Here is a 72,089-nt window from a genome sequence, read left to right as displayed (position 1 = left end):
CGGCAACAGAGAGGGCTTCGTCCTGAGCCCTATACTACAAATCGTGTTTGAGGAGTTGAATTGCATTGAATTCTACATTGGGCATACATGAACATTTGGATCTGGATATATTTTTATCTTGTGCGCATTGGGTGATAGAAATCTGAATGCACTACCAGTGCTTTGAAAAGTTGATGGAATTATACTTTCCATATATATATATTGTCTTACATTCCTACATTCCTACCTTCAAAAGGAGTGAGAAAAAGGTGCTAATGCATCGATAAGCACACCAAAGACGGTATTGACGATAACTAATAAGATAAAGACGGCACTTCTAAAAGCCTATTTCACACCATAGCCTGCTGAATTTGCAAGATAACGTTTCTTTCATTTTGATTTCGTCACAAATGAAAATGTAGCACTGACTCGCCCATGGATTAATGTTTCAGGATTGTCTCAATGAAGAGTTCGGCATTCGACAAGCGACATGTACACGCAGTTACAATCCTGCTACAGTTAGCAGCAGGCGGGGGAGAAATTTCCACCGTCATAGTACGGATGAAGCCTGACCTGGAATATAAAGCTAACTGAAGCTGGCTAGCTTTATAAAAGCCTGAGTAGTATACCACTCTGGTGATACAGTGAGACACACACTGTGTCATTCACAGGTCATTCACTAGGTCCCCCATTCCCTTGTATCTCTCTGTTAGTCTAATTGCTGGTGTTAGTCTAATAGCTGGTATGCCAGTGAGATGTTTAACTAAGAGACATACTGAGTCAACACAACCTATGACTTCCTTTCCATGTACACGTGAGTATTGTCCCCTCAGCTCCTATATGGCTCCTCAATGGTTTTTTTTGAAGGGTTAGTAATGCATTAATTGCCTCACCAAGCACCCCATTTCCAGCCAGAATACCTGTATTTATACTGGAATGCCTTACTGATAAGACCATGCCAATTTTCTATCCTTCCCATCTATCCCGCTCTCCCCCCTCGGTGTTCCTCTGGAGAGACCTGCCTTGGATGAATGAGACCGACGGCAACACCCCGTACCACCACCTCGTCTCACTGAAGAACGATGAAGACAAGACTGAGGAGTACAAATACAGTACCATGGTCTAGGAGAGAGGCGAAATGAATGAGTAGTACCGAGGGCAGGTGGGTCACGAGAGGAATGACAGACATACAGTTGAAGTCGGAAGTTTACATAGACTTAGGTTGGAGTCATTAAAACTCGTTTTTCAACCACTCCACACATTTCTTGTTAACAAACTATAGTTTTGGCAAGTCAGTTACGACATATACTTTGTGCATGACACAAGTAATTTTTACAACAATTGTTTACAGACAGATTATTTCACTTATAATTCACTGTATCACAATTCCAGTGGGTCAGAAGCTTACATACACAAAGTTGACTGGGCCTTTAAACAGCTTGGAAAATTCCAGAAAATTATGTCATGGCTTTAGAAGCTTCTGATAGGCTAATTGACATAATTTGAGTCAATTGGAGGTGTACCTGTGGATGTATTTCAAGGCCTACCTTCAAACTCAGTGCCTCTTTGCTTGACATCATGGGAAAATCAAAAGAAATCAAAAAGATTGTAGACCTCCACAAGTCTGGGTCATCCTTGGGAGCAATTTCCAAATGCCTGAAAGTATCACGTTCATCTGTACAAACAATAGTACGCAAGTATAAACACCATGGGGCCACGCAGCCATCATACCGCTCAGGAAGGAGACGTGTTCTGTATCCTAGAGATGAACGTACTTTGGTTCAAAAAGTGCATATCAATCCCAGAACAACAGCAAAGGACCTTGTGAAGATGCTGGAGGAAACAGGTACAAAAGTATCTATAGTCCTATATCGACATAACCTGAAAGGCCGCTCAGCAAGGAAGAAGCCACTGCTCCAAAACCGGCAAAAAAATTACAGATTACGGTTTCAACTGCACATGGGGACAAAGATCGTACTTTTTGGAGAAATGTCCTCTGGATAAAGATGGATAAGATGGACAAACAAATATTTCTCTGTCGTTAATGGATCCTGTGTAGAGGGTTGATGTAAATATAACTGAGCCGTGTGGATCACATATTTTCAGAGACTTCAATGTGTTGGTAAACTTGTAGTCGGAATAAATTAGTCTGCTGCTGTTACTGCAAAGAACAACACATTGAAGTCTCTGATAATATGTGATCCACGTGCCTCAGTTATGTTTGCATCCACCCTCTACACAGGATCCATTTCTGACAGAGACATATTTAAACCGTGTAATATCACAGAGTTACTGCAAAGTCTGCTTCAATGTGGATACCTTAAGAGAGGTGATGGGCTCATGGCAGACGGGGGGGGTTCTCATTGAGAAAACTGTGTAGGAAATTGACCTTAGATTGAACATTTATCCCTTTGCAAAGTCCAACCTACAAATGCCAGAACCAGATTGAAGCAGCGACCTTCTGCACAACAGGGAGAATAGATCCTCCAAACACACACACACACACACAAATACACACAGACAGACAATCATTTTATGACTATATAACTAGCATTTGTAATCCTGCTGTAGATTTACTGGAACATCCTGTTGTACTCTTCTTTGTAATCTTGTGTATTAGTAATGCTATCGGTGAATATGCTTGTTTTCTTTTAATAGTATTTATGAAAAAACTATATATTGTTGATCTAAAAAAAAGTTTCCTGAATTGCTTTATCTGGTAGCTCAAGCCACTGCCTACTTCTCCTCACCTACTGCTACTTCTAATGGGGGCATGTTAGCAATGTAGCTCATAGGTGTGCCTGACATTTCTTTCAGTAAGTTTAAATCTTCATCTGTTACTTCTTGACACTGTCCTGAGAACATAAACATACAAACATGGAGGTGGAAACATCTGTTGATGACATCTGTTTCTGCATTCCCTACTGTTTCTGCTGCTAACCTTAAATTTGTGCCTGTACAGTAAGTACCTGCCCAGGTCTAAAACATGGGTTTCTTTGATATGTAACAGTTGAAGATATAATGGACTTTCCTCTATGTTATATTACCCTCTTGTGGTTGAATTGGTTATTACATGCATTAGATGTAAACGACGCATTTACGTGTAGCTCACCTGTCAAAGTTGTAACTGCAGTAGACTGGTCTTCTCTTTGGACTCACTTTTGCCTTTGCCTCCACGACCGCTGTAATTGGCTTGATATCAATCTTCTTGCCTCTTGGCTTATGCCACTCTTGTGGCAAGCTTGTAGTGGACAATTCATCTTGGGCTCTCCAGAGGTCCAGGGTGTGAATCAGCCCGACAACATGCGAGCAGTAACCTGTGGAGCAAGAATAGCACGGTATGTTTGTTGGGGCACGGGCATTGGTTGTTTATGTTAGCATAACCGCTAGCTACAGCTGATATTGTACACAATGTAGTATGTGTTTGATTTTTAAATGATTGGGATACCTACCTGCAGTGCTGGAACAATGTTTCTCCTTTATTTCATCCACTTCTCCCTCTTACACTGGGAACGGTAGGCTTTTGCGTCTATCCTAGTCCTCCTGCTTGTTGTGTTGTGAATATAACCTTCAAAGGCATATTAAAGGCCCTTTTGTCTGATCCTATGTGATATAAGTGATGGTTGTCTCCAAAGGTTACTGAGTACCTCTTTTGGGAGTTCCCTTAGGGTTATACTATGAGTTTCTCCTTATTCGTGGGACGATAAAATGCAAAACTTGTCCGAGTTAGCAACAGTAAATAAATTCTAATCAAATGTTACTGTTCGCAAACACATACTGTACCAGTCAAAAGTTTGGACAAACCTACTCATTAAAGGGTTTTTCTTTATTTTTACAATTTTTTAATATTGTAGAATAATATTGAAGACATCAAAACTATGAAATAACACATATGGAATCATGTAGTAACCAAAAAAGTGTTAAACAAATGAAAATATATTTTATATTTGAGATTCTTCAAATAGCCACCCTTTGCCTTGATGATAGCTTTGCACACTCTTGGCATTGTCTCAACCAGCTTCACCTGGAATGCTTTTCAAACAGTCTTGAATGAGTTCCCACATATGCTGAGCACTTGTTGTCTGCTTTTCCTTCACTCTGCCGTCTGATTCATTCCAAACCATCTCAATTGGGTTGAGGTCGGGGGATTTGTATTTGTATTTGTATTTATTATGGATCCCCATTAGCTGCTACCAAGGCAGTAGCTACTCTTCCAGGGGTCCAGCAAAATTAAGGTAGTTCATAAAATTTTAAAAACATGACAATACATTCACAGATTTCACAACACACTGTGTGCCTTTAGGCCCCTACTCCACCACTACCACCTATCTACAGTACAAAATCCATGTGTACGTGTGTGTATAGTGCATATGTTATCGTGTGTGTGTACGCATGTGTCTGTGCCTATGTTTGTGTTGCTTCACTGTCCCCGCTCTTCCATAAGGTGTTTTTTAAATCTAATTTTAATACTTGCATCAGTTACTTTAGTAGAGGACGAATTTGTTGGGGAGTTGTCAAAACGGCAGTTCTTTATAATAACGTTTGGGGGAAATTTGTTAATGCAGTTACTGAAACATCTTTATCGTTAGGTCCGTATCAGATTATTTTGTTCTGCGAACAGATTTGAATAGCAGAGAAGTAGATGAAGATGTCATACCTCTAACTTTTTGTATAACTTGTTGGGGAAGTGGTCAACATCTCAGTTGTTTATAACATTTCATATGCTCTAACTTTTTGTCTGTTGTTAACAAAGTGGTCAAAGTACCGTATTTTCCGCACTATAAGGCGCACCGGATTATAAGGCGCACCTTCAATGAATGGCCTATTTTAGAACTGTTTTCATATATAGGGCGCACCGGATTATAAGGCGCATAGAATAGAAGATACTGTAGTCAAACGAATTGACTGGGGTTGCGTTATGCATCCACTAGATGGAGCTGTGCTAAAAGGAATGTCAACAAAACAGTCAGATAAAGTCAAACTTTATTAAGCGTTCTGACAACTCCGTTCACTCCCATGGTAATGTTGTTCAAACGTTAATGTGCATATTAACAATATCTCCCAGCCTTGCTCACTCTTCTCCCAAACGTGGAGGGGAACCTTTCCCTGATTCAGTAAACACGTAGTAAAAGAAACAGTCTGATACCACTAAATCAAACGTTAGTGCATAACTCAACATTGTTCAGTTACATATAACACGTAAAGCTCACTTTTTCAGTTCATTCCCCATCCACGAACCCCTCGAATTCTTCTTCTTCAGTGTCCGAATTGAACAGTTGGGCGACTACGGCATCCAACCTGCCCGGCTCCTCTCGTCATTATCCGAGTCAGTGTCGCTGCTGTTGCCTGGCAGTTCAGATATTATTCCTGCCTTCGTGAAAGCTTTGACCACAGTTGAGACCGATATATCAGCCCAGGCATCCACGATCCATTGGCAGATAGTGGCGTAAGTCGCCCGGCGCTGTCTCCCCGTCTTGGTGAACGTGTGTTCGCCTTCTGTCATCCACTGCTCCCACGCAGCTCGCAGTCTAGCTTTGAACGCCCTGTTGACACCAATATCTAGCGGCTGGAGTTCTTTAGTTAATCCACCCGGAATGACGGCAAGCTCCGAATTAGTTTGCTTCACTTGTTTTTTGACAGCATCGGTGATATGGGCGCGCATTGAGTCGTAGATCAATAGGGACGGAGCTGTGTGGAAAAAGCCACCCGGTCTCTTGACGTAAATTTCTCTCAGCCACTCACTCATCTTTTCCTCATCCATCCATCCCTTCGGGCTAGCTTTGATGACGACGCCGGCTGGAAAGTTCTCTTTTGGCAAGGTCTTCCTCTTGAAAATAATCATGGGTGGAAGTTTCTGGCCATTAGCCTGGCAGGCGAGAACTACAGTGAAGGATGACTTCTCATTCCCTGTGGTACGTACAGACACCGTACTGGTCCCCGCTTTCTCCACAGTGCGGTTCACGGGAATATCAAAGGTGAGTGGAACCTCGTCCATGTTGGTGATGTGCTCTGGCCGGATCTTCTTTTCAGTGATCTTATTTTTTGCAGTATGCGCGGAAAGTGACCAGCTTTTCTTGGTAATCTTTTGGCAGTTGCTGCGAGACGGTAGTTCGTGTGCGGATGGAGAGATTACGTCTTTTTCATAAAACGAAAGCACCAAGAAGGACCGCCTCGAAATTCATCGATTGTCATGTCCCGTGCTAGCGCTGTTGCCTTCATTCGAATAGTGACTGTAGAGACGCTTCTACTTGCTGCTCTCTGTTCAACAACCCACTGTTCGAGTTTGTCCTCTAACTGTGGCCATCTCGCTTTGTTCCCGCGGGAAACTCTGTTTAGTCTTCTTTACTTGGCGCAGGTCATCTTCTTGCTTCCTCCACTTCCGTACCATTGATTCATTAATGTTGAATTCTCTCGCTGCTGCTCTATTCCTATATTCTACTGCATGACCGACAGCCTTGAGCTTGAACTCTGCGTCGTAAGCGTGTCTCTTGAAAGGTGCCATTTTGGGGTCTTTATACACACACAAGTGGTGTGGGACTGTGAGTAAGCACAATACCGGTGTGTACTGGCTACCGTAATGCTGCAAGTGGTGCGGCTTTGTAGTTTACCAGTCGTACTGAAACATTTCATTATTATTAAATTGTTTTTATTGGTTTTTCATACTGAAACATTTTGACAGAGCACCTTGAGCGCCGTGTACAACCAGTATGGATCAACCAATTAACCAATTGATCCATACATAAGGCGCTCCGGATTATAAGGCGCACTGTCGTTTTTTGAGAAAATGAAAGGCTTTTAAGTGCGCCTTATAGTGCGGAAAATACGGTAGACGATTTCTGTAAAAAGTTGCATTGTTGTAGTTACAGTGCATGTAATGTTGGTAGTGATGATGTCACAATGGGGAGATTTAGAATGTTGAGGAAATCCCATTAAAGTGGATGGAGGACGAAAATATCAGCTGTAGCTAGCGGTTATGCTAACATAAACAACCAACGCCCGCGGCCCAACAAACATACCGTGCTATTCTTGCTCCACAGGTTACTGCTCGCATGTTGTCGGGCTGATTCACACCCTGGACCTCTGGAGAGCCCAAGATGAATTGTCCACTACAAGCTTGCCACAAGAGTGGCATAAGCCAAGAGGCAAGAAGATTGATGCCAAGCCTATTACAGCGGTCGTGGAGGCAAAGGCAAAAGTGAGTCCAAAGAGAAGACCAGTCTACTGCAGTTACAACTTTGACAGGTGAGCTACACGTGAATGTGTTGTTTACATCTAATGTATGTAATAACCAATTCAACCACAAGATAAATCAGAGGAAAGTCCAATTATATCTTTAACTGTTACGTATTAAAGAAACCCATGTTTTAGACCTGGGCAGGTACTTACTGTATAGGCACACATTTAAGGTTAGCAGCAGAAACAGTAGGGAATGCAGAAATAATGTAGAATAAAAGTGAAGACATAAAAACTATGAAATAACACATTTGGAATCATGTAGTAACCAAAAAAGTGTTAAACAAATCAAAATATATTTTAGATTTTAGATTCTTCAAAGAAGCCACCCTTTGCCTTGATGACAGCTTTGCACACGTTTGGCATTCTCTCAACCAGCTTCATGAGGTAGTCATCTGGAATGATTTTCCAACAGTCTTGAAGGAGTTCCCACATACAGTGGGGGAAAAAAGTATTTGATCCCCTGCTGATTTGGTAGGTTTGCCCACTGACAAAGAAATGATCAGTCTATAATTTTAATGGTAGGTTTATTTGAACAGTGAGAGACAGAATAACAAAAAAAAAATCCAGAAAAACGCATGTCAAAAATGTTATAAATTGATTGCATTTTAATGAGGGAAATAAGTATTTGACCCCCTCTCAATCAGAAAGATTTCTGGTTCCCAGGTGTCTTTTATAAAGGTAACAAGCTGAGATTAGGAGCACACTCTTAAAGGGAGTGCTCCTAATCTCAGTTTGTTACCTGTATAAAAAAACACCTGTCCACAGAAGCAATCAATCAATCAGATTCCAAACTCTCCACCATGGCCAATTCCAAAGAGCTCTCAAAGGATGTCAGGGACAAGATTGTAGACCTACAGAAGGCTGGAATGGGGTACAAGACCATCGCCAAGCAGCTTGGTGAGAAGGTGACAACAGTTGGTGAGATTATTTGCAAATGGAAGAAACACAAAAGAACTGTCAATCTCCCTCGGCCTGGGGCTCCATGCAAGACTCACCTCGTGGAGTAGCAATGATCATGAGAACGGTGAGGAATCAGCCCAGAACTACACGGGAGGATCTAGTCAATGATCTCAAGGCAGCTGGGACCATAGTCACCAAGAAAACAATTGGTAACACAGTACGCCGTGAAGGACTGAAATCCTGCAGCGCCTGCAAGGTCCCCCTGCTCAAGAAAGCACATATACAGGGCCGTCTGAAGTTTGCCAATGAACATCTGAATGATTCAGAGGAGAACTGGGTGAAAGTGTTGTGGTCAAATGAGACCAAAATCGAGCTCTTTGGCATCAACTCAACTCGCCGTGTTTGGAGGAGGAGGAATGCTGCGTATGACCCCAAGAACACCATCCCCACCGTCAAACATGGAGGTGGAAACATTATGCTTTGGGGGTGTCTTTCTGCTAAGGAGACAGGACAACTTCACCGCATCAAAGGGACGATGGACGGGGCCATGTACTGTCAAATCTTGGGTGAGAACCTCCTTCCCTCAGCCAGGGCATTGAAAATAGGTCGTGGATGGGTATTCCAGCATGACAATGACCCAAAACACACGGCCAAGGCAACAAAGGAGTGGCTCAAGAAGAAGCACATTAAGGTCCTGGAGTGACCTAGCCAGTCTTCAGACCTTAGTCCCATAGAAAATCTGTGGAGGGAGCTGAAGGTTCGAGTTGCCAAACGTCTGGCTCGAAACGTTAATGACTTGGAGAAGATCTGCAAAGAGGAATGGGACAAGATCCCTCCTGAGATGTGTGCAAACCTGGTGGCCAACTACAAGAAACATTTGACATCTGTGATTGCCAACAAAGGTTTTGCCACCAAGTACTAAGTACTAAGTCATGTTTTCCCATCACCTCTCTGTTGAAGGGTGGGCTGTCACGGCTCCGCTGGTCTGCTGAGGCTGACAGGGCTTTCAGTAACCTGAGGGCTCTGTTCAACTCAGCCCTACTACTGGCACATGCTGATCCATCATTACCGTTCGTAGTGGAGGTGGATGCGTCTGAGGTAGGGATATGTGCTGTCCTATGCCAACGCTCGGGCACGCCACCCAAGCTCAGCCCCTGTGCCTTCTCTAAGAAGCTCAGCCTGGCAGAGCAGAACTCCGACGTTGGTGATCGGGAGCTGTTGGCTATTGTCAGAGCCCTGACCACGTGGAGGCACTGGCCTGAGGGGGCAAAACACCCTTTCCTCGTCTGGACTGACCACCGTAACCTGGAGTACATCCGGGCAGCGAGGAGGCTGAACCTTCGCAAGGCCAGGTGGGCCTTGTTCTTCACCCGGTTTGATTTCATGTTGTCATACATAACAGGTACTAAGAACATGAAGGCAGATGCACTGTCATGGCTGTACGACACAGAGGAGAGGCCCATAGACAACACCCCCATACTCCCGGCCTCCTGCATTGTGGCGGCGGTGGACGCGGACATAGAGTGGGCGTTACGCACAGAGCCATCTCCACCTCAGTGCCCAGCTGGGCTGCGGTACGTGCCGTCTCTTGTCCTTGATCGTCTTATCAATTGGGCACACACGTCCCCCTCCTCTGGTCACTCAGGTATTGGCCGTGCAGTGCGCTGCCTGACCGGGAAGTACTTGTGGCTTACCTTGGCTAAGGACATTAGGGTGTATGTCTCCTCCTGCTCGGTGTGCGCCCAGAGTAAAAACCTAGGCGCCTTCCAGCGGGTAAGTTACAGTGAGGGAAAAAAGAGACTGGCTAGGCCACTCCAGGACCTTAATGTGCTTCTTCTTGAGCCACTCCTTTGTTGCCTTGGCCGTGTGTTTTGGGTCATTGTCATGCTGGAATACCCATCCACGACCCATTTTCAATACCCTGGCTGAGGGAAGGAGGTACTCACCCAAGATTTGACGGTACATGGCCACGATCTGCAAAGTGGAGTGGAACAAAAATCCCTCCTGAGATGTGTGCAAACCTGGTGGCCAACAACAAGAAATGTCTGACCTCTTTGATTGCCAACAAGGGTTTTGCCACCAAGTACTAAGTCATGTTTTGCAGAGGGGTCAAATACTTATTTCCCTCATTAAAATGCTAATCAATTCATAACATTTTTGATTTGCGTTTTTCTGGATTTTTTTGTTGTTATTATGTCTCTCACTGTTCAAATAAACCTACCATTAAAATTATAGACTGATCATGTCTTTGTCAGTGGGCAAACATACAAAATCAGCAGGGGATCAAATACTTTTTTCCCTCACTGTATGTTGAGCACTTGTTGGCTGCTTTTCCTTAACTCTGCGGTCCAACTCATCCCAAACCATCTCAATTGGGTTGAGGTCGGGTGATTGTGGAGGCCATGTCATCTGATGCAGCACTCCATCACTCTCCTTCTTGGAGGAGTGTTTTGGGTCATTTTCCTGTTGAAAAAAAAATAATAGTCCCGCTAAGCGCAAACCAGATGGGATGACGTATCGCTGCAGAATGCTGTGGTAGCCATGCTGGTTAAGTATTCCTTGAATTCTAAATAAATCACCAACAGTGTCACCAGCAAAGCACACCCACTCCATCACACCTCCTCCTCCATGCTTCAAGGTGGGACCACACATGCGGAGATCAATCATCCATTTACCTACTCTGCGTCTCACAAAGACACGGCGGTTGGAACCAGAAATCTCAAATTTGGACTCATCAGACCAAAGGACAGATTTCCACCGGTCTAATGTCCATTGCTGTTGTTTCTTGGCCCAAGCAAGTCTCTTCTTATTATTGGTGTCCTTCAGTAGTGGTTTCTTTGCAGCAATTCGAACATGAATGCCTGATTTACGCAGTCTCCTCTGAACAGCTGATGTTGAGATGTGTCTGTTACTTGAACACTGCGAAGCATTTATTTGGGATGCAATCTGAGGTGCAGTTAACTCTAATGAACTTATCCACTGCAGCAGAGGTATCTCTGGGTCTTCCTTTCCTGTGGTGGTCCTTATGAGAGCCAGTTTCATCATAGCGCTTGATGGTTTTTGCGACTGCACTTGAACTTGAAAGTTCTTGAAATGTTCCGGATTGACTGACCTTCATGTCTGAAAGTATTGATGGACTGTTGTTCTCTTTGCTTATTTGAGCTGTTCTTGCCATAATATGGACTTGGTCTTTTGCCAAATAGGGATATCTTCTGTATCAAATCAAATCAAATTTGAGCTGTTCAGGAGTCTTATGGCTTGGGGGTAGAAGCTGTTGGCCCCAGTGATGAATTGGGCCATATGCACTACCCTCTGTAGTTCCTTGCGGTCGTGATGCAACCAGTCAGGATGCTCTCGATGGTGCAGCTGTATAACTTTTTTAAGGATCTGAGGACCCATGCCAAATCTTTTCAATCTCCTGAGGGGGAATAGGCTTTGTTGTGCCCTCTTCACTACTGTCTTGGTGTGTTTGGACCATGATAGTTTGTTGGTGATGTGGACACCAAGGAACTTGAAGCTCTCAACCTGCTCCACTACAGCCCATTCGATGAGAATGGGGGGCGTACTCGGTCCTCCTTTTCCTGTAGTCCACAATCATCTCCTTTATCTTGATCACGTTGAGGGAGAGGTTGTTATCCTGGCACCACACGGCCAGGTCTCTGACCTCCTCCCTATAGACTGTCTCATCGTTGTCGGTGATCAGGCGGTGTATGTAAACTTCTGACTTTAACGGTACACTAATGCATGATCACACACAAACGTGTAACAGAATTAAGAACGTGCAGTAATCTCACTCCACAGCTAGCTTGTAATGTTGCAGATGGAGCCATCCAATTGGTACCTTTTGGGTGGCTCACACCGTTGGTACATTGTCAAGGTGGATGGTCACGTGTGTTTTTGCGAGCAGAGGATCAGTGGTTCGAGCCCAGTGTGGGACAGGGACAGTGGAGGAAGATATACTGTTTTTGCATTAGCACTACACACCTGATTCAAATCACCAACACTTGATGATAAGTTGATCATTTGAATCAGCTGTGTAGGGCTAGGGCAAAATCTAAAATGTGCACCCCTTTGGGTCCCCAGGACCAGGATTAAGAAACACAGTTATATCTAGACTAATCACGTTCCCCACCTGACCTCTCCCTGGCTACCATATGTAAACATGATCCAACTCTGGGAACCCATTGACTATACTTCAATTAATGTTTGTTATGTGTACCTGTTTGCCTTCTTTGCCAACCACAAGCATGTAGGTTAGATATCAGAGAATTGCTTGGTTTCAGTGTTGCTACAGTTTGCAAACAAAGTAATTGTAACACTATTTATGTTTTTCAGGTGATTCTCTAGAGGACTAGTCCTCAGAATTAAATTTGTTTTATCAGGTGTGTCAGCTGGGGCTGGGGAAAAAGTGTGACACTAATCAGGCCCCCGAGTGCTGGAGTACCACGATGAGATTGAACAGATCAAGATGGAATCAATAGACTCGACGCAAGATCCAGCTTGATCTGATACAGGGCTCTCCGGGAGAGTTACCGTCTTGTAGGTTTTCTCCAACCCTAATCTAATAACTAACTGGTTGATAAGATACAGGAGGGCAACTCTCCATGAGATCTGAACCTCCACCTAGTCCCCCCACCCTTTTCTCTTGTAACCTCTCTCCCTCTGCTATAGCCGTCTTTGGTGACTGGACTGAGAGGGATGTAAACACGGACAGCTTGCAGCTACCACATTTAACAATGTGTGATTCATTCACCATTACATCATTATTTAAAATAAAGTGAATCATCTTTGTTTCATATTCTTGTTTGTGCTAAGGAGATCCAGTAGGTTAATATGAATGGTACTGTATTACAATCATGCTGGTCAGGTTGACTTGAGTGAAATATTATGTTTTTTTTTGTATGTTTTGGTATTGTAATACTTTCTGTAACTGGTCTCATCACCTGTTGCTTGCATTTCAATAGCTATGTTGTTTATGAATTACACACAGCGACATCTCTAGCCTTTTGGGGGTCCTTAGCGAGATTTTACATTTTAGTCATTTAGTGGACGCTCTTATCCAGAGTGACATACAGGAGCAATTAGGGTTGTGCCTTGCTCAAGGGCACATCGACAGATTATTCACCGGGCCCCCTGGAGGTCAGGGCCCCTGGGCACGTGCCCAGCATTCCCAGTTGGTATTCGTTCATGATAGCTGCTAGACTAACTACCAATCTAACAATTGTTAGCTGACATTGCTAATTGAGTGACAGACATAACATCTACAATTCTTACTGGGGGCGGACTGTCAGGAAGTCCAGGATCCAGTTGCAGAGGGAGGTGTTTAGTCCCAGGGTCCTTAGCTTAGTGATGAGCTTTGAGGGCACTATGGTGTTGAACACTGAGCTTTAGTCAATGAATAGCATTCTCACGTCGGTGTTCCTTTTGTCCAGGTGGGTAAGGGCAGTGTGGAGTGCAATAGAGATTGCATCATCTGTGGATCTGTTGGGGCGGTATGCAAATTGGAGTGGGTCTAGGGTTTCTGGGATTATGGTGTTGATGTATGCCATGACCAGCCTTTCAAAGCACTTCATGGCTACAGACGTGAGGGATACGGGTCTGTAGTCATTTAGGCAGGTTACCTTAGTGTTCTTGGGCACAGGGACTATGGTGGTCTGCTTGAAACATGTTGGTATTACAGACTCAGTCAGGGACAGGTTAAAAATGGCAGTGAAGACACTTGCAAGTTGTCCAGCACATGCTCGGAGTACACATGCTGGTAATCCATCTGGCCCTACGGCCTTGTGAATGTTGAACTGTTTAAAGATCTTACTCACATCGACTACGGAGAGCGTGATCACACAGTCATCCGGAACAGCTGATGCTCTCATGCATGCTTCAGTTTTGCTTGCCTCGAAGCGAGCATAGAAATAATTTAGCTCGTCTGGTAGGCTCGTGTCACTGGGCAGCTCGCGGCTGTCCTTCCCTTTGTAGTCTGTAATAGTTTGCAAGTCCTGACATATCCAACGAGCATCAGAGCCGGTGTAGTACGATTCTTAGTCCTGTATTGACGCTTTGCCTGTTTGATGATTCGTCAGAGGGTCCCTCTCCTTGAAAGCGGCAGCCCTACCCTTTAGCTCAGTGCGGATGTTGCCTGTAATCCATGGCTTTTGGTTGGGGTACGTACGGTCACTATGGGTACGATGTCATCAATGCACTTATTGATGAAGCCAGTGACTGATGTGGTGTACTCCTCAATGCCATCGGAAGAATCCTGGAACATATTCCAGTCTGTGCTAGCAAAACAGTCCTGTTGCTTAGCATCTGCGTCATCTGACCCATTCTTTATTGACCGAGTCACTGGTGCTTCCTGATTTAGTTTTTGCTTGTAAGCAGGAATCATGAGGATAGAGTTATGGTCAGATTTGCCAAATGGAGGGCAAGGGAGAGCTTTGTACGCATCATTAGTTAATGTAAATGTCATTAGTTTTGTGGTTCAGTAGCTGTGTGATCAGTGGTTGTGGGCAGTATTTGTGTGGTTGTTCTTAGAAGTTGTGTTCAGTAGTTGTGGTCAGTAGTGGTAGGTTGTTTCGTGGTAGGTAGTTGTGGTTTAGTAGTTGTAGTCAGTAGTTATGGTCTCTATTTGTGTTGTTGTGTTCAGTAGCTGTGGTCATAATTTGTGTGGACATTAGTTGTGTGGTTGTGGTAAGTAATTGTGGTCAGTAGTTGTGGTGCTCATTGACCCTGGTGCTCATGCCGATGAGCTCCAGCAGATGTCCATCCCTGAGAACCTGAATGCACGGTTTGAAAGGCCACCAAAAGCTGAAGCGGTTGAGAGACACGTCTCCTGATTCAGTCAAGGGGGATCTGAATCCTGTTGTGTCGTCGACAAACTTAATGATGGTGTTGGTGTTATGCCTGGTCATGAAGTCATGGTAGGTGTTGGTGGTTCCTGGGGGTTCCTGGGCAGGAGGAACCGGGCGGTGATACTTTCATGTTTCGTCCCCCTCATCCGCCAATAGTTTCCCGACGCTGAAGGAGTCTACATGAAGGACAATATGCTCACCAATTGTACTGATTTTGAAAGAACACTTTTTTTTGTTGAAAATAGTACCTACCCTCACTTGTTGTCGCTTACATTTCTTCATCTGAAGACATGCAAACCACATCATCCTATTAAGTGATGAGTGACAGGTTGCTTAGAGGTATATTTTACATTTTAATATGGCGTACATATTGACAGTGAGGTGCTCGCTGAAGATGTAGTTGTGGTCAGTAGTTGTGTGGTTGTGGTCAGTAGATGTGGCCAGTAGTTATGGTCAGTACCCGTCAGTTGTTTTCAACTCTGCGCTCTACGTTTTCTGCAAGCGTTAGAGTCGTCTTCACTCAATGTAGTAGTTTTTGCTAGCTAACTAGCTCGCTAACGTTAGGTAGCGAGCTAGCTAGCTGGAATTACATGCAGTAACGTTAGCTAGCTAGCCAATCTCTGCTTCAGCTATAGATGGCGTTGGCTTACTTGAGTAGACCGTCTGACAATATTCAATTACTTGGGTTATTGAAACTTGAAACTTACCTGTGATTGATTTCCCTCCGTCATGTTCCAAGCAGATGAGGGCCAGAGGTTTGTGCTACCTGGGAGGTTTGTCTGGCAAATGTAAAGGAGTCGTCACTAGTTACCACATTCACAAAGTCATATTTATAGCTAAACACCGCCTATTTCTACAGTTTATCTTCTTAAAATTTGATTTTAAACCTAATCTTAACCTTCACCCTAACCACACGGCTAACATTATGATTAACCTTATGCCTTATGCCTAACCTTAAGCCTATTTTTGTTTTCATGATGTTTTATAATATAGCCAATTTTTACTATGTGGCTGTGGTAACTAGTGACAGCCGCTGAGCCGATCGCAGGAAGGAAAACACGTTTATTGTTTTAAAAAAAGTCCTGACCTGTCTTGTAAACTCTGTGAATGAATAATAAACCGAAGAATAATGGACAATTTAAAAATGTATAAACATAAATCATACTACTTATCAAACTAATGTATTTATACAAGTACTTAGGTGATACTGCACAGTGAGGGAAAAAAGTATTTGATCCCCTGCTGATTTTGTACGTTTGCTCCACTGTCCCTGTCCCACACTGGGCTCGAACCACTGATCCTCTGCTCGCAAAAACACACGTGACCATCCACCTTGACAATGTACCAACGGTGTGAGCCACCCAAAAGGTACCAATTGGATGGCTCCATCTGCAACATTTCAAGCTAGCTGTGGAGTGAGATTACTGCACGTTCTTAATTCTGTTACACGTTTGTGTGTGATCATGCATTAGTGTACCGTTAAAGTCAGAAGTTTACATACACCGCCTGATCACCGACAACGATGAGACAGTCTATAGGGAGGAGGTCAGAGACCTGGCCGTGTGGTGCCAGGATAACAACCTCTCCCTCAACGTGATCAAGATAAAGGAGATGATTGTGGACTACAGGAAAAGGAGGACCGAGTACGCCCCCATTCTCATCGAATGGGCTGTAGTGGAGCAGGTTGAGAGCTTCAAGTTCCTTGGTGTCCACATCACCAACAAACTATCATGGTCCAAACACACCAAGACAGTAGTGAAGAGGGCACGACAAAGCCTATTCCCCCTCAGGAGATTGAAAAGATTTGGCATGGGTCCTCAGATCCTTAAAAAGTTATACAGCTGCACCATCGAGAGCATCCTGACTGGTTGCATCACGACCGCAAGGAACTACAGAGGGTAGTGCATATGGCCCAATTCATCACTGGGGCCAACAGCTTCTACCCCCAAGCCATAAGACTCCTGAACAGCTCAAATTTGATTTGATTTGATACAGAAGATATCCCTATTTGGCAAAAGACCAAGTCCATATTATGGCAAGAACAGCTCAAATAAGCAAAGAGAACAACAGTCCATCAATACTTTCAGACATGAAGGTCAGTCAATCCGGAACATTTCAAGAACTTTCAAGTTCAAGTGCAGTCGCAAAACCATCAAGCGCTATGATGAAACTGGCTCTCATAAGGACCACCACAGGAAAGGAAGACCCAGAGATACCTCTGCTGCAGTGGATAAGTTCATTAGAGTTAACTGCACCTCAGATTGCATCCCAAATAAATGCTTCGCAGTGTTCAAGTAACAGACACATCTCAACATCAGCTGTTCAGAGGAGACTGCGTAAATCAGGCATTCATGTTCGAATTGCTGCAAAGAAACCACTACTGAAGGACACCAATAATAAGAAGAGACTTGCTTGGGCCAAGAAACAACAGCAATGGACATTAGACCGGTGGAAATCTGTCCTTTGGTCTGATGAGTCCAAATTTGAGATTTCTGGTTCCAACCGCCGTGTCTTTGTGAGACGCAGAGTAGGTAAATGGATGATTGATCTCCGCATGTGTGGTTCCCACCTTGAAGCATGGAGGAGGAGGTGTGATGGAGTGGGTGTGCTTTGCTGGTGACACTGTTGGTGATTTATTTAGAATTCAAGGAATACTTAACCAGCATGGCTACCACAGCATTCTGCAGCGATACGTCATCCCATCTGGTTTGCGCTTAGCGGGACTATTATTTTTTTTTCAACAGGAAAATGACCCAAAACACTCCTCCAAGAAGGAGAGTGATGGAGTGCTGCATCAGATGACATGGCCTCCACAATCACCCGACCTCAACCCAATTGAGATGGTTTGGGATGAGTTGGACCGCAGAGTTAAGGAAAAGCAGCCAACAAGTGCTCAACATACAGTGAGGGAAAAAAGTATTTGATCCCCTGCTGATTTTGTATGTTTGCCTACTGACAAAGACATGATCAGTCTATAATTTTAATGGTAGGTTTATTTGAACAGTGAGAGACATAATAACAACAAAAAAATCCAGAAAAACGCATGTCAAAAATGTTATACATTGATTTGCATTTTAATGAGGGAAATAAGTATTTGACCCCTCTGCAAAACATTACTTAGTATTTGGTGGCAAAACCATTGTTGGCAATCACAGAGGTCAGACGTTTCTTGTAGTTGGCCACCAGGTTTGCACATATCTCAGGAGGGATTTTGTTCCACTCCTCTTTGCAGATCTTCTCCAAGTCATTAAGGTTTCGAGGCTGACGTTTGGCATTTCAAACCTTCAGCTCCCTCCACAGATGTTCTATGGGATTAATATCTGGAGACTGGCTAGGCCACTCCAGGACTTTAATGTGCCTCTTCTTGAGCCACTCCTTTGTTGCCTTGGCCGTGTGTTTTGCTGGAATACCCATCCACAATGCCCTGGCTGAAGGAAGGAGGTTCTCACCCAAGATTTGATGGTGCATGGCCCCGTCCATCGTCCCTTTGATGCGGTGAAGTTGTCCTGTCCCCTTAACAGAAAAACACCCCCAAAGCATAATGTTTCCACCTCCATGTTTGATGGTGGGGATGGTGTTCTTGGGGTCATAGGCAGCATTCCTCCTCCTCCAAACACGGCGAGTTGAGTTGATGCCAAAGAGCTCCATTTTGGTCTCATCTGACCACAACACTTTCACCCATTTCATTTTACATTTACATTTTAGTCATTTAGCAGACGCTCTTATCCAGAGCGACTTACAGGAGCAATTAGGGTTAAGTGCCTTGCTCAAGGGCACATTTACGTCATTTAGCAGACGCTCTTATCCAGAGCGACTACAAATTGGTGCATTCACCCTATAGCCAGTGGGATAACCACTTTACAATTATACTTTTTTTTTTTTGGGGGGGGGGTAGAAGGATTACTTTATCCTATCCCAGGTGTTCCTTAAAGAGGTGGGGTTTCAAATGTCTCCGGAAGGTGGTGAGTGACTCCGCTGTCCTGGCGTCGTGAGGGAGCTTGTTCCACCATTGGGGTGCCAGAGCAGCGAACAGCTTTGACTGGGCTGAGCGGGAACTATGCTTCCGCAGAGGAAGGGAGCCAGCAGGCCAGAGGTGGATGAACGCAATGCCCTCGCCTGGGTGTAGGGACTGATCAGAGCCTGAAGGTACGGAGGTGCCGTTCCCCTCACTGCTCCATAGGCAAGCACCATGGTCTTGTAACGGATGCGAGCTTCAACTGGAAGCCAGTGGAGTGTGCGGAGGAGGGGGTGACGTGAGAGAACTTGGGAAGGTTGAACACCAGACGGGCTGCGGCATTCTGGATGAGTTGTAGGGGTTTAATGGCACAGGCAGGGAGCCCAGCCAACAGCGAGTTGCAGTAATCCAGACGGGAGATGACAAGTGCCTGGATTAGGACCTGTGCCGCTTCCTGTGTAAGGCAGGGTCGTACTCTCCGAATGTTGTAGAGCATGAACCTGCAGGATCGGGTCACCGCCTTGATGTTAGCGGAGAACGACAGGGTGTTGTCCAGGGTCACGCCAAGGCTCTTCGCACTCTGGGAGGAGGACACAACGGAGTTGTCAACCGTGATGGCGAGATCATGGAACGGGCAGTCCTTCCCCGGGAGGAAGAGCAGCTCCGTCTTGCCAGGGTTCAGCTTGAGGTGGTGATCCGTCATCCATACTGATATGTCGGCCAGACATGCAGAGATGCGATTCGCCACCTGGTTATCAGAAGGGGGGATCTTGTCAATGATCTCAAGGCAGCTGGGACCATAGTCACCAAGAAAACAATTGGTAACACACTACACCATGAAGGACTGAAATCCTTCATTCAGATGTTCATTGGCAAACTTCAGATGGCCCTGTATATGTGCTTTCTTGAGCAGGGGGACCTTGCGGGCGCTGCAGGATTTCAGTCCTTCATGGTGTAGTGTGTTACCAATTGTTTTCTTGGTGACTATGGTCCCAGCTGCCTTGAGATCATTGACAAGATCCTCCCATGTAGTTCTGGGCTGATTCCTCACCGTTCTCATGATCATTGCAACTCCACAAGGTGAGATCTCGCATGGAGCCCCAGGCCGAGGGAGATTGACAGTTCTTTTGTGTTTCTTCCATTTGCGAATAATCACACCAACTGTTGTCACCTTCTCACCAAGCTGCTTGGCGATGGTCTTGCACCCCATTCCAGCCTTGTGTAGGTCTACAATCTTGTCCCTGACATCCTTGGAGAGCTCTTTGGCCATGGTGGAGAGTTTGGAATCTGATTGATTGATTGCTTCTGTGGACAGGTGTCTTTTATATAGGTAACAAACCTGAGATTAGGAGCACTCCCTTTAAGAGTGTGCTCCTAATCTCAGCTCGTTACCTGTATAAAAGACACCTGGGAGCCAGAAATCTTTCTGATTGAGAGGGGGTCAAATACTTATTTCCTTCATTAAAATGCAAATCAATTTATAACATTTTTGACATGTGTTTGTTGTTGTTATTCTTTCTCTCACTGTTCAAATAAACCTACCATTAAAATTATAGACTGATCATTTCTTTGTCAGTGGGCAAACGTACAAAATCAGCAGGGGATCAAATACTTTTTTCCCTCACTATAGATGCTCCAACTATGAACAAACTATCAACTGCGAGTCAAACAAGGCAGCATCATTTACACTTTTAAACAACACTGTTAGTGGTAGCTTTCTCAAAATAAAGTGCATTCCAACCAAACCACAAAATGGCCTACAAATCAAATTGTATTTGTCACATGCTTCATAAACAACAGGTGTAGACTAAATAAATATTAATCTGCACAAACTTATCAGTAAAACGCAACTCACAAATATGTGAGGCCACTCACAAATATGTGGAGAAGCTCACAAATATGTGTAGCAACTCACAAATCTTAGGCAACTAAAAAATGTAATGTAAGTCAGAAATATGTAAAATGCAGGTCATAAATGTAATCTGTGTAGTCACAAATGTTGTTGCATTCACAAAAACATATTTGACCGCTGTTGTATTTGCAAAGCAATAAATATATTTGTAAAATATGCAGTGTTAATGAGCAAAAAACTATCAAAACCAGTCTTATTTGCCAATCATCATTTGCTTTTGTTAATGATGACTCATTTGCTTTTGGATCATGAGATATGTTTATGAAACTATATGGGCATATATGCAGACTGGTTTTTATTTGCAAGTTGCATTCTGTATTCGCACAACACCTCTTCTGTTTGTGACTTACTACTTAGATTTCTATCAAAATGTTGTAAATACACTGCTCAAAAAAATAAAGGGAATTCTTAAACAACACAATGTAACTCCAAGTCAATCACACTTCTGTGAAATCAAACTGTCCACTTAGGAAGCAACACTGGTTGACAATACATTTCATATTCGGTTGTGCAAATGGAATAGACAACAGGTGGAAATTATAGGCAATTAGCAAGACACCCCCAATAAAGAAATGGTTCTGCAGGTGGTGACCACAGACCAATTCTCAGTTCCTATGCTTCCTGGCTGATGTTTTGGTCACTTTTGAATGCTGGCGATGCTTTCACTCTAGTGGTGGCATGAGATGGAGTCTACAACCCTCACAAGTGGCTCAGGTAGTGCAGCTCATCCAGGATGGCACATCAATGCGAGCTGTGGCAAGAAGGTTTGCTGTGTCTGTCAGCGTAGTTTCCAGAGCATGGAGGCGCTACCAGGAGACAGGCCAGTACATCAGGAGACGTGGAGGAGGCCGTAGGAGGGCAACAACCCAGCAGCAGGACCGCTACCTCCGCCTTTGTGCAAGGAGGAGCAGGAGGAGCACTGCCAGAGCCCTGCCAAATGACCTCCAGCAGGCCACAAATGTGCATGTGTCTGCTCAAATGGTCAGAAACAGACTCCATGAGGGTGGTATGAGGGCCCGACGTCCACAGGTGGGGGTTGTGCTTACAGCCCAACACTGTGCAGGACGTTTGCATTTGCCAGAGAACACCAAAATTGGCAAATTCACCACTGGCGCCCTGTGCTCTTCACAGATGAAAGCAGGTTCACACTGAGCACATGTGACAGACGTGACAGAGTCTGGAGACGCCGTGGAGAACGTTCTGCTGCCTGCAACATCCTCCAGCATGACCGGTTTGGCGGTGGGTCAGTCATGGTGTGGTGGCATTTCTTTGGGGGGCCGCACAGCCCTCCATGTGCTCGCCAGAGGTAGCCTGACTGCCATTAGGTACCGAGATGAGATCCTCAGACCCCTTGTGAGACCATATACTGGTGCGGTTGGCCCTGGGTTCCTCCTAATGCAAGACAATGCTAGACCTCATGTGGCTGGAGTGTGTCAGCTGTTCCTGCAAGAGGAAGGCATTGATGCTATGGACTGGCCCGCCCGTTCCCCAGACCTGAATCCAATTGAGCACATCTGGGACATCATGTCTCGCTCCATCCACCAACGCCACATTGCACCACAGACTGTCCAGGAGTTGGCGGATGCTTTAGTCCAGGTCTGGGAGGAGATCCCTCAGGAGACCATCCGCCACCTCATCAGGAGCATGCCCAGGCGTTGTAGGGAGGTCATACAGGCACGTGGATGCCACACACACTACTGAGCCTCATTTTGACTTGTTTTAAGGACATTACATCAAAGTTGGATCAGCCTGTAGTGTGGTTTTCCACTTTAATTTTGAGGGTGACTCCAAATCCAGACCTCCATGGGTTGATAAATTTGATTTCCATTGATAATTTTTGTGTGATTTTGTTGTCAGCACATTCAACTATGTAAAGAAAGGAGTATTTAATAAGATTATTTCATTCATTCAGATCTAGGATGTGTTGTTTAAGTGTTCCCTTTATTTTTTTGAGCAGTGTATATATATCCATATCCCAATAATTTGTTGAGCATGCAAATCCTAGAATCTCCGCCTATGCCAAAATTTAGGTAGAAATGTATGCACGGTTGATAAATGAGGCTCCTGGACACAGAACTGGTGAAAAAGACTCCAGATACCATAATTATAAGTCTACACCCCACATTTTTACAATTGCAAAACAGATCATCTTAGTTTCTCCTGAATCAGTTATCATTCATTATACAACAGGAAGGTCGAATGCTGGATACTGATTGGTTAAAACCACATTCCAGCCGGTGTCTATTCCAGAAGTTATCACCGGCTATGAGGTTGAAATGCCTATTTCCTGTTCCATTTCACTGTGCAATCCACTGTCTCATCAGCCCAACCAGGGAATTTATAAACTTGATCTCCACTGTAGAAAAGCATCTAGACATTATTTCCCCTTTCTTTTAGACTAGCATTTGGTTTTCATCAGTGGAGATTTGTATAAACATTGCTGTCTGTCTCTCCGACCTTTACAACATCATTTCAATATTGAAAGTCAATCTCCACTGTCCCAATTGAGGATTAACGCGTCAGGACGAGACAGAGCTTTTCACAGCCAAAATCATGAATCAGCATAATGTTTATGGATATACAGTATACAAAGAAATGTCAATAGAAAAACAGTTAAAATGAAACGAAATGCAGCTAGTTTGCTGTCTTTCCAGATTCAGTTTGAAGTAATTATGTTAGCTGTGTAGTTGGTTAGCTCCTCTGAACAGTGTCCTGATGAGAGAGCACATTTTCATAGGTCCTGTGTGGCTCAGTTGGAAGGGCATGGCGCTTGCAACGTCAGGTTGTGGGTTCGATTCCCACGGGGGACCAGCATGATAAAAATGTATGCACTCTACTGTAAGTCGCTCTGGATAATGTCTATTATGTCAGGTGAAATCGCACATCATTAGCCCATTGTTATGGATGTAGGCCTATCAAAATAAATGTCACTAGCAAGAGCCGCTAGCAAGCAAGGGATAAGAACTTTGCCAGCCAGCATGGTAACGATACATTAAGAGCGAACGTTCATAGATATAGAACAAAAACACTTCACGCCTGGGTCACATCTCTAGCAACCTAACCGATATAATGAACGACCAGGCAGCTTGGGTAACAACCCTAGACTTGTATCGGGACTATATCTCGTGGAAGGATGAAATATGTTTTTATTTAAAATATGTTAATTATTATTTGAATATGTTGGAAATCCGTTGTATAAAAGTGATAAGGCCCTCAAAGCCAGTGTTTGGAGGATATATTGGCACGACTTCATCTCGGGCCTAACAACACCCGTGCCAATATATCCTCCAAACACCAGCTTCTCAGGCATTATCACTTAATTGTAAGACTTGTCATTAACATGTATGATCCCTTATAATGTCTTGTTATCGTCACATAATAATATTGACTAGAAAACACCCATTTTGAATCAGTTGAAAGGCTGATAAAGAGATCATATTATAAGACATTAGAAAGGCTCATACATGCTTATAGTATGTTATAAAGCAGGCTTTAAGTAAAGTGTTACCACTGTATCAATGGAATCAACTTGTATATCTTATTACCTGGTCATTGTTATTCTTTATTGTAGCTATCTGATCTCCCTTACTATTTGATCTCTCTTATGAAAGTATTGTGTGCATTCTTACTTTTCCGAGCATCAACCATCAGTAACGGTATATTGATTATATGATAAATCAGTTTTGTTATATTATGTTCCTTAGACCTATGGACCCAACATGTTCTTACAATGACACCTGAGTAACACTGAAAACTACTGTGCCATTTTACTACAATATTGAGGTAATAATGTTAACCGATGCTGGTTGCTATCCTGTACTGTGCTCTCCACGTAAACTGAATCATACATACAGTACAAATCTAGGAGTTGGGTGGAATTAATAGGTCTCAAACACTACCTTTTGCTCTTTCATTAAAATCAATTAATGTCAAGGAACATCATCTCAGTAACATAACCTTAATCAATGCCATGTGTGATTGTCTAATGCCACATTTGGCATATCATAATCAAGGTGATTGCTTACTTTCACTGACCAGTTATAACTTGTGCAACCAGTTATAACGTATCAACAATTAAAATCTGTATTTCTATTTTAGTAGTTTACTTTCTAAAATGAATGATGTGATAACAAAACAAAGACTTTACGTGAAAAAGTAGACCATTTTTTATTTCTGGCTTTGAAGCTAAGCCTGGAGGTGAGAAGAGCACGTACAATAAATCTCTTTCTTTCCTATAATATCGGCTGGCTGATGGGATGTGTTTTCATGAAAAACACCATTGTTTGTAGGATTAAAGCCTACAAAGCCAGATTGGAATGCCCAATCTATGGATGACCATTAAATAGCTTACATTGGGACTAGAGCTAATAAGGGATTTCTATCTGGCAATTTCTAATCTTTCCATTAACTTATCCAGCTTCAAAGGAATGCAATGTAGTATCATGTTTGATTAATAAAAAGATTGGTAACAATACGCTTAAAGCCAGCAAGTATGATGCATTTTGATGTGGTTATAATGTATTGTTAGAGCAAGAGTTGTTATACGCATGTACAGTATGACCCATTATAATCAGTGCTTGACTTGGGCCGGAGCTCACCGGAGTTGAGTACCGGCACCTCAAATGTTTTACTGCTTGAGTTCCTTCAACTCTTATAGAAAGTCAAGCACTGATTATGTCTTATTACCATCTCATAATACTAAATAACAGAGACATAATGTATTATAAGTCTTATAATAAGACATCATAAAGGCTTGTACATGCTCATAACAAGTGATTAAGCATTACACCAATCTATTTTATTCCATGGAGAGGAAATACGTTCTAGGCTATTTACGCTGGACGGGAATGACTCATTATACCTGCAGACTTAAGTAAAGTGTTACCAAATGATCTTTTTCAGTCCATGGAGATTAAATATGTTCTAGGCTATTTTAGCTGGACAGGAATTCATCATTTATCTAATAATATCAAATATTAATATCTAATTTCTAATAATATATTTTTTGCCTCAGTCTGACAATAGGCTTGAAATGTAATAACTGTAACAACTGCTTATCATTTAAAGCTTAACATTTTCACAACATTGGACAACAAAGGAGCCGTGGGTATGGCATGTCTACTACAAACAGCCCATCCTAAACTAGAGTGTGAACATAAAATACATCCCAATGTAACAACAAACACATCACTCCACGTTAACCCCTGACTAAAATGTAACTTACACACATGCACACACACACGCAGACACACACAAACATACAAACACAATAAAGAGAAGTCCAAGTCCATTGACATGAACGAATCCACGACAAGTTCGTACCTGTCAGAAAACCACAAGGATAGTTTGTGTGTGTGTGATTATCGCATGCTTAGTTCATTTGGACTTGTTTTCAATTTTAGGCACTTCAATCTTTTCCCCAGTGAGGAATTGCCAGATGCCTCCTCTGTAGTTCTCATTGCCCAGGGCGTACAGGAAAACGTTGAACGTGGGAGAGGTCTTTGCCAGAATAGGAGCCAGCTACAAACACAAAGACAAACAGAGCAATGTAAATGTCTCAGTACTAGCAAGTTCAAAAAGGTGGTACATTTGTGTCAAAGTACGGTACAGCAAGTTTTATAAAATACAGATACAGTTGAAGTCGGAAGTTTACATACACCTTAGCCAAATACATTGAAACTTAGTTTTTCACAATTCCTGACATTTAATCCTAGTAAAAATTCCCTGTCTTAGGTCAGTTAGGATTACCACTTTATTTTAAGAACGTGAAATGTCAGAATAATAGTAGTAATTTATTTCAGCTTTTATTTCTTTCACCACATTCCCAGTGGGTCAGAGGTTTACATACACTCAATTAGTATTTGGTAGCATTGCCTTTAAATTGTTTAACTTGGGTCAAACGTTTCGGGTAGCCTTCCACAAGCTTCCCACAATAAGTTGGGTGAATTTTGGCCCATTCCTCCTGACAGAGTTGGTGTAACTGAGTCAGGTTTGTAGGCCTCCTTGCTCGCACACGCTTTTTCAGTTCTGCCCACAAATGTTCTATAGGATTGAGGTCAGGGCTTTGTGATGGTCACTCCAATACCTTGACTTTGTTGTCCTTAAGCCATTTTGCCACAACTTTGGAAGTATGATTGGGGTCATTGTCCATTTGGAAGACCAATTTGCGACCCAGCTTTAACTTTCTCACTGATGTCTTGAGATGTTGCTTCAATATATCCACATACTTTTCCTTCCTCATGATGCCATCTATTTTGTGAAGTGCACAAGTCCCTCCTGCAGCAAAACACCCCCAAAGCATGATGCTGCCACCCCCGTGCTTCACGGTTGGGATGGTATTCTTCGGCTTGCAAGCTACCCCCTTTTTCCTCCAAACATAACAATGGTCATTATGGCCAAACAGTTCTATTTTTGTTTCATCAGACTAGAGGACATTTCTCCAAAAAGTACGATCTTTGTCCCCATGTGCAGTTGCAAACCGTAGTCTGGCTTTTTTATGGCGGTTTTGGAGCAGTGGTTTCTTCCTTGCTGAGCGGCCTTTCAGGTTATGCCGATATAGGACTCGTTTTACTGTGGATATAGATACTTTTGTACCTGTTTCCTCCAGCATCTTCACAAGGTCCTTTGCTGTTGTTCTGGGATTGATTTGCACTTTTCGCACCAAAGTACGTTCATCTCTAGGAGACAGAACGCATCTCTTTCCTGAGCGGTATGAACGCTGTGTGGTCCCATGGTGTTTATACTTGCGTACTGTTGTTTGTACAGATGAACGTGGTACCTTCAGGCGTTTGGAAATTGCTCCCAAGGATGAACCAGACTTATGGAGGTCTACCAATCTTTTTCTGAGGGCTTGGCTGATTTCTTTTGATTTTCCCATGATGTCAAGCAAAGAAGCACTGAGTATGAAGGTAGCCCTTGAAATACATCCACAGGTACACCTCCAATTGACTCAAATGATGTCAATTAGCCTATCAGAAGCTTCTAAAGCCATGACATCATTTTCTGGAATTTTCCAAGCTGTTTAAAGGCACAGTCAACTTAGTGTATGTAAACTTCTGACCCACTGGAATTGTGATACAGTGAATTATAAGTGAAATAATCTGTCTGTAAACAATTGTTGGAAAAATGACTTGTCACGCACAAAGTAGATGTCCTAACCGACTTGCCAAAACTATAGTTTGTTAACAAGAAATGTGTGGCGTGGTTGAAAAATGAGTTTTAATGACTCCAACCTAAGTGTATGTAAACTTCCGACTTAAACTGTATACATAGACTCAGTTGGTTGGAGTATGAAATTTGGCACACCAGTGTTGTGAGCTTGACTCCTGCATGTGCCATTACACTACACAAGTATGTGTTAAATGTACATTGCTTTGGGGACCAAAGGACCATTAGTTATATCATCAAGCAGTGCGATTAATGGCTACTATATTACACAGAAACCCTAAGTATTGTATTTGTGTATTTGGTAAATGGTGTAAAAGATCTTTGGCATACACAAAGTAATATGACCTTGAGAAATCTATATGATGTCTACTGTTAGATTAGATGCAGTGTGTGTGTGTGTGTGTGTGTGTGTGTGCACGCATGTGTGTGTGTGCACGTGTGTGTGTGTGTGCATGTCTGTGTATGCGCATGTGTGTGTTGTCCTCACCATCCTTATCTTGGGAGAGACCAGGTTGGCATTCTTAACAGCAGCGTAAAAGGTCAGGACTCCATAGGGTCCCCAGCAGAACAAAAATGTCTTCAGGGGAGTGGCAGTGTTGAACTGTAGAGAGAGGGACAGTATTATGACTTATTTCCATCCCCATTGATTGAATATGTTCCTCTATGTTTGCTTTGGTAATGTATGAGGTTACACTCGCCATTCAAATAAATTAAATTGAGAGAGAGAGAGAGAGAGAGAGAGAGAGAGAGAGAGAGAGAGACAGAGAGAGGGTGAGAGAGAGAGAGAGAGAGAGAGAGAGAGAGAGAGAGAGAGAGAGAGAAAGAGAAGGGATTGTTACTGTTCGACCATGAATAGTGGAAAAACGTCTCGGGTCATGGGGCTGCATGTGACGGCCTTGTCACAAGCCTGGGATAACGGTTGGGACAAAAACACAATATCTGGCTTACCATCATTTCATAATCGACTAAACTCAGACAATGCACCAAAACAGGCACACAGTAAAACATTGTTCACTGACCATTCATAGTAATCCCATGTTTTATACTCATAATACACTATACTTAGGGATAACAGTTTTGTTTGAGAATGTGTTATTTTTGAGTACACATGACACAAAGACTGCAATGCCACTTACCATGTATACAACCTTTGTATCCATACAGGAATGTTAATGAAGTAGTTGTTTACAGTTTTGTAGACATTCCTAGCAGAAACCCAACACTGGGGCATCTGAGAGGAGAGGGGGCTTTGCTTTCTGTGTTTTGTGTTTCCAAAGTAATAATGATGCATTTGAGGTATTGGACACTCTTTGAAAGTGCGGCCGTGTGTGTGTGTGCATGAGAGAGAGCAAAAGAGAGAGAGACAGAGAGAGACAAAGAGAGAACATATATGTTTTCCCCTTTCTGTAATCACTATTACTGTTATTGTTGATGTCATTATCTCACTTCGCTTTAGCAACAGTGGTCTTATCATTCATGCTAATAAAGCTTATCTCAGAGAGAGAGAGAGAGAGAGAGAGAGAGCATGTCTGTCTGTGTGGTGCTATTTGAAGGTTAGATAACAGTAACAGTGCTGCCTTAGTGAAAGGAGCTCATTGTTTCCAGCAGCATAGACGCCTTTGTGCTCCGGCTAGCACAGCGTAAGCCCTAGCTACACAACCGCGAGTAATTGGCTTATGCAACATATAGAGGGAGAGGCAACCTGATTCAGTCCCTCCAGTCACGTGGGACCTAGGGATGTTACGGTGACCGTATTACCACTACACCGGCAGTCACGAGTCATGATCACAGTCAAATTCCACGTGACCGTTTAGTCAAGCTCTGATGTTGCTGATGGTCATTAGTAGCCTACCAAACTTGCTAACTTCCTGGTACTCAGCACTCTATTGTCCCTCTAATCACTCTGACATCAATGCAAAGTTGTCAAAAATCAATCATTTGCGCTTATAGACTACTGCCGTGTGTGCATTGCTGCGCTTATAATGTGAAGAAATAGCATAATAGTTTATCAACATTTTAAGCTAAACGTTCTGATCTGTTGCATCAGCCTCATTGCGTTAAAAAAATGTTTGATGCGAGTGGTTGTATTAATTTGGGATCTATCGCATCCCACAACTGACCCAGAGTATGTTTGGAACATTTATTTCTCGCACAGAAGGTCAAGTTGACCAATAGAATAGGTCAACTTTTGTACAATGGGGGATAGTAGATTGACATAGGCTAGAGCATTTGCTGTTCGTTAGGCCTATTCATCTTGTTGGCTGAAAAAAAGTACATGTGGACAATTTTTCTAACATCTTCAATATGTGCCTCAGAATTCAATAAGAAGGACCCACGCAGTCCCTGATGTGTCTGTCTTCACTTGTAACCTACTTCGGAGCTGAGAGGCCTGTGAGAAGGACCCGATCACGTGACGGGCATTGGCTAATAAGAATTGAGATATCCGAGAGAGCCACCTGAGTGAGAAGTGCTTCGGAGCACGGTGATTGGCAGCTGGGAGAAGGGAATTATAATTATTATATTCAGCCCAAGGGCACAACAGCCACTTTGGCCACAAAGGCATGGATGTTTTTAGGGGGCATTACGGCTACACAAGGGGGATGCTGCCGGGAAATTCGAGGCCTGGTTAGAATATTATCAAGTGCTTATCAAATTGTGAATGAGAGACTGATGAAGTGTGTGCAGCCTGCACAAGAAACAAAGCAGAGCTCATACCTTTCATGCAACTTTTTTTCAAAACATCATTAGAGTTGCATCATGCAGCCTTAGAATGTTTTAAAAATCTAAACATATAGCCCAACATTTGTATCACAACTAACGTTGCATAAATAACTCTAAATTAAGCATATAGGAGGACCTGTTTTTTTGTTAACTGCTCAACACAGAATAGCCGCGTGTGTGCACTCCCTCTGAAATCGTTTGGAGAAAATATCATTTTTATTTTATTCAGCTATTTTCAATTGTATTCTTCATACTATAAAATAATGCCACGGAATTCTAAGCAAATCTTGTCTGCTAAATGAACTAGTGTAGTCCACAGCCATATGGCATAGCCAGATCAGGGCCTAACATAAGGACAACTCAGAGTATGCTATTCTGTTCTTCTGAAATATACCACATTTTATTCATATCATGTTTCTTTAGACCTGTCTAAATTAACTAATGGATTTACTGTGATGGTGTAGGCTATATTAAATTGATTTATTAGACTTCTTAAAATATAGATGTTCCAAATGTCTGCATTAGTGGCTTGTAGGCTATGCCGAGGAAGCCAGAAGATGCTAAACGTGTTTATGTTAATTAACGGTCAATTACCGTGAGACCGGCAGTTATTTGCTTGACGATCACTGGCTGACATTTATTGACCGCCACAGCCCTAGTGGGACCTACAGTATACTCTACTAATCTACTGTGTCTATTCAACAGTACAGTTTCCTTTAAGGTACAGTGGCTGCATTCCAAACCATGGGGCCTTGATGGTCTACACCTTGCAGGACTGAAAAGACTAAATAGATGAACATTAGCACTATAGGGGTTGTTTCTCCTCCCTAGTCCTCAAATAAGCAGTGGTCAGTCATAGAAAGATAGGGGGAACATTTTGGGTTTGGAACTGAGTGCATCCTTTTGAAATGCAGCCATCTTTGAAGGTATCACTGATTTGACATTACTGGTTCTGTGAAATCTGGAAATATAATCTATGAATCACTTGCATTCCCCTATCAAGTCATGTTAGATCAGGGATTACTTCAAGGTAGCAAGGAGGGAAGGGTGCATGTTGACAGTATTGGAACAGGGCCATGTATGACAATAATAGTTGACATTATTCTTACCCTGGGGTTTCCGGTCTTCTTGAATTTCTGGCCGATGGAATTGTAGGAGGACATGACAACAAAAGTCTGGACGGCCATGTTGAATATGGCCATGGGGATCAAGTAGGACACATAGTTCCTGTTCAAGAAAAGAAAGAACACAGTGCATCTGGGGAGCCAATATGGATGTTTTACACTACAGAAAGTGTTACCTGTCTCCCTTGTTGTAGGCCAGGTTTTTTGTGTATTTTTGTGTGCATTTGAGTGTGTGTGTGTGTGTGTGTGTGTCTGCCCATCGGTCTGTCTTTTTGCCATGTGTGAAGATGTGTGTGTGTGTGTCATCTGTCTCCCTTGCTGTAGTCCATGTGTGTGCGCATGTGAATGTGCATACGTGTGCAGGTATGTGAGTGTGTTCGTTACCTGTCTCCTTTGCTGTAGTCCAGGGTACAGCAGGTTCTGAGGGGTTCGTAGTCATACTCTCCCCAGCCGATGAGGGGCATGGCGGACCAGAAGGCGGTGAACAGCCAGATGAAGATAGTCAGAGTGATGGCACTGCTCCACTGTAGCTTTGTCCCTGATGAGAAGCACAACCATAGAAATACAATGATTAGAATATATTCTATTTCAAGAATTTCTATTTCCCATTGGAATGGAGAGGGAGAGTAAAGGTGTGTGCTGTGCTCTTAGAAATCAATTCGGATTATTATATTTCTATGAGCACAACACACACTGTTACTCTCCACCATTTCAATGTAAAGTGAAATATCCCCTCAGCCCCATTGCTTTCCAGGGCCAGACAGATATACAACACATTCATAAAATTAACAAATTCGAATAACGTTTGTGTCATGTCACATTTTAAATGTATTTAGGAACTAAACATGTACTTAAAACTAGCTGTGAACGCACAATAAAATGTGTTATTGTGTAATTATTGTATTATTGTGTTTTTAACATATACATTTTTGGTAGGGCAGGACCAGAGGGAATCTGTGAGAAAGTGTTCATATTAAAACATTTAAGGGTTGTCTTCATATTTCCTCAATTGTAGCAGTATTTTGTTTTATTGATTGTAATGCCACATATTTTATGGTTTCAAATCACAGATTCCATCTGCGACATACCCAAAGAATGAGAAGAGATAAGGGGAGTAATATAATCCATTTCATGTTGTTATGTTGATCCTTGTCTTGAAGTAGGCCTAAGCTCAACATGGTTAATGTTGGTTTACTATTTGGTTGAAATACTACAAAACAAAATGCTTCCCATTGGCCAGTTGTTGGCCATGTTCAGGGCCTAATTAATGCAGGTGCTTACCGGGGCTGAAAGTAAAACAAATATAATAATAATGGAAATATATACACCATATATTATATATACACAGTATATATATGTAGTGTATATATATATATATATATTTTTTTTACTGCAACTGCCAACCACAGGACTCAGGAGCCTGCTCTCAAAGAGTGTAGACAGCCAGCTGCAGCCTGCTGCCGCTTTGCTAATCATCAGATGGGGGAGGAGAGGAGGTAGGGGGCCCACGTGGGTAATTGGGGGGCCCTGCCTTGATTGGGTAACTGATTAATAAAAAAGTACAAATAAACTGCATAATAAATAAATGCAACTGGTCAATTGTGTAAGTTGTTAACTCAAAATGACAAAACGACTAGGTTCCAGTTTAACTATGTTTACTTCACCATATTTCCACAATACATAGTTGCCATTGCATTCAGGCCAGGTCCATCTACCCTGAGACTACGGCGCAGGGGTAGTAATAACAGAGTGATAGCACCGTAATAACAGAAATATAGGGATACTTAAAATATGAGCTTAACAATCTCCCACTTTTCTTTAAAGACAATCAAAAAATAATGAAATGTCCCCAGTATTATTTAAATTACCCATTACAAATGGGTTGTGTGACAAAGTTTTTATTTTGTATTACTCAAGCTGCCACTTTCCATTACTGAGTGCCTTTAGGAGCACAAGACCGGATGCTGCCTTTTTAGTCAGACTGTTCTTTTTAGCAAGCTGTTCCTTTGTGGCCGACCACAGAATCCGCCGGATTCTCTGTGCTTGAATAACTTCCTTGATGCTGCTAATCTCAAGACAAAGTATTTTCTCTGTGACAGACTTGGTTGACTTAACAGCATCAACTAAGGAGTAGTTGTCAGTGACACAAAATACAGGTAGAATGTGTTGTTTTGTCAGAAAGATGGCTTTGTCAATTCCATCCACAAGAGCAAGGGATTCTCCAGCAAGTGTGCTTTGGACAACCCTTCTGATCCTTTTTGACTGCCAACAGATAAGCGAGAATCTTCCTTCTTCACCCATTAACACGTGTAGCTCAGTTGGTAGAGCATGGCGCTTTCAATGCCAGGGTTGTGGGTTCGATTCCCACGGGGGGCCAGTATGAAAATGTATGTACTCACTAACTGTAAGTCGCTCTGGATAAGAGCGTCTGCTAAATGACTAAAATGTAAATGTAAAATGATTAGATGTCCACCTTGTGTGCCTCCTTCTGTAAGGTTCCCTAGGGAAGCATCACTGAAGACAACTAGTTTCAGAGAGTCATCTTTTCCAACATGCTGAAACTTTAGAGTCACTTGTTGTGATTTCAGTTTACGAACAACTTTGTTTGCCTCATGAATGGTTTGTACAGTGGCGTGTTTTGTGTTGGATACCAAGTTGCAACCATCAAACATTACATCAGGTCTACTCTGTCTATCAACCCATATAATTTGACCTAATTTTGACCTCAATTGATCAGCTTCAATTCCGCAGAGAGGGGAATTCCTTTGTACGGCTCTTGAAGAATCCATGTGGATGGGTTGAAGATTCTTGATATAGCTTTCCTGTTGTGTCAGTATTGTTCTGTCAACTGTAATAAACTCTATGCCAACATAGCAAAAACTATCATGCTCCTCACGGCCGACTGGGAAAACAGCTTTGAGGTGTGGAATCACAGTTGTAGCAAAGGACTGTGAGCCACCCCAGATGAAGTCATCAACATGACAGGCAAGTACTCGTCACATTGCAGTCTTGATCAAGCCAATAGAAGACTGCAGGATCCACTTGTGACATTTTTCCACCTGTACTCAGCATTGTTGCCTTGACTTTGTTGTACCAGTAGAGTGATGCATCTGCCAGGCCATACACACACTTTTTTAGTTTCTACAGTGTTCCTTCGCTCTTAGCTTCAGGCGGAGGTCGTGAATGTCCCTTGACAGCTTTGTTCCCTGCAAAAATGCAGATTTGATGTCTATGGAATGAAGTTTCCATTTTTTCTGGCAGATCACTGTCAGCAGCAATCTGAGTGACTCCGAGGTGCATGCCGATGAGTCTTTTGGGAGTTCTTTAGCAGCCAGCTCCTCAAAACCTGCTTTTAGACATGCTTTTGGCACTATTCCAGTTAAGGATTCTTTAAGGGTACACACCCACCTTGTTGAGACACATTTTTGGCCAATGTCTTTGACTTCCTCAAACACGTCCTTTTTACTCCAATTACTGGTACTGAGCTCATCTAGTTTAGCTGAGTCAAATGACACGTCCTTTGTTTCAAGTACATCATCATTTTGAATGTCATTCTGTTTTTCCATTGGTTCAATTCTGAGATTATCTACAAGTGACAGGTCAGCTGACCCGGATGTACCAGAAAGTGTAGCTGGTTCAGAGTACTGCAAGTTGTACCAGTTCTGGTGTTTTCCTTTGGCTTTTCCTGCTCGTCCAATGCCGATTGCTGTGTGTGGAATACCACGATCTCTGTCCATGTATTTAACAGTTTGCCTAGTTTTCAGATTGGAACAACCATGTTGTCTTAACACATGTGGCTGTTGTTGAACGTTTTCCTCATTTGGACCATCACAAGTATTACCTGTGTCATGGTTGAAGGTCTATGCTCCATTTCCTGTGTCAGTTTCAGTGTCCATATCATTGGATGCGACATCTGGTAGGTTTGTGTCAATGTATCCTTTTTGTCATTATCAGTAGGAGGCTGATTCTCAGCAACAGCCCCTCCATCTTGTTGATCATTTACTTTCCGCCATCTTGAATGATGCACCCTGAAAAATATCACCATACCATCTTGGCCAATGACTACTCCCGGTCCTTTCCACTCTTGACAGTCAACTCGTTTGTAGTACACTTTGTTTCCAGTCTCGTACTTCTCATCGGTGGGTAGAAGCTGTTTACACAGAGCCCTGTGAATTCTCTCTGAACACTCTGCTTCAGTGAACACTTTTATTGCTGCATGTAGTGCTGAAAGGTGCTGTCCCACCCATGCACACTGGTCCCTTCTAGTGCTGGTGGCTTGTCAACCAGTAGAGGGAAGATTAGGGTTCTGCCCAAACACTAGTTGATATGGTCTGTAGCCATGAACATTATGCATTTAGTTTTTTTGCCATCAAAGCCCAATCTAGGGCTGTTTTCCAGTCACATCCATTGTCTTGCTTCACTTTCAGCATGATCTCTGTGAGTGTTTGATTATGTCTCTCCAGAAGTCCATTGCTCCATGGACTGTATGTAGCAGTTGTCTTTACCTCCATGTTGAATTTCTCAGCCATTTCTCTTATTTTATTATTATTTAATTATCCTCCTGGGTTTCTTTGTATTCACAATGCTTCAAGCACTGAAGCGTGTGAAGTGGTTGATTATGTGAAGAAGGTACCACACACTTGGTCCTAGCTCATGTAGATGTACAGCCACTTTCATTGTACTTAGAAGCCAGTGTCAAACCAACAGCTGGTCTGGGCTTAGGTTTGCTGTATTTCTGGCATGTCTCACAACTGTTAACTATCTGCCGTAGAATGGAAATACTCTCATCATCATTATTCCCAGAAGTGAAGTTTTAACAATACTTTGTGTTTTTCCTCTGTGTTCATGTTCTCTGTGACTGTCAGAATCTCCATGTGCTCTGTGTCTGTCAGAATCTAATTTCTACATGGACTCTGTGTGATGTCTTTGTCTAAAATGTTTACACAATAGTGGCCTGAGTCTTGCTAGCTAGCCTGCCTACTGAAAATTGTGGGAAAAAGTGAGAGTGGAGCCCAGAAAATAAAATTACTGAAAAATAAAACAACAGCAGAAGCAAGGAATTAACTAACTGGTTATTTTTCTGCGCAACACAAAGACACAAAGGACAACGACAACCAAAGGCCTGCAATCAAGCATACGAGAGATCAACCCCATTGGCAGAGTGGCTGCCTTGCACTGCACATACTCTGAATTCGGCAGATTATTATATCAGGTTTACAACCAAATGAAAACAGTTGAATTGAAACCCTCAAATCTCTTTCTGTTACAAGGTGGTCTGCCCATGCACAAGCCACAAAAGCATTATGCCTCAGAAGTATCTGAGGACAAAAATCTAACTCTGGCCACGCATAATGAGGCTCTAGCACTCTATACCCAAATGGATAAACTTGAGATTGCTTTTCTCTGTAACTTGTGGAACACAATACTCCAACGTTTTCAGAATACAAGCACTGCACTTCAGGCAGTCGAACTGGAGCTGTCTAACACTGTTCGTTTGGTGGCCTCCTAAAGAGACTTTGTGGCTGGGTTCCGGGATCAGTTTGATAGCTTTGAGGCAAAAGGAAAGAACATGTCCCCAAGCGTTTTAACGCTTTACAAACCTGACACGCAAGAAGAAGAAAAAAACATGCTAACGAGTCATCAGAGGCAGAGCCTGACTGTTGTTTATCAATGACAGGTCAGCAGATATTTCCTGTCGGTGTGTTCACTGTTGTAATTGACACATTTATTGCCGAGTTGGATAGGAAGTATGACTCATACAATGAGCTAAACAACTGCTTTGGATTTTTAAACAATATGCCTTCACTTTCCTCACAAGACCTACATCAATCTGACTTGCAACATGTGGATCTGCCAGGGCATTGCTTCACATGTTGAGACAGAGGAATCTACAAGCAGTCTTTCCCAATATTCTTAACTTTACCTGTTACCAATGCATCAGGGGAGCCGTCCATTTCAGAGTTGGCTCTTGTCAAAAACAGACTGAGATCAACGATAAATTAATGCACTGCATAAGGCCTAATGCTCGTCCGCTGGAGACGTCTGGAAAGGCTCTGTCCAGCCAGCTGGTGGTGCTGAAATGCCAGAGGCCACACAGGCCTGCGCTCTTGTTTTCTTTGCGAAGGCTGTGCGGATGGTAACTGTGCGTGGTCCTCCTGAATCAATAGTGTGAGTGTTCTGTGTAGACTAGGTCATGCAACTGTTTTGTTTTTTGTTTTTTTAGGGGGTAGATCAGCTTTAATATTTCAGATAGATTGTAACTTCCATCAATGTAATTGTCTGCATCACTTCCAATCCCCCATATGTTATTTTTCTCCATCGTCCCTTTGATGCGGTGAAGTTGTCCTGTCCCCTTAGCAGAAAAACACCCCCAAAGCATAATGTTTCCACCTCCATGTTTGACGGTGGGGATGGTGTTCTTGGGGTCATAGGCAGCATTCCTCCTCCTCCAAACACGGCGAGTTGAGTTGATGCCAAAGAGCTTGATTTTGGTCTCATCTGACCACAACACTTTCACCCAGTTCTCCTCTGAATCACTCAATGTTCATTGGCAAACTTCAGACGGGCCTGTATATGTGCTTTCTTGAGCAGGGGGACCTTGCGGGCGCTGCAGGATTTCAGTCCTTCACGGCGTACTGTGTTACCAATTGTTTTCTTGGTGACTATGGTCCCAGCTGCCTTAAGATCATTGACAAGATCCTCCCGCGTAGTTCTGGGCTGATTCCTCACCGTTTTCATGATCATTGCAACTCCACGAGGTGAGAACTTGCATGGAGCCCCAGGCCGAGGGAGATTGACAGTTCTTTTGAGTTTCTTCCATTTGTGAATAATCTCACCAACTGTTGTCACCTTCTCACCAAGCTGCTTGGCGATGGTCTTGTAGCCCATTCCAGCCTTGTGTAGGTCTACAATCTTGTCCCTGACATCCTTGGAGAGCTCTTTGGTCTTGGCCATGGTGGAGAGTTTGGAATCTGATTGATTGATTGCTTCTGTGGACAGGTGTCTTTTATACAGGTAACAAACTGAGATTAGGAGCACTCTCTTTAAGAGTGTGCTCCTAATCTCAGCTCATTACCTGTATAAAATACACCTGGGAGCCAGACATCTTTCTGATTGAGAGGGGGTCAAATACTTATTTCCCTCATTAAAATGCAAATCAATTTTATAACATTTTTGACATGCGTTTTCCAGGATTTTGTTGTTGTTATTCTGTCTCTCACTGTTCAAATAAACCTACCATTAAAATTATAGACTGATCATTTCTTTGTCAGTGGGCAAACGTACAAAATCAGCAGGGGATCAAATACTTTTTTTCCTTCACTGTAACTCCACCAGTCCTACCGATAATATCATTCACAAAGATTATACCTTTTTTAAACATTTTGTCAAAAAAAAGAAGGTTTTTTATCAATTAGTATTACTATAGTATATCAATTAGCGCCTACTCCAAACTACACGCGCTCAGCCATGCATATTTTTTGTAAACAGTGATTGAGTTATATTATTCGCCTCAATTAGTACTATCCAATCTACTCATCACATTACAAAGAGTAGGCAATAAAAAACACAAAGCCCCAAGGCCTATTATTTCTTAATCTGTCCCTGGCCACATACTGTAACTCTCTCTAACAGAAGCCTGATTACTTCTGGTCGTTGTGGAACTGTATCTCTCTTATTGCTCTCTGATATATAGTTTGACAGGGTCATGACACACAATAGAAAGTGTGTCAGTGTTAGTGTAATCTGCAGATTATGTATTCGTGAGAAGTCATTAAAGGCATGCAGATGAGTGACATCCTAACAGATTAATAGACTCTTAGGCTGAAGGCCAGATGGCCTCTTAGGATGATGTGAGGCCACAAGAACAGCTGCACCCAAAGACTAGTCCTATCTAGTGTGTGTTTGTTTGTGCATTTGTTGTTGGGGATGGATGTGTGAGTATGTGTGTCTGTGGAGATGTATGAGACCTAAGAGACTCATGCCACTTACTTGTGCAGTACTGGTGGTATCTGTCCCATGCGATGGCAGCAATGAAGTGGATGCTGGCGAGAGCTGTCACGAAACCCTGGAAACCATGAGTCTGGCAGCCATCAGAGCCATAGGGCCAGTACCTGGAGAAGGACAGAGTAAAGAGGGGGAAAGACAATACATTAGGCCTTAACATAGCCTATTTCTTCAGCTGGTTGTGAATGCTATTTATAATGCTCAACAACCAATGGTTAGACTGGTAGAGCATAGAACTAGACGGTAGGGAAGGTCACTGTCTGTTTATGATCTTTTGCATTGACCAAGGTCATCTATTAATAACCATTTTGAATTTGAAGTGAATCCGGTGGCTGTTTTCATCCTAAATCACCTAGACGCCAACGTCATCGTTCATCCCCCTGATTACAGAGTTCTAAATCCTCCGCCTTTACACATTACAGTCCCCAGGAGGTCTGTTACATGTATGCCCTAAACCCGTTGGTCTTTGCCCCGGCCTTATTGATCTACTACTCTAACACTACGCAGAGATATTGATTGGAATATGTCTGAGAGAGAGCGAGAGACATTCTCCTTTGCGTTGCTCCACTATAGACTATTGCAGGAATAGTACAGAACAGGGATCATCAACTAGATTCAGCCGCGGGCCAATTTTTTCTTGAGCTGGTGTGTTCGGGGGGCCGGAACATAATTACAAATAATTTGTAGACTGCAAATTGACCGCAAGAAGCCCAAACAGATATAATGTTTGACTAAAACATAATCATTTCAAACCTTGCTTACATTTGTATATGATCACGTCTCTCTATTATGCGTGGGAATACTTGGAAAAATATGTATTCATTAAAAATATGATTTCCTGGTGTTTTTACAGTCTATTATGTCCAACAATTAATAAAAAATGTTTGCTCTGAAAACTTGGGGGGCAAAATAAAACCACTTGCAGGCCATATACAGCCCGCAAGTTGGAGAACCCTGGTTTAGAATATTCCATATTCCATTCAATTCATGGTATTTCGCAGTGGAAAAACGTTGCAACAATGAGTCAGTGTGAGTAGAAAGTAAATTAGGTGATGGAAAGGATTAGTAGGTTATGCTACGTCACTCACCTCAGAAAGCTGGAGAAAGCGGCAATGGTTGCATTCGCGGAGATGCCCATATCGGCCAATGCCAAGCTAAAGACTAGGAAATTGCTGGGGGTTCTCAGTTCTCTTATTTTGATGAAAGCAGCGACTGTCACAGCATTCAGGAAGAATCCCAGAAGACCTTTAGGGAACATAACACAGAATAGGCTATAAACAAAGTAGCAGTGCGCATAGCGAAGTAAATCAATTCCAAAATGACTTCATCCAGGGAGTTGAGCGCAGACTTTTAATACTTAAACCCTTACCGTAAACGTATGTAGCTCAATTGGTAGAGCATGGCGCTTGTAACGCAAGGGTAGTGGGTTCGATCCCCGGGACCACCCATACGTAAAAATGTATGCGCTTTGGATAAATGCGTCTGCTAAATGGCATATTATTATTATTATTATTATTATTATTATATTATGTTTGTCCTCTGTTGTTGCGTGCCTTTGTTTGCTGAAATCCATACTTTTTAACGTTAATCAAATACAACCACCGACTGTTTCCTTGTTGAGATTCAATTGGCACATGCGCATTTGTGCTGAGTTGCCATCTTAGAGCAACAGCAATGAGGAAAGTCAGTAGTTGTATTTGTGACCGACCGGCTCAATTCGGTCTTATGTAGCAACATTTGAAATTGTGTTTATTTTCGATTGGATAAAGGTAGAGACCAATGGTCCCTCTAATGTTATTTTATTTATTTTTTTACAGTGAACACTGAGGCTGTACCCTTACAGTTGTAGACAGTAGCCAATAGGCTATTGTGGCTATTTGAGCATAATGTAGGCCTACAAACAAAACCAATGGAGCAAATCCCAAAACATTTTCACATGGAAATAGTTTTTGATTTCTATGAGATAGCCTACAGTAGCCTATATGTGGTGTTCAATGCATGCCTACATTGCATGATACTTTTAAAAACGTTTTTACATAATGAAGGGCTTGACATTAATTCATTATTTTTTACTTGGTCTTTAACGCCATGGACAAAATAGGTGACTGTAAATTGCATTGTGCTGTATGATGCAAGAAACCACTTTCAAAATAAAAGTAATTATTATTACCATACAGAGAATCAGGCAATGTAGGCTACCCCTCTGCCTATTGGCTTATTTGCATATTCAAGCCTGTCTCAAAATACAACACTGCCCCTTTAATTAAGACAAACCTTTTTACCTGACTGGCTTTTCAAAGAGCTTGAAATGTAGCCTACACATTTTGTGCTCTTGTAGGAAGCAGTAACTCCCCATTGCTGACCTATACTTATCTATAACTGGGCTAATAACTTGCTAACTAGCAAAGAATATCAACAAATGTGCACACGTGTGGCTCTGCGCTCTGAACTGATCTGAAAAGCGCATTCACTCCTGGGTGATTGAAAGACCGCTCATGGGCTCTGTTGCGCTCTAGCTCTGCCTACAACAAAATCAAAGACTCAATCTCGCAAAGTTAGATTTGTTTTGGTTTGTTGCATTGAAAAGGGTCTGATATAATGTTGATTAGATCACAGAAAAAACATTGATCTATATAGTGCAAACTAATGGAGCGAACTCAGTGAAGTTCAATCTCTTGCTTCTCTGCACGGCCTGGCATTTCTTCTGCGAGGCAGTCCTGGATGAGGTGCGGGGCCGTGCACGTATCAGCTTAGTGGCAACATTGGTAGGGACTCAGAGCTAGAAAATGTTATATCATACACTAGAGGTGAGGGACAATGGGAAAGTAATTCTGCTTTGAAAGTTGATACACTTTTGAGAAAATGGCCCTTGAATGTTTTGGTACACATACTGGAGAGCTCTTCTTTGTCTACACCCATTCAACATCGTTCACAACCTCTTAAGTCTTAGCCCCACCCATCTCTTTAAGGATTCACATGAGGCCATGTGCTAAACAGAGTGAGTACGGTAGAGTACTAAACAACCAAAGATTTCAAGACTAAAGGCTGGTTTATACTACGTCTATTGACATGTCTGTAGACAGTTGTCGCAATGATATCATGAACATTATATTGTCGTACGACATTAAACTTGTCATTGTCGTTATGAAAAAGTATAAACACAAAAACTACAGGCTATATGACATCAGCAGCCTGGTGGTCCAAAATAGCATAACTGGTGTACTTTAACACCAATAAACCCATCCGTTTAAAAATGAATTTAGTATATGTCAATCTAGCAAACCAGGCAACTAAAAGCAACTTTCTAAGCAATATTTTCGTTAGTTTCTAGCTTGATAGCTAGCTAGCTAACGTTAAATTAGCTGGCTAGCCAGTTCAAATAATGATCATATCATATAGCTGACATCTTAACTTTAGCTAATTTGTATTCATTATTACAGGAAAGTAAACTCACAACAAGATCATCATTTACAAATGAATGGCGAGCTAATTACATAAAATAGCTTACGGTTGTGAGTGTGACAAAATAAAATAAAAATGAGAAACGTATAATATCTGAAAATTTAGCTAGCTAGACTCTCTTACCCGTATACATGGATGAATGCTTCTCCCTCTCTGTCACGGATGCCATGTTTGCCCTTAGTTTGAAGATGTAATCCGGAGACATGTGTTTTATACAACTGCCTTCTGTGACAGACTGTGTTCTCTTTTCGACTCCCTCCACATATTTGCAATCAAACACCAGCATTTTCTCTATCTCCTTAGCTATCATACTCTGCTTCCACCAGGCATTCCATTGATTTTCTTCCAGAAAGTGGAGAGTAACACTTTTGCAGTTCTTCGTGACATCTTTCAAAAAAGCTGCGTTAGAAAGGATTACCTACACATACTGAGCAGCTCATATTATAGACAGAAGCGTGCTACATGGCAGACCAATCTGAACTTATCTCTCGGCATGTCTAGCCCATCCATTATCTCAGCCAATCTTGCCTAGCGGAAAGGTTCCTGTCTTTATCCGTGGCTAAACCAACTAGGCTCGTAATTTAACAATTTCATTTTTATTTACAGATGCCATACAAGTTTGTTATTAAGGCACATGAAAGTTCACATGTTCCAGAAGGTATTTCTGCCCAAAAAAATGCTTTTTGATAAAAAAAATAAAAAAATGTTTACATTCAAATGCCTCTGCTGTGATGTAGTGACACACCACATACGCCTACTTTCCTGAAACGAGTCACATTTGATTAATGTTTTATTAAAAAGTATTGCTTTCAGCAAACAAAGAAAGGCACACAACAACAGAGGGCAAACATAGGTACACGGTAAGGGTTTAAGAATTTACATTTTTTATGTATCCACTGCATAGTGACTGGAAGGAGTAGGAGGTGAATTAAAAAAAAACTCCAGTCTGCACTCAACTCCTTGGATGAAATCAACCTGGAGTTGAGGTACTTGGCTACAGTGCGCACAGCCCAGAGGCAAATCCCATGAAAAAATTAAAATGAAAGCAGGCACGTTTTCTTTTCAAGTGCTTTTAAACAATAATAATGCATCATTCCTGACTATTCCTGACTATTCCTGACTATTCCTGACTATTGAATATCATGCGATTTTCTGGCCAACATCAGCATTTTATCCATATTGTATCAAGTCACATAACACCACTGGCACCTTTAAAGAGCGTAACTGGCCACCACCCCCTGACCAAGGAGCATCAGATCTAACATAGCATACAGTAGCTATCGCATTTATGGATGAATTCCATCAGAAAACGTGACACTCACCCTCCACGAGCAGACAAGATCCCAAAGAGAACACATCAATGTCCGAGAAGCCATCCGGTAAAGGGTAAGAAGACACCATCTTGAATGCGATTTTTCATACAAATAAAGTGCTAAAATCAGACCCACTTACTCGCTACTGTCCGCTCGCTTTAAGATGTGCATCTAACCTAACGGAACCCACTTATAAAGGAGCATTTCACGTGAAAAAGCTTGCACGTAATTAAGTAAAGCTCCCTTGCCCCAATCCGCATAAGAATGTCTTACTGAACATAACACAAACCGCTGCCCCCTTATCACGTATTTACACACCGCTACTCTAAAGCGCTCAATTACTTACACAACAAGCCTTTATGTCTGTGTACGACCACCGTCCGGTGAAGGATGCCTGTGATGTCAAATGCACGCGTTTCATGTAGGCTACAGCTCTGTTTTGCTCGCGCGAGTCAACAGGTGTCCAGCTCATTGAAAGAATGTTCAGCACCCAGCCATATAGCCTACATCCATTCATTCATGCTTCTTGTAGTCTACTGAATTTGCATGGCAGTAATATATTATACAGCACCATTTACAGCTCTACAATATCAGCTGCTGTTAGTTTGCCTTCTTCAAAGTCAGCCAGTGATAAAAAGGAGAGAGAGTACACTTTTCATTGGATGAGGATCTTCTTAGCTATAAACATAATAAATAAACACACATATTCATGAGGTACTACAAAGGTGTGTGTCTGTGTTTGTCTGTTCCTTACACAATTCAGTGCTATTCAGGATTAAATCCACTTTTATGGAAACCTTTCACCTCCTCTGTCCCTCCGTATAACAAACAATATACCCTATAGTGGTTCACAGCAGTTTAAATGAAAAGCGCCATGATTATGAAAATAGGTCACATGTTTACAAAATATATGGTTAGTTAGTTAGTTAGTTGTCATGTTTAAGTTCTGCATTATGCAAATTATATAAAATGCATCCCCCCAACAACCAAAGGAGAGATTGTGTTACCACTCAAAATGAATCCACTTGGTGGCAAGACTGGAACACTCCACAAATGGTTCACATACAGTGTCAAATCTTCTCAAAACATTGGATTCATGTTTAGGAGAACTGACTGCAAGATTTGTTCACACAATCATAGTCAAGTTATATTAACTATTCAAGTGTATTTTGGTGTTTTGTTTTATAAGGTTATTATGTTTTCAAATGGTAACTGACATGCTACTGTACACACACACACATACACACACACATCTCAGTGATACACTGACCTCATTTCGAAACTGAAAGGCAATTAACTAATGGACTGGAACAAAGCAGGAGAAATTGTCCTTACTTTGAAATCAAATACACTATATATAGAAAAGTATGTGGACACCCCTTCAAATGAGTGGATTAGGCTATTTCAGCCACACCCGTTGCTGACAGGTGTATAAAATCGAGCACACAACCATGCAATCTCCACAGACAAACATTGGCAGTAGAATGGCCTAACTGAAGAGCTCAGTGACTTTCAATGTGGCACCGTCATAGGATGCCACCTTTCCAACAAGTCAGTTCGTCAAATTTCTGCCCTGCTAGAGCTGGCCCGGTCAACTGTAAGTGCTGTTATCGTGAAGTGGAAACATCTAGGACCAACAACGGCTCAGCCGCGAAATGGTAGGCCAAACAAGCTCACAGAACGGGACCGCAGAGTGCTGAAGCGTGTAACAAGTTGCAACACTTACTATCAAGTTCCAAACTGCCTCTGGAAGCAATGTCAGCACAAAAACTGTTCGTCGGGAGCTTCATGAAATGGGTTTCCATGGCCGAGCAGCCGCACACAAGCCTAAGATCACCATGCGCAATGCCAAGTGTCGGCTGGAGTGGTGTAAAGCTCACCGCCATTGGACTCTGGAGCAGTGGAAACGCGTTCTCTGGAGTGATGAATCACACTTCACAAGCTGGCAGTCCGACGGATGAATCTGGGTTTGGTGGATGCCAGGAGAACTCTACCTGCCCTAATGCATAGTGTCAACTGTAAGGTTTGGTGGAGGAGGAATAATGGTCTGGGACTGTTTTTCATGGTTCGGGCTAGGCCCCTTAGTCCCAGTAAAGGGAAATCTTAACGCTACAGCATACAATAACATTCTAGACGATTCTGTGCTTCCAACTTTGTGGCAACAGTTTGGGGAAGGCCCTTTCCTGTTTCAGCATGACAATGCATCCGTGTACAAAGCGAGGTTCATACAGAAATGGTTTGTCGAGATCGGTGTTGAAGAACTTGACTGGCCTGCACAGAGCCCTCACCTCAACTCCATCAAACACCTTTGGGATGAATTGAAATGCCGACTGCGAGCCAGGCCTAATTGCCCAAGGCCTAATTGCCTAATTGCCCTAATTGCCCAACATCAGTGCTCGACCGCACTAATGCTCTTGTGGCTGAATGGAAAAAAGTCCCCTAAGCAATGTTCCAACAAATAGTGAAAAGCCTTCCCAGATGAGTGGAGGCTGTTATAGCAGGGGGGACCAACTCCATATTAATGCCTGTGATTTTGGAATGAGATGTTCAATGAGCAGGTGGCGCAGCGGTCTAAGGCACTGCATCTCAGTGCTAGAGGTGTCACTACAGACCCTGGTTTGATTCCAGACTGTATCACAATCCGGCCGTGAATGGGAGGCTCATAGGGCGGTGCACAATTAGCCCAGCATCGGCCGGATTTGGCTGGGGTAGGCCGTCATTGTAAATAAGAATTTGTTCTTAACTGACTTGCCTAGTTAAATAAAGGTTAAATAAAAAAATAAGAAATGTAGTGTCACTGCAAGCATTTTATTAAATTATATAATTCAAGTTGTGAAATCTATGATAATAACTTCATGAGTAAACAAATCTAATGGAAAGTCAATTCTGTAAACATTGATAAAGTAATGTAATACAAAATGATGTTTTGTTGAACAATCATGAAGACTAGATGCTTTCTGACAAAGTGGTGAGATACAAAAGCCTCCACTTGGCATAAATTATACAATCTATTCTTTAGTGGAACATGCTATATCTGCAAATCCTAATTGGCGGCTTTTCATACCAAGGTGAGAATGAAGGTCATATTGTCTGGCTACAAATCTGGATTATCAGATTGGGAAACCATGGTAAATGTAATTGAAAACATGAAAAACCTTTAAGAAAGTGCAAAGTCATATGACAATGCAAATCATCATTACTAAATGAGGTCATTGGGTATTCTGTAATGTTTTGCGTATTGCGTATTTTAATAAACTGATTTAGATACGTGTGCTTTCGGTTTCTGTTTTGGTCTGTGACCAAAATAAATACATGTTTCAACGCATGTTTATTCAGATCTGAGGCTATGAAATATTTGTCTTTTTAATGTGATAAAAACTAGGCTATGTATTTTAGTTATCTGTCCTGTATGAGTCTCTAATATGACTCGTCTGATACAGATTTGTGTCATTATAAACTGACCTGTTTATAGCATAGCTCTTAGATGCCTCTGATATGGAGCCAAGCTCACAAATCCATCTGTCCTTGGCTGACCTTAGTACAGCTGGCTTTAGGTGTACAGGGGAAATGCCATCTGCTGCACATGGGCTTTTTGGCCCTCATGATTTTTTTTTTCTTTTCATTAAATAAAAATAGAAAACATCAAGTACAATTTATTTCCAACATTTTACTTTGTCAATATCTATAATTTGAATATGTTTAACCTATGCAAGTTTGTTGGGGCAACCTTTTGATATTTCCCATTTATTAAAAAAATATATGCCAAATGTCTCTGGACTGTAAATTGTATCTGCCAAAAATATGCCAAGTTGTATCTAGCTTGTTTAGATTAAAAATGTTTCCTCATTGAGTTTGAATAAGGTAAGATTTTAAGGCAGACTTAATAATGAAATGTACTTTACAATGACCGTATATATATATATATATATATATATATGCATGTAGCCTAATTGCTAAAATGATCACATTATACAGTATATACAGTAGTCATCATTATAGTATACATGCATGTAGTCCCTTAGATAGAAGTCCAATCGTGTGTTCCTTACGGTGAAGCATGGTGGTGGCAGCATCATGCTGTGGGAATGTTTTTCAGCGGACAACGACAGGACAACGACCCTAAGCACACAGCCAAGACAACACAGGAGTGGCTTCAGGACAAGTCTCTGAATGTCCTTGAGTGGCCCAGCCAGAGCCCGGACTTGAACCCGATCGAACATCTCTGGAGAGACCAGAAAATAGCTGTGCAGCGACGCTCCCCATTAAACCTGACAGAGCTTGAGAGGATCTGCAGAGAAGAATGTGAGAAACTCGCCAAATACAGGTGTGCCAAGCTTGTAGCGTCATACCCAAGAAGACTTGAGGCTACAATCGCTGTCAATGGTGCCTCAACAAAGTACTGAGTAAATGGTCTGAATGCATATGTAAATGTGATATTTCTGTTTATTTTTATTTTTATAAATTTGCAAACATATCGGGCCTCCCGAGTGGAGCAGTGGTCTAAGGCACTGCATCCCAGTGCTAGCTGTGCCTCTAGAGATCCTGGTTCGAATACAGGCTCTGTCGCAGCTGGCCGCGACCGAGAGACCCATGGGGCGGCACACAATTGGCCAAGCGCCGTCAAGGGTAGGGGAGGGTTTGGCCGGCAGGGATGTTCATGTCCCATCGCGCACTAGCGAATCCTGTGGCGGGCCGGGCGCAGTGCTTGCTGACTCAGCCGCCAGGTATACAGTGTTTCCTCCAGCACATTGGTGCGGCTGGCTTCCGGGTTAAGCGGGCACTGTGTCAAGAAGCAGTGCGGCTCGGTTGTGTTGTGTTTCGGAGGACGCACGACTCTCGACCTTCGCCTCTCCCGTGTCCGTATTGAAGTTGCAGCGATTGGACAATTGGATACCACGAAATTGGGGAGAAAAAGGGGGTAAAAAACCCACCTGTTTTTGCTTTGTCGTTATGGAGTATTGTGTGTAGATTGAATACTTTACGAATGCATCTCCTTAAACGTAGATTTTTGGTTGTGTAGAAAACCAACCACAATTTAGTATTACTTTTGTAATACAGTAAATAGCCGTAGGTGAAGGCTATCTTACAAACTAATGTAACAGTACTCAACCTTAAAATGAGTAAAAGATCCATAGCCACATTTTGGGGTACTGTAACTATAAATTATCTTATATAATCATAGAAATTGTGCATTTTGAAGATGGTTACAGGTCTGTGGAGATCTTCACAATTGCTTTAATAATCTGTGCAGAATCTCGAACAGCATTGATCACTTGCACCATGTACTTTTTTATTAATGCAACTCAACTGCAATTCAGGTCATTTGGTTTTGCTATTAGATTAAACATAGTGATAACACATTCAGTCGTTGTATACATTTCTTTTGTAAACATTGACATTGTTTTCCATTGGAATTTGGTTGTGCTTTGAGATGGTTAAAGGCATAGTGATAACACATTGGCAATTCAACAAACTTATGGCTGTCTTTTTGAGTGGGTGAATTTGCGAAAGTATTCACCCCACTTGGCATTTTTCCTATTTTGTTGCCTTACAACCTGGAATTAAAATAGATTTTTTGGGAGTTTGTGTCATTTGATTTACACAACATGCCTACCACTTTGAAGATGCAAAATATTTTTTATTGTGAAACAAACAAGAAATAAGACAAGTAAACAGAAAACATCAGCGTGCATAACTATTCACCCCCACAAAGTCAATACTTTGTAGAGCCACCTTTTGCAGCAATTACAGCTGCAAGTCTCTTGGGGTATGTCTCTATAAGCTTGGAACATCTAGCCACTGGGATTTTTGCCCATTCTTCAAGGCAAAACTGCTCCAGCTCCTTCAAGTTGGATGGGTTCCGCTGGTGTACAGCAATCTTTAAGTCATACCACAGATTCTCAATTTGATTGAGGTCTGGGTTTTGACTAGGCCATTCCAAGACATTTAAATCTTTCCCCTTAAATGACTTGAGTGTTGCTTTAGCAGTATGCTTAGGGTCATTGTCCTGCTGGAAGGTGAACCTCCGTCCCTGTCTCAAGTCTCTGGAAGACTGAAACAGGTTTCTCTCAAGAATTTCCCTGTATTTAGCACCATCCATCATTCCTTCAATTCTGACCAGTTTCCCAGTCCCTGTCGATGAAAACATCCCCACAGCATGATGCTGCCACCACCATGTTTAACTGTGGGGATGGTGTTCTCGGGTGATGAGAGGTGTTGGGTTTGCGCCAAACATAGCGTTTTCTCTGGGGCCTTTCAGAACAGGTGTATGTATACTGAGATCATGTGACAGATCATGTGACAATTAGATTGCACACAGGTGGACTTTATTTAACTAATTATGTGACTTCTGAAGGTAATTGGTTGCACCAGATCTTATTTAGGGGCTTCATAGCAAAGGGGGTGAATACATATGCACACACCACTTTTCAGTTATTTATTTTGTAGAAGTTATTTTTTTCATTTCACTTCACCAATTTGGACTATTTTGTGTATGTCCATTACATGAAATCCAAATAAAAATCATTTTAAATTACAGGTTGTTATGCAACAAAATAGGAAAAACGCCAAGGGGGTTGAATACTTTTGCAAGGCGTTGTAGGTTGTAATCTCATTGATCAGCATCTCTACCAAATATTACGTAATTGTCCACGTTGAAATTATGTGGTGTCCCCAGTAGGTAAAGACCCTGAACAGCTTCTTCTTCCAAGCCATAAGACTAGTAAATAGTTAACCAAATAGCTATCCGGACTATCTGCATTGACCCTCTTCGCACTAACTTTTTTGATTCATCACATATGCTGCTGCTACTGTTTATTATCTATCATGTTGCCTAGTCACTTTACCCCTACCTATATGGACATATCTACCTCAATTACCTCGTACCCCTGCACATCGACTCGGTACTGGTACCCTGTGTATATAGCCAAGTTTTCGTTACTCATTGTGTATTTATTCCTCATGTTATTAATTTTCTGTATTTTTCTCTCTGCATTGGTGGGAAGGGCCCGTAAGTAAGCAATTCACTGTTAGTCTACACCTGTTGTTGACGAAGCATGTGACAAATACAATTTCATTTGTAGACCATTTTGTGGTTTGGTTGCACTTTATTTTGAGGAAGCGACCGCTAAGAGTGTTATGTATAAAGTGTCAATTATGCTGCCTTGTTTGACTCGCAGTTGATAGTTTGTTGGTAGTTGGAGCATCTACAGTATATCATCTATTGGGGACTATCCAAAAAAAGTGTGACCCACTTGTATGCTATGAGTGGACAGTGTGCTGCCTTCCTGCTCTTGACCATTGCCATACAATAGATGTCAGACTTGGTGCAAGCGTGAGAGAGGGGTTAGTGACCGTTGGGTCATTTAAAAGGTGTCACAAACAGTGAGTTTGTTCACATGGTCAGTCTGTAATTAAAATAAAATAAAATAAAATAAAATTGTATTTGTCACATGAGCCGAATACAACAGGTGTAGGTAGACCTTACAGTGAAATGCTTACTTACAAGCCCTTAACCAACAATGCAGTTGTAAGAAAAATAAGTGTAAAAAATAGAAAATAAAAATTATTAAAGGGCAGCAGTAAAATGAGTAGTGAGGCTGTATACAGGGGGTACCGGTACAGAGTCAATGTACAATAATGCAAATAGTCCGGTTAGCCATTTGATTAGCTGTTCAGGAGTCTTATGGCTTGGGTGAGGAAGTGTTAAGAAGCTTTTTGGACCTAGACTTGGCACTCCGGTACCGTTTACCGTGCGGTAGCAGAGAGAACAGTCTATGTCTAGGGTGGCTGGAGTCTTTGACAATTTTTAGGGCCTTTCTCTGACACCGCCTGGTATAGAGGTCCTGGAAGGCAGGGAGCTTGGCCCCAGTGATGTACTGGGCCGTACGTACTACCCTCTGTAGTGCCTTGCGGTTGGAGGCCGAGCAGTTGCCAAACCAGGCAGTGATGCAACCAGTCAGGATGCTCTCGATGGTGCAGCTGTATAACTTTTTGAGAATCTGAGGACCCATGCCAAATCTTTTCAGATTATCAGAATAGGCTTTGTCGTGCCCTCTTCACGACTGTCTTGGTGTGTTTGGACCATGAAAGTTTATTGGTGATGTGGACACCAAGGAACTTGAAGCTCTCAACCTGCTCCACTACAGACCCGTCAATGGGAATGGGGGCGTGCTCGGTCCTCTTTTGTCTGTGGTCCACAATCATCTTCTTTGTCTTGATCATATTGAAGGAGAGGTTGTTATCCTGGCACCACACGGCCAGGTCTCTGACCTCCTCCCTATAGGCTGTCTCATCATTGTCGGTGATCAGGCCTACCACTGTTGTGTCGTCGGCAACCTTAGTGGGGGTCCTTAGCTTAGTGATGAGCTTTGAGGGCACTATGGTGTTGAACGCTGAGCTGTAGTCAATGAATATCATTCTCACATAGGTGTTCCTCTTGTCCAGGTGGGAAAGGGCAGTGTGGAGTGCTACAGAGATTGCGTCATCTGTGGATCTGTTGGGGCGGTATGCAAATTGGAGTGGGTCTAGGGTTTCTGGGATAACGGTGTTGATGTGAGCCATGACCAGCCTTTCAAAGCACTTCATGGCTACAGACGTGAGTGCTACGGGTCGGTAGTCATTTAAGCAGGTTACCTTAGTGTTCTTGGGCACAGGGACTATGGTGGTCTGCTTGAAACATGTTGGTGATCACACACCGTCCGGAAAAGCTGATGCTCTCATGCATGCTTCAGTGTTGCTTGCCTTGAAGCGAGAATATAAGTAATTTAGCTCGTCTGGTATGCTCGTGTCACTGGGCAGCTCGCGGCAGTGCTTCCCTTTGTAGTCTGTAATAGTTTGTAAGCCCTGCCACATCCGATGAGCATCGGAGCCGATGTAGTACGATTCAATCTTAGTCCTGTATTGAAGGCTTTGCCTGTTTGATGGTTCGTCGGAGGACATTGCAAGATTTCTTAAAAGCGTCAGGGTTAAAGTCCCGCTCCTTGAAAGCGGCAGCTCTACCCTTTAGCTCAGTGCGGATGTTGCCTGTAATCCATGGCTTCTGGTTGGGGTACGTACGTACGGTCACTGTGGGGACGACGTCATCGATGCACTTATTGATGAAGCCAGTGACTGATGTGTACTCCTCAATGCCATCGGAAGAATCCCAAAACATATTCCAGTCTGTGCTAGCAAAACAGTCCTGTAGCTTAGCATCTGCGTCATCTGACCGCTTCTTTAGTGACCGAGTCACTGGTGCTTCCTGCTTTAGTTTTTGCTTGTAAGCAGGAATCAGGAGGATGGAGTTATGATAAGATTTGCCACGTCTTAAGACTTGGCAGATTTCACTCAGCTACTAATACCAAATTTATTTTGCAACTATTTTTTACATCTTGGCACCATTGTCGGCAATACTGGGGACAGTTACCAAGATTCAATACATGTGGTATTTACAGACCTTGCATAACAATTGGTTTCCCCGTGCAATTTTCCCAAGACTGTGGGATTACGTCCAAATAGGTTAGTGAGGGCAACATTTGAAGTGCCATTTAAAATTATGGCCTCAAGCAGACTGGTGAAGTAGCTGTGTTCACTTTCTTTTTCAAGTTCTGTAGGACATTATACTTTTTTACAGATAAATGGGCAATACATATAATGGATAACTGGATTTATGTAGCACTTTTCCAGGTGTTCAAACTGCTTTGCATTGTTTATAGTTATGTTTTAGTCATTTAGCAGACACTCTTATCCAGAGCGACTTACAGTTAGTGAGTGCTTACATTTTTTCATACTGGTCCCCCGTGGGAATCGAACCCACAACCCTGGCGTTGCAAGTGCCATGCTCTACCAACTGAGCTACAGGTACTGTTTGTAGGGAAGTTCACCTCATCCACTACCAAATGTGTAGCACCTGCAAATTGCAAGTACAGTGGAGTTTTCACTGATTCATCTTTTTTGGTGCGCACAGAAAAGTGATATCTATTGTCACTGTGCAAATGAAAACCTTATTGCGAGGTTCTGAGTGGGTCATCATAACTACTATAGCCAGGCTCTGACAGGAAACATCTGGTGGGGAGTGGGTCGCCAACCGGAGAATTGCTGACATCAGTGTCCTAGTCACCGTATTCTGTCATTGTGCCATTGAACAAGTAATTTAACCCCTAAACTGCTCCAGGGGTGCTGCACTGCATTTGACTCTTGCTCCAACCTCTCTGCGCGTGTGTGTTTGTGTTTGCCTTGGGGGAGTTGGGATAAAGCAAAAAGACAAATCTCTGTTTCCTTTGTCAATAGACAAATCATTGATCTTCTAAAGTGAAGATGTGGGAAATTGATAGAATTGGCATAATAGATGGAAATTTGCTTACTGAAATGCAAAATGCACTTTTAAAATATTTTCAGATTCTCTTTTCTTCCATCCTTTCCTTGCAGTGTTACTTTTACCCACATATAAACATTGCATGTTTGTGAGCTTTTAGTCTAACATAGTTAATTTAAGTTACTGTGACTGAAATACTGAATGGGTCATTGAGTAGGACTTCACATACCAAAGGACATTTCCTGAATGCACATGTGAAAATGAATGCAGTGAATCTCTGGAGAGCACAGCTGACAACAGCAGTCCGGTTGGATCCGGCATCTGTGCTGTATATGGGCCACCTTGTGGCAAAACCAATGCAGCCCACCAACAGATTACCAGTCACGACAGGGCTTAAATGAACAAACTGAATTTGTGGGGGAGGAAAAAAGCCAAACAACATCACAGTGGATTATGACTATTTCGGAAGTATTTTCTGTGATAATAAATAGGGACATCTCTGCGGATTACGGGATGCAATACGCATCCAGATGAAAAGAACTACAGTCATTTCGCTAATCCTTGTCTATCCTTTTTATCTTGGGACTCATAGCAGTCTGATCACTATGGGACAGCGAAGCGGTGGGACAAAGCCATACGGATGATACTCCGGTAAATGAGATACTCAGGTCTGTTTGGCTTCAGTGGGCGCTGACTGGATGCATGCAGGCTCGCTGTGCAGTCTGAAGATAAATGTGGCCCAAAATGTTCCTCGTGTTCATCCTGGGACTTTACCTGGGGACAGGTGCGCTTCCCTCCTCAGTGAGTGCGTGCCCGTCGCAGTGCAGCTGTTTTTTTCACAACCTAAGTGATGGATCTAAGGCCAGGTGAGTAGAAGAAATGAATGACAAAGCCAACCAAATGATCGCTTTATGCGCACATTTTATTTGTTTGTGCACTCATGTGCATACGCATTCCCTTTAATTGAAGATCATTTTCTCGCATGATTACAGACGTTTGCCGCACACTGTGAAATCAGGACATGGACAAAGTCAATTAGGGGAGTGCATGATGTCCAATTTTATTTAATATAGGATTATCTTGCAATGGCATGTCGACCAACTCTCCATCTCTTCATAATCTCTCTGAGTTGAGTTTTTCATGAGAGTGTTATTGATTGACTATAGTTATGATGCAAGTAATTATAATATTAATTGACATTTAGCCAATATGAATTCATTTATATGAAAACCCAATTTAGCATTTAACATAAATGATTCATACCAATCATTAATTTTTTACAAAAAGACAGTTCAAATAATAATAAGTGTGTATTTCTTTCCTCACACATTTGAATTGAAATAACATAAGCCTAGGTTAAACACATCCCATTATGTTTCCTCAGGAGTGTCATTTGCAACGACCCCGAGATCTCCCTTGTGCCTGCCAGTTTCCCTGTGGACACGTCCAAGCTGCGAATCGAGAAAACTGCCATCCAGCGGATCCCGAGTGAAGCCTTTAACTACCTCCCCAATCTGGAGTTCCTCTGGATGTCCTTCAACGTGCTGTCCGCTCTCAACCCGGACAGTTTCCGTGGGCTGCTAGATCTGGAGGAGCTGCGACTGGACGGGAATGCCCTCACCGCGTTCCCCTGGGAGTCTCTTATGGATATGTCCAGCCTCAAGCTGCTGGACTTGCACAACAATCAGTTGACCTCAGTTCCCGCAGACGCCACAATTTATATAAAAAACCTGACCTACCTGGATCTATCCAGCAACAACATTCTGACTGTCCCTGCTGAGGTGCTAGCCACCTGGCTAACGGTTAAATCCGCGCATGGCCCAGATAGCTCCAAAATGATACTTGGTAAGGCAGAGCGATTTTTACCTTTATTTTTCCTTCTATTTATCTAACCTAATTAAACAGGTGATCACATGTACCATTGAGATACAATCTAATTTACAAGTGAAATGTGGCTAGAAGGCAGCTCTAATATAAAACCACAACACATCAGTGTCCTAGCACTTTATAATAACACCTTGTAATAAAGCATTTATAATGGATTAGTAATTAGTTTATACATCATTTACTTATCATTAATCCCCCATCTGTAAATGTTAGTATTATTAAATACTTTAAAAGTTGTTTATGAATGTGTGGGCGCAGACATCAACCTTAGGTTAATAATGATTAATAAGATCATTCATAAGACGTTTAATATAGGTCCTTATAAACCATTTACTAATAATTAGTTAAGTCTTTCTGCGTGGCCTAATGTAAAGTGAGGCCTATTAATGAATACAGTTGAAGTCGGAAGTTTACATACACTTAGGTTGGAGTCATTAAAACTTGTTTTTCAACCACTCCACAAATGTCTTGTTAACAAACTATAGTTTTGGCAAGTCGGTTAGGACATCTACTTTGTGCATGACACAAGTAATTTTTCCAACAATTGTTTACAGACCGATTATTTCACTTATAATTCACTGTATCACAATTCCAGTGGGTCAGAAGTTTACATACACTAAGTTGACTGTGCCTTTAAACAGCTTGGAAAATTCCAAAGAATGATGTCATGGCTTTAGAAGCTTATGATAGGCTAATTGACATCATTTGAGTCAATTGGAGGAGTACCTGTGGATGTATTTCAAGGCATACCTTCAAACTCAATGCCTCTTTGCTTGACATCATGAGAAAATCAAAAGAAATCAGCCAAGACCTCAGAAAAAGAATTGCAGACTGGTTCATCCTTTGGGAGCAATTTCCAAAAGCCTGAAGGTACCACGTTCATCTGTACGCAAGTATAAACACCATGGGACCACGCAGCCGTCATACCGCTCAGGAAGGAGACGCGTTCTGTCTCCTAGAGATGAACGTACTTTGGTGCGACAAGTGCAAATCAATCCCAGAACAACAGCAAAGGACCTTATGAAGTTGTTGGAGGAAACAGGTACAAAAGTATCTATATCCACAGTAAAACAAGTCCTATATCGACATAACCTGAAAGGCCGCTCAGCAAGGAAGAAGCCACTGCTCCAAAACCGGCATAAAAAAGCCAGACTACGGTTTGCAACTGCACATGGGGACAAAGATTGTACTTTTTTGAGAAATGTCTTCTGGTCTGATGAAACAAAAATAGAACTGTTTAGCCATAATGACCATCGTTATGTTTGGAGGAAAAAGGGGGGCTTGCAAGCCGAAGAACACCATCCCAGCCGTGAAGCACTGGGGTGGCAGCATCATGCTGTGGGGGTGCTTTGCTGCAGGAGGGACTGATGAAATTCACAAAATAGATGGCATCATGAAGAAGGAAAATGATGTGGATATATTGATGCAACATCTCAAGACATCAGTCAGGAAGTTAAAGCTTGGTCGCAAATGGTCTTCCAAATGGACAATGACCCCAAGCATACTTCCAAAGTTGTGGCAAAATGGCTTAAGGACAACAAAGTCAAGGTATTGGAGTGGCCATCATAAAGCCCTGACCTCAATCCTATTGAAAATTTGTGGGGAGAACTGAAAAAGCGTGTGCGAGCAAGGAGGCCTACAAACCTGACTCAGTTACACCAGCTCTGTCAGGAGGAATGGGCCAAAATTCACCCAACTTATTGTGGGAAGCTTGTGGAAGGCTATCCGGAACGTTTGAACCAAGTTAAACAATTGAAAGGCAATGCTACCAAATTCTAATTGAGTGTATGTAAACCTCTGACCCACTGGGAATGTGATGAAAGAAATAAAAGCTTAAATAAATCATTCTCTCTACTATTATTCTGACATTTCACATTCTTAAAATAAAGTGGTGATCCTAACTGACATAAGACAGGGAATATCTACTAGGATTAAATGTCAGGAATTGTGGAAAACTGAGTTTAAATGTATTTGGCTAAGGTGTATGTAAACTTTCGACTTCAACTGTACTATAAATGTTTTGATTGACAAGTGTAATTTCTTACAAAAAGATGGACATATCATTGGTAGACATTACAGCAGTACCTGATGCTCCTTAAGGTCTCAAAATAGCCTAGTACATATCAATAAGAAAATAATAAGCACACAACACACAAGGAAATATATTGAACATTTTATTCACAAAAACTGCTGTAAAACAACTGTTGCAAGGACTTGAGGAAGAGTTGAACTGCGAATGCTTTGCTAAAGGCCCTTATTTTTTTTATTTTTTTATTTAACCTTTATTTATCTAGGCAAGTCAGTTAAGAACAAATTCTTATTTACAATGACGGCCTACCAAAAGGCAAAAGGCCTCCTGCGGAGAAATTAGAGTTGATGTCCGCGCCAGTGTGGAACTCTATGTCTGTAAGTCGCTTTGGATAAAAGTGTCTGCTAAATGGCATATATTATATTATTATAGTATCAAATTAGCATAATATAAATATTCCCATCAAAATCCGTCTGTTTCAGCTACAGATATCTGTTTTTGCATGGGCTGCCGCTCAATCCACCGCATCCACCGATGTCGTCCTTACACATCTGCGGTAGAAGGTGGCAGAGATACAGCTGTGTTTGTCAGACCAAGAAACGTCCCGAAAATTGGTCTTCTCACGAAAACGTCTGTTCGAACGGCTTTACGACCCCTACAAGCGTCACAGGACTTGTCTGAAGTCGGAACAGCCTTTGTGCCAAATTCTGTCTGTAGCGTCCGAACAGTTTGGGCTACACAATAATATGACCCCCTCAATGGAAAAAGTTGACTCTCACAAACACGATGGTGTTCTCCATTTTTGCTCTATTACCCTCACAAGTGTCACGGGACTCGTTTGAAGGTAACCCGGTACCGGGCTGAAAAATGAATGGAAGTGAATAGAGCATTTCCACGTCAAAAGTGTACAGATCATTCCACTGTAAAAAAAATTATATTCAGAGCTTTCTTATATCGCTCAGATATTGGACTGACACTTCCTTTTGATGAATTGTTGGACTATTTGTTTTTCCATGTATCTGTTATTCAATCCGTTTCTATAGCGTTAAGGCCAAATTCAATACTTATATATATACAGTGGGGAGAACAAGTATTTGATACACTGCCGATTTCGCAGGTTTTCCTACTTACAAAGCATGTAGAGGTCTGTAATTTTTATCATAGGTACACTTCAACTGTGAGAGACGGAATCTAAAACAAAAATCCAGAAAATCACATTGTATGATTTTTAAGTAATTCATTTGCATTTTATTGCATGACATAAGTATTTGATCACCTACCAACCAGTAAGAATACTGGCTCTCACAGACCTGTTAGTTTTTCTTTAAGAAGCCCTCCTGTTCTCCACTCATTACCTGTATTAACTGCACCTGTTTGAACTCTTTACCTCTATAAAAGACATCTGTCCACACACTCAATCAAACAGACTCCAACCTCTCCACAATGGCCAAGACCAGAGAGCTGTATAAGGACATCAGGGATAAAATTGTAGACCTGCACAAGGCTGGGATGGGCTACAGGACAATAGGCAAGCAGCTTGGTGAGGCAACAACTGTTGGCGCAATTATTAGAAAATGGAAGAAGTTCAAGATGACGGTCAATCACCCTCGGTCTGGGGCTCCATGCAAGATCTCACCTTGTGGGGCATCAATGATCATGAGGAAGGTGAGGGATCAGCCCAGAACTACACAGCAGGACCTGGTCAATGACCTGAAGAGAGCTGGGACCACAGTCTCAAAGAAAACCATTAGTAACACACTACGCCGTCATGGATTAAAATCCTGCAGCGCACGCAAGGTCCCCCTGCTCAAACCAGCGCATGTCCAGGCCCGTCTGAAGTTTGCCAATGACCATCTGGATGATCCAGAGGAGGAATGGGAGAATGAGGTCTGATGAGACAAAAATAGAGCTTTTTGGTCTAAACTCCACTCACCGTGTTAAGAGGAAGAAGAAGGATGAGTACAACCCCAAGAACACCATCCCAACAGTGAAGCATGGAGGTGGAAACATCATTCTTTGGAGATGCTTTTCTGCAAAGGGGACAGGACGACTGCACCGTATTGAGGCGAGGATGGATGGGGCCATGTATCGCGAGATCTTGGCCAACAACCTCCTTCCCTCAGTAAGAGCATTGAAGATGGGTCGTGGCTGGGTCTTCCAGCATGACAACGACCCGAAACACACAGCCAGGGCAACTAAGGAGTGGCTCCGTAAGAAGTATCTCAAGGTCCTGGAGTGGCCTAGCCAGTCTCCAGACCTGAACCCAATAGAATATCTTTGGAGGGAGCTGAAAGTCTGTATTGCCCAGCGACAGCCCCGAAACCTGAAGGATCTGGAGAAGGTCTGTATGGAGGAGTGGGCCAAAATCCCTGCTGCAGTGTGTGCAAACCTGGTCAAGACCTACAGGAAACGTATGATCTCTGTAATTGCAAACAAAGGTTTCTGTACCAAATATTAAGTTCTGCTTTTCTGATGTATCAAATACTTATGTCATGCAATAAAATGCAAATTAATTACTTAAAAATCATATAATGTGATTTTCTGGATTTTTGTTTTAGATTCCGTCTCTCACAGTTGAAGTGTACCTATGATAAAAATTACAGACCTCTACATGCTTTGTAAGTAGGAAAACCTGCAAAATCGGCAGTGTATCAAATACTTGTTCTCCCCACTGTAGGTGCTCCTCTTGTCCAGGTGGGAAAGGGCAGTGTGGAGTGCAACAGAGATTGCGTCATCTGTGGATCTGTTGGGGCGGTATGCAAATTGGAGTGGGTCTAGGGTTTCTGGGATAATGGTGTTTATGTGAGCCATGACCAGCCTTTCAAAGCACTTCGTGGCTACAGACGTGAGTGCTACGGGTCAGTAGTCATTTAGGCAGGTTATCTTAGTGTTCTTTGGCACAGGGACTATGGTGGTCTGCTTGAAACATATTGGTATTACAGACTCAGTCAGGGACATGTTGAAAATGTCAGTGAAGACACTTGCCAGTTGGTCAGCTCTCATCCATGCTTCAGTGTTGCTTGCCTCGAAGCGAGCATAGAAGTGATTTAGCTCGTCTGGTAGGCTTGTGTCACTTGGCAGCTCGCGGCTGTGCTTCCCTTTGTGGTCTGTAATAGTTTTCAAGTCCTGCCACATCTGACGAGCGACAGAGCCGGTGTAGTACGATTCAATCTTAGTCCTGTATTGACTGTTTGCCTGTTTGATGGCTCTTCGGAGGGCATAGCGGGATTTCTTATAAGCGTCCGGGTTAGAGTCCCGCTCCTTGAAGGCGGCAGCTCTACCCTTTAGCTCAGTGCGGATGTTGCCTGTAATCCATGGCTTCTGATTGGGGTATGTACGTACGGTCACTGTTGGGACGACGTCATCGATGCGCTTATTGATGAAGCCAGTGACTGATGTGGTGTACTCCTCAATGCTATCTTAAGAATCCCAGAACTTATTTCAGTCTGTGCTAGCAAAACTGTCCTGTAGCTTAGCATCTGTGTCATCTGACCACTTCCTTATTAACCGAGTCACTGGTGCTTCCTGCTTTAGTTTCTTCTTATAAGCAGGAATCAGGAGGATAGAGTTATGGTCAGATTTGCCAAATGGAGGGCGAGGGAGAGCTTTGTACGCGTCTCTGTGTGTGGAGTAAAGGTGGTCTAGAGTTTCTTTCCCTCTGGTTGCACATTTAACATGCTTTTAGAAATTAGGTAGAACGGATTTAAGTTTCCCGGCATTAAAGTCCCCGGCCACTATGAGCGCTGCCTCTGGATGAGCGTTTTCCTGTTTACTTATGGCCTTATACAGCTCATTGAGTGCAATCTTAGTGCCTGCTTTGGTTTGGGGTGGTAAATAGACAGCTCCAAAAAATATAGATGAAAACTCTTGGTAAATAGTGTGGTCTACAGCTTATCATGAGATACTCTACCTCAGGCGAGCAAAACCTCGAGACTTCCTTAGTATTGGATTTTATGCACCAGCTGTTGTTTACAAATATACACAGACCACCACCCCTTGTCTTACCAGAGTCAGCCGTTCTATCCTGCCGATGTAGCGTATATCCCGCCAGCTGTATGTTATCCATGTCGTCATTCAGCCACGACTCTATGAAACATAAGATATTACAGTTTTTAATGTCCCATTGGTAGGATAACCGTAATCTTAGGTCGTCTAATTTATTTTCAAATGATTGAACATTGGCTAATAGGATTGGTGGAAGAGGCAGTTTACTTGCTCGCCTTACAAGGCACCCCGACCTACTTCCACGATATCTCAGTCTCTTTCTCATGCGAATGACGGGGATTTGGGCCTTGTCGGCTGTCTGCAGGATATCCTTTGCGTCCTATCGCTGTCCTGATATCCAGAAGCTCTTTTTGGTCATAAGAGACGGTGGCAGAAACATTAGGTACAGAATAAATTACAAATAACGCAAAAAAACACATAATAGTACAATTGGTTAGAGGGCTGTAAAGCGGCTGCCATCTTCTTCGGCTCAATTCTCACAATTTATGTTTTTTGCGACTGCACTTGAAGAAACTTTGAAAGATCTTCACATTTTCCGGACTGCCTGACCATCATGTCTTAAAGTAATGATGGACAGTTGTTTTTCTTTGATTATTTGAGCTGTTCTTGCCATAATATGGACTTGGTCTTGTACCAAATAGGGCTATCTTCTGTAACTCTTATGTTTTCCCCTCTTCTCTGACCTCACCAACCCCCATTAGCATCCTTTTTTATTTTCTTCATCACAGAATTCAAAGTTCAATTGTATTCTGCCATGTGAATGATGAGTTGAACTTCAACCATACAGGCCTCCATGACAATCCCTGGGTGTGTGACTGCCGCCTGTATGACCTGATCCAGTTCCAGAAGTCGCCAACTCTCTCCGTGGCATTCATTGACACGCGCCTCCGCTGCTCCGCACCCGAGAGCCTGTCAGGTGTTCTGTTCAGCGACGCTGAGCTGCGGAGGTGCCAGGCGCCGCGCATTCACACAGCAGTGGCGCGAGTCCGCAGCACCTTGGGAAACAATGTGCTGCTGCGCTGCGGGACCATCGGCATTCCCAGTCCGGATCTGGCCTGGCGGAGGGCGGATGGGAAAGCCCTGAACGGGACTGGTAAGACAGCAAGGGATGTGTGTACGTGTGTGTGAGTGCATGTGTGTGTGTGTGCTTCTCTTTCTCTGGGCTCAATTCAATCTCTATCACTGCGTTACAGATTGCGCAATATAAATCTTAAACGTGTTTTCCAATTGAGCCGACATATGCAGCGTTTACCATGAATGCAGTCTCCACTAACACGGGAACATTGCCTTTAAATTTCAGTCACGGTGTAACGCTGATTGTCTACAATACCGATTGAATAGAGCCCACTTTGTGTGTGTGTGTTTCCGCGCGTGCGTCGGGTGGTTGACACACTTTCATTCAGTCTGCCCTGTAGCGTTAATACATTGGTAATTAAACAGAGAGCTAGGCCTATATCTTTGGTGGCCCCACAGATGTCCTACGGCCACCAAGGATATAGCTCTAGCTCTCTGTTTAATTACCAATGTATTAACGCTACAGGGCACACTGAATGAAAGTGTGTCAACCAACTTTTAATGTAAAGGACGTGATTAATTCCAGAAAAGTAAATTATTGGACATTTTAGATATTGGTGGCCAGTTTTCTGGACACTGATTAAGGATGTTCCTGGACTAAAAAACATTTTCAATGGGAATCTCTCTCTTTGTATGACTTTTTGTATTATTTTATTTAAATGTTGTACTCTGACTAATAGTGTGTCCATGTCACTTCTCTGGTGCTACAGTCCAGCAGGAGAACTCCAAGGAAGGCATCATCTGGTCCATCCTCAGTGTCCCGGCCGTGTCCTACCGCGACTCAGGGAAGTATGTCTGCAAGGCCAATAACTACGCCGGCAACGCCGAGGCCGTCATCTCCCTAGTCATCTCCGAAGCACCCCCGAAACCTGACAACAACAACAACCAAACCAGCGTGGTTGCTGCTGCTGCCGTAAAAAAAAACAAAGTCAAGAAACCCAACGGGATAGGGAAAGCAGCATACCAGGAGAAACTGGTGGCTAGGTTAGGGGTTCCCACCCCCAGCCCTCCACCCCCACTTGTTGTGGTGGACTCCAGCCCTGTGCCTGAGGGTATGGGGAGAGTGGCAGATAGAGCCACCCCTGGACCAGCTACTTTGCCTAGTCCAGACGGACTCCTGGAGCTGGAGAAAACCAACCTGAGCAACCTGGCCCAGGCCCAGTATGACCCAGACCGGATAGTTCGCTCGGTCAAGGTGTTGGGCGACACAGAGAACACCATCACCCTGAACTGGCGGGCACCCAAGGCCAAGAACACTACAGCCTTCAGCGTGCTCTACGCTGTCTTCGGCGAGCGGGATATGCGCAAGATCAATGTGGCAGCGGGCCAGAATCGCGTCTTCATCGAGGGCCTGGTGCCCAAGACCAAGTACATTGCTTGCGTGTGCGTCCGGGGCCTGATCCCCAAGAAGGAGCAGTGCGTCATCTTCTCCACCGACGAGGCGGCCAGTGCCGCCGGCACCCAGAAGCTCATCAACGTCATCGTGATCACGGTGGCGTGCGTCATCGCCGTGCCGCTCACCGTCATCGTGTGCTGTGGCGCACTCAAGAGGCGCATCCAGAAGATGTGGGGCAAGAAGTCCAAGGACATCCAGGATTCATACGTGACTTTTGAGACGCTGTCCCCCGGGACCAAGGCTAAAGGGTTGGAGGGTGAGTACCTGACCAGACTCAAACCTGAGGAGTCCAACCGACTGCTGTCTGCCCGTTCCAGTCTGGACTCAGAGGCCACAGCTAAGATAGAGGGACAGCCCAACGAGTACTTCTGCTGACATCATGCTCCAGCTCCCTCCCCATGCTATCACCCCCACTTACACCCTCTGGCTCAACACAGCCCCACACACACACCTCATCTACAGCATAACCCCACACACACACATCACCCCCATCAAAGCCCCACACACACACCTCATCTACATCATAGCCCCACACACACGTCTCATCCTCACACACCTAACTCTCATCACAGCCCCACGCACACGTCTCATCCTCACACACCTCACTCTCATCACAGCCCCACGCACACTCCTCGTGCTCACCACAGCCACACACACACACCTCGTGGTCATCATAGCCCCACACACAAACCTTGTCCCCATACACCTGATCCTTTCTCTCACCCTCACCAAAGCCCCACACACACATTTTATACTCTCCCTCACTTTCAGCAAAGTCCCACAGACACATCTCGTCGTCACCACAGCCCCATACACAAACCTCACACTCTCCCTGAGGTTCACCACAGCCCCACACAAACACCTCGTCGAAATGCTCACACTCACCACAGTCCCACACACACACCTCGCTGTCTCCCGTTCAGTTACGGTAGCCCCACACACACATCTGGTTCTCTCCCTTTCTCTGACCTTAGCCGCCCACACACACACTCACACAGGGCACAGGACTCTCTCCCACCTCTCCCCCCATGTTGGGCTCCACCACATAGGGGGTTCTATCAGAGGATGCTTGGACATTGCACCATCATGGAAATATCAGTTTAAAGGAGTTCTGTCACTTTTATTCTTTTTTTTTGTTTTTTTTGTTTTTCATCTGAAATGTATAGTATTTCAACAGAGAGAATTTGAATGATGTAACTAGTTTTTACACGTTTGGGGAACTATCCGTTTTAAATGAGCCCTCAAATGAGGCCCCAGATAATATTTCATTCAAATTCATTTTTCATAGTTAAAGGACAATTCAGCCCCTTTATAACCAGTTATTATGCTGTTAGTATATATGCACTACTGTAAGATTTCATACACATTGTGATGTTCTGTCCTTTCTGTTAGTCATACTGCATGATTCCTAGTTTTGTCATTTTGAAGCTTCTGCATTGCCCTCATCTACAGCATTCTACAATTCCCAGGGTGCATTTCGTCTCCCATGATGCAATGCTCCACCTAGTTAGCCTGCAGTTAGCTTAGGTAGCTGGCTATCAAGCCCAGATGAAGCTTAGTCTAAATACATTGCTTATGTCATAAGTTTTGAGCGCATTTCACATTCATTTTGGGTTGTAGATATGTTATAATTTACATTTACATTTTAGTCATTTAGCAGACACTCTTATCCAGAGCGACTTACAGTTAGTGAATACATATTTTTTTATACTGGCCCCCCGTGGGAATCGAACCCACAACCCTGGCGTTGCAAACGCCATGCTCTATCAACTGAGCTACATCCCTGCCGGCCATTCCCTCCCCTACCCTGGACGACGCTGGGCCAATTGTGCGCCGCCCATGAGTCTCCCGGTCGCGGCCGGCTGTGACAGAGCCTGGATTCGAACCAGGATCTCTAGTGGCACAGTTAGCACTGCGATGCAGTGCCTTAGACCACTGCGCCACTCATGCTAATGCTTGCCTGAATGTCATAGGGGCCGATTCCGACCAGAGTTAAGCACGCGTAAATGGAAAGTAAGTCCCTTTTTATGAACTTTTCTCTCTATGCGTATTCTGACCTTGAACTTAAGCATGAGAATAGCATGCTATTAATCCGCTATTTGTTGGGGGTGGAGATCAAATAAATGAAGGTGTGGTGGTGTGTGTACAGATACGCCGTATTCTGACTTTGACATAATTCCCTCATAATTCCACCACCTTTACACGCAATGAAACGATGAATAAGGTCGAGCAACCTGTTGGCTCCAAATGGAACATCTACTTAATTTTTTCCAATAGAAATAACACCATTCTCCATGTACTGAATTTTTCAAATTGATAAGAGCTATTGATAAGACCTGGGTAAATGAGTAAGTCGTTTGGATAAGAGGATTGTAAGTATAAATTACAATTGTTTTAGATATATTTTACCTTATGATCACTTGTGACAAATGTGAAACCAGTCATATGGCAGCAAACTGAAGCATATCAACATTCTGTATCACCTTTTCCACAGTGAAGTGTATGAAATGCTGGCCTTGGCATGGAACTTGGGATGAAATTGGAGACCCAAGCTATAGATTTCTGTAGCCATGCGCAAATGACAGTATAGCGCCAAACCTACAGAGTTCATTTATGATTTCTAGAATGTTTTAATTATATGCCCAGATTTTTCACTGTATTTTTTAAACAATTTGTATCTTTAAATATTTGCCATTGTTGGTAGCCACCATCAGTTATATCCACATACATTCATAACTGTCACTGACTTTAGTCTTAGTTTCCTTGCATTTTGAATCATTCCATTACATCGTTAGTTTAACTTAATTTCCTCCATCATGTTCGTGTGGTTGTTCCTGAGCATCACTAGTGGATCATATTAGGCTAATGTATTACAAGTTGTGCATTAATTTGGGACATGTAGCCTATTTGAATCATTATGGAACGCAGACCACACGTAGCAGTTTAAACCTGGAGCACGGTTCATGACGACTCAACCATTATCATCACAGTTCATGGTTAGTGAGGAATATTAGAGTAGATTTATAGGACTACTGTTCAACCCTATTGTACACTTTTCTTACCTTCTAATATTTATTGGATTGAACAATTGAATAGGGCAACTTTCAGGATGAATCAAACCACTGTATTTTTCATTCACAAATATATTTATACAATTTGATTTGATTTGATTGTTGTGCGTAAAGGCACTCCAAACCAGTTTTTTTAATTTTTATTATTTATAAATACTTTCCTAACCCTAAATAATATAGAAGTTCAGAGTATCTTTAACTATATCAACTGGTGCTGAAAAGGAGATGAATATGTGTGTATACTCTGGATAAGAGCGTCTGCTAAATGACTGAAATGTAATTTAAATTTATTTAGGCATATATGGCTTTCTTTCATTGATCCCTAATATTCTGAACCGTTCTCTCCATATATTCTAGTACACCAAATTTAAAGGGATAGCTTTAGATAAATGTACTGAAAACCCTATTGAATTAAAACTCCACAAGGAAATCTGTTGGCCAGCAAGTGGGAGGGTTTTCAGCGGATGAATTACATTTATTCAGCACAAGCAAGGGAACCACGACTGCAAAGCCCATTACGCACCTGCATAAGGTAACATGCTGACTAGACCGGGCGCCATCGCGCGCATGTTGATTTTGTCCACCCACACCAGATACGATCAGGACACACAGATTGAAATATCGAAACAAACTCTGAACGAACTAAATTAATTTGGGGATGGGTCGAAAAGCATTAAACATTTATGGCAACTTTGCTAGTTAGCTTGCTGTTGCTAATTAATTTGCCCTGGGATATTAACATTGGGTTGTTATTTTATCTGAAATGCAAAAGGTCCTCTACTACAACAATTAATCCACAGATAAAAGGGTAAACCGAGTTCGTTTCTAGTAATCTCTCCTCCTTCAAGCTTCTTCTTCTTCTTTGGACTTTATATGGCGGTTGGCAACCAACTTTAAGGTGCATTACCACCACCAACTGGACTGGAGTGTGGACCTCAGTTCATCTTTCATTCACCCACGTGGGTGTATGATTCTGAAAACCAATGAGGAGATGGGAGAGGCGGAACTTGCAGCGTGTCAAGCGTCACAAATAGAGGCAAGTTCTATTTTAGCACCTGGCTATGCAGACGCTCGTTGACGGCGCGAGCAGTGTGCAATGATTGAATAACATGTATGTGTACATTTATTTTGCATCACTCGCGCACGTAACGCGAGCGGTGTGGTCAGCATGTTAGTCTGAAAACCAACTACTGATAAGTGCGTAGGAAAGGCTTGCGTAGGAAAGGCATACATTTCCTAAGTCTGAATATATGTTCATGTCAGTAATTAGGTTTCCATCCAATTGGCGACAGATGTTAAAAAACAATATGCGGCTGTGCGTGATGACCTAGTGCACATAAAAATACCTTTTGCGGTTAAAAAGTGAAATGGGTTTCCATCACATTTTCAACTCTACTGATGGTTTTCTCACCAAAAAATGTGCGTTATATAGCGGGTGTGCCCACTTTGGTATTGTCACCTGCGCTCTAGCCAACAGCTTGTAGATACAGTGCAGGTATAGCTGACATGATGAGATTGTTATGGACAAAAGAGCGAGATTATTTTTATTTGTCAAATGCAGGGCTGCCAAATTTTCAAAGAAGCTCGGAGTGAGATTTTGCCTTGATTGGGTCTGGGGTTCCTCCCTGAGGAAAAATGTACTGTTTTAAAGGTAATTTCCTGCAATTCTATGTATTTTGACATGGCTTAAGCCTATGACCAGGGTGGGAGAAAAACAAAACAGATCAGCTGTATTCAGAATGCTTTGAACATTAAATGAACACGCAAAATTCGACAACTTTGTTACTTTGCCATTTTTGGGTGATGAAATTGAAAGTATGCTAATATTTTTTTAAACATATTTTTTTGGGTGGTTTGACACTTCATTCAGCCACTGGGAAGGTCAGTGGCAATGCTCTGCACAGGAAATACTCATATTAATGGCTGATGGCAGTGGGTAACCAAATCATAGATTGCAGTCTCCTTCTCCATAGACTGATTTCAAGGTAAGGACACAAACATTTTGTATTTTGTAATTTTGGTTAACTATCTCTTTAAAATAGGTCTGGAAGAAAATCCTGCTAGCTCTCCAGGAGGGTTGGCCACCCCTGATCTATGTTTCCCAAGTGCTGGGTGTTAGAAAATGTTCTTGTTATAACAATTCATTTCTCAAAATCACCCAACCTTCAAGGAAGATCTAACAAATATCAATATTCTATTGGTTTATGCCTACTAGTTGAAGATCCTTGCCATCATCTTACTCTACATAGACAAAATATGATGCGTTTATAGGTTGTCAGTCCACCTACCATCTCTACCTACCATGTGCACAATAATAATAAAAAATTATATTCGAGGCCTGGAGCATTTAATATCCAATGCTTATTTGTAGGATGTATTCAAAACTGTCCATGAATGGCTGCAAAAATACATAGCCTCATATAATTCATTTTCAAAGACACAAGTAGGCATATCAGATTTCAAATCTGTGATTACACTGGCAAAATTGGGAAGAAGTGCAATAATAAAATACTGTAAGTGTGTGGAAAAACAATAGTGTTCTTGCTGACACGCACACTAATTACTCTTTATTTTAACCCATTGTTAGAAATGAGAATAAAGACTAAATCAAATAATAAAACCTCCTGAAGACAAGATTATATAAATCTTTCCCTACACCTTACCAAATATATTGTCCACCCTCTAGAATCAAACTTTAACTTTTGGGTTCACAATCTGTTGGACACAATTATTTTCATATTTACAAATAAGGTCACCCTACCAAACTTCCCTGCTAAAACATAATGTAGGTCTGTCTGCTACCTTTTCGTTGTCACAACCTAAAAGCCAATCTCCACACGAGAGGACTAATGCAAGTGTGGATTAAATCGACATTAGTACATGCTGTCAAAAGGCTGCACTCTGCAATAGGTACGGAAGTAACAGCAACCTAATTTTGTTGACAACATTGTACATAAAACAGCGCTACCTTGCTGGTCTTTTTACAGTTTTATAAACTCAGCAGAGAATGTTCTCTCTCTCCATTCAGCTCCACTCTAGTCTTAAGGGGTGTTTCTTTAAAATGTGCATCCAATCCCCTTGATCCCTTACATAACTAGACCAATCAATTGCTTCAATGTGCTGCAGTTCACAGTGCTGTGACAAGACAGGACAATGATAGAGGTTACAGCGTGATGATAAATTGCGGTCGCAGATCCTCCGATTTCAGAACGATTTGGAGCACAGTTGAAAAGTTAACGCACTAAACAATGGAATAATTAGAAAAATAAAAGCAATACTTTCCAATGCGTGAGATATAAGAGGTGTGGCGTGTGAGCGTGAGAAGAGGGTCAAATGCATGTGTCTCACGGCCAATGCGTGAGAGTTGCCAGCTCTGCAAACCCCAGCCAAGTATCGATGATAATGTCACTCGAATAAGACCCTCGATATTTATTGGAAAGGAGCATCAAGCTCATCACTTTTCACTTTCACAACCCTGGGAAGTTCATCATCACTTATTTAATCTGTATCCTAATAAACTGCATGCTTTCCCGGGAGGACCTCACAACATGTCAACACCTGATTCCAAGTTTAAGCTACTTCGATATGATGGTTATTAGGCTATATCAATATTTGTGCATAAAAGCGCTTCAACCGACATTTCTCGCATAATACATTTTACAGACACAAAAAGATCCCACCTTGCCTAGCATATTTTGTTTTGTTGACATTTGGA

General features: G+C 42.6%; 2 protein-coding genes across 2 annotated transcripts; one reads left to right on the top strand and one right to left on the bottom strand.

Annotated features, from left to right (window-relative positions):
• Positions 1-24,975: 24,975 nt before the first annotated feature.
• Positions 24,976-45,103, bottom strand: LOC121553386 (RPE-retinal G protein-coupled receptor). Its single transcript, XM_041866454.2, has 7 exons — positions 44,628-45,103; positions 40,932-41,088; positions 39,829-39,950; positions 32,224-32,377; positions 31,825-31,942; positions 28,482-28,595; positions 24,976-26,347 (listed from the first exon to the last, which is right to left on the bottom strand). Exons 1-7 carry the CDS (start codon positions 44,704-44,706, stop codon positions 26,204-26,206), a joined length of 888 nt encoding a protein of 295 aa, XP_041722388.1. The 5' UTR covers positions 44,707-45,103; the 3' UTR covers positions 24,976-26,203.
• Positions 45,104-55,456: 10,353 nt separating this feature from the next.
• LOC121553417 (leucine-rich repeat, immunoglobulin-like domain and transmembrane domain-containing protein 1) lies at positions 55,457-67,003 on the top strand. The gene is made up of 4 exons (XM_045211422.1): positions 55,457-55,778; positions 56,297-56,757; positions 63,621-63,926; positions 64,618-67,003. The coding sequence occupies exons 1-4, from the start codon at positions 55,645-55,647 to the stop codon at positions 65,676-65,678; spliced, it is 1,962 nt and encodes a 653-aa protein (XP_045067357.1). The 5' UTR covers positions 55,457-55,644; the 3' UTR covers positions 65,679-67,003.
• Positions 67,004-72,089: the final 5,086 nt, after the last annotated feature.

Source organism: Coregonus clupeaformis, chromosome 37, assembly GCF_020615455.1.
Source record: "Coregonus clupeaformis isolate EN_2021a chromosome 37, ASM2061545v1, whole genome shotgun sequence".
Lineage (NCBI taxonomy): Eukaryota > Metazoa > Chordata > Actinopteri > Salmoniformes > Salmonidae > Coregonus > Coregonus clupeaformis.
Note: the sequence above shows the minus strand (reverse complement) of the source record. Positions and strands in the feature narration are given on the sequence as shown.

Excerpts from the sequence above, each read along its gene's own strand:
- LOC121553417 (XM_045211422.1), top strand. The coding sequence starts at position 55,645 with ATGTGGCCCAAAATGTTCCTCGTGTTCATCCTGGGACTTTACCTGGGG. Across the intron at positions 56,758-63,620 it reads TAGCTCCAAAATGATACTTG|GCCTCCATGACAATCCCTGG; the intron begins GTAAGGCAGAGC and ends TCAACCATACAG. Across the intron at positions 63,927-64,617 it reads GAAAGCCCTGAACGGGACTG|TCCAGCAGGAGAACTCCAAG; the intron begins GTAAGACAGCAA and ends CTGGTGCTACAG.
- LOC121553386 (XM_041866454.2), bottom strand. The coding sequence starts at position 44,706 with ATGGTGTCTTCTTACCCTTTACCGGATGGCTTCTCGGACATTGATGTG. Across the intron at positions 41,089-44,627 it reads ATCTTGTCTGCTCGTGGAGG|GTCTTCTGGGATTCTTCCTG; the intron begins GTGAGTGTCACG and ends TGTTCCCTAAAG. Across the intron at positions 28,596-31,824 it reads AGAAGACCGGAAACCCCAGG|TTCAACACTGCCACTCCCCT; the intron begins GTAAGAATAATG and ends CTCTCTCTACAG.